The 72089-nt window shown below is 43.5% G+C and overlaps 1 protein-coding gene, 1 long non-coding RNA gene and 2 pseudogenes across 2 annotated transcripts in view; all 4 read right to left on the bottom strand.

The window, feature by feature from the left end:
- The window catches only part of LOC136511512 (probable receptor-like protein kinase At1g11050), a 2222-nt gene extending 1091 nt beyond the window's left edge, over nt 1-1131 (bottom strand). The window contains exon 1 of the mRNA XM_066505562.1: nt 1-1131. This exon is cut by the window's left edge and continues 1091 nt beyond it. Coding sequence (XP_066361659.1) covers nt 1-1010 — 1010 coding nt within the window. The 5' untranslated portion in view covers nt 1011-1131.
- A 20160-nt stretch (nt 1132-21291) lies between these two features.
- On the bottom strand, nt 21292-22602 carry LOC136510896 (protein ALP1-like; annotated as a pseudogene).
- A 4571-nt stretch (nt 22603-27173) lies between these two features.
- LOC136514364 (uncharacterized) lies at nt 27174-34317 on the bottom strand. Its single transcript, XR_010773627.1, has 5 exons — nt 34259-34317; nt 29721-29900; nt 29498-29602; nt 29279-29386; nt 27174-27390 (listed from the first exon to the last, which is right to left on the bottom strand). It is a non-coding gene; the product is annotated as an uncharacterized lncRNA (long non-coding RNA).
- On the bottom strand, nt 30103-32485 carry LOC136513516 (hydroxymethylglutaryl-CoA synthase-like; annotated as a pseudogene).
- Nucleotides 34318-72089: the final 37772 nt, after the last annotated feature.

The following is a 72089-nucleotide window of genomic DNA, read 5'->3' on the forward strand; positions in this document are numbered from 1 at the left end:
CCGTCCGCGAGCACGCCGCGGTACACGGCCCCGAACCCGCCGCGGCCGACGAGATTGCGCTCGGCGAAGCCACCCGTGGCCTTGGCGAGCTCGGCTATGTCGAAGAGGATCGACCCTGTGTTGGGCCGCGGGTGCGACCGCCGCTCTCCGGACCCCTCCTCGCAGATCTTGTGGCTCTTCTTCTTGCTATTGGCATGCGTTCGCTTCCTCCTCCAAAGAAAGAAGCCGAAGAGCGATGCGAGGAGCACGAATGCGATTGGGATGGTGGCGGCGTAGACGGCCACGTTGCTAGACTTTGACGGCGCGGGGGGAGGGGACGAGAGGCCAAGGCCAAGAGCGCAGGCGGCGGTGGGTGGGTAGGTGGGGCCGGCGGAGTTCGAGATGCCAGCGGCGTAGAGGACGGAGAGGTAGAAGCAGGAGCCCGACTTGCTATCGTTGGCCGCGGCGGTGGTGAGATGCGCGGTGGCGGCGACGCCGGTGCTGTAACAGAGCGCGCAGGTCGCCGGCGAGGAGAGGTCGGGGCCGCAGGAGGAGTTGAGGGCCTGTACGGAGTCGTTCCCGACGGCGGCCGCGAACTCCGTCGCGGTGGAGACGCCGGCGCAGTAGGACGGGGTGATGGCGAACTGGCTCGGGTCCGGGAAGCATTCCGGCACCAGGGAGGAACCCGAGAGGCCCGCCGGCGCGGCGGAGATGAGGTCCGTGAAGCTCTCGATGCAGGCCGCGGAGGACGCCGCGGACGGGAGGCGGAAGTTGCCCGTGACGCGGAGGCGCTCGGCGAGGCCGATGCCGAACAGGGAGAGCAGCGTCTGGCAGCAGGCGGTCACGTTGGGCGCGGCCCCCGCGCACGGCGTAGGGTCCCATGGGAACGTCCGCACGTAGCCCAGGTCGAGCGGGCACGAATCCGTCGTCGCGTTCCCGCCGCCGTCCGCCGCCGCACCCGCCGGCGACCGGACCAGCAAGACGACGACGACGAAGAGCGGAAAAGGCCTGAGCATCGTCGGCGTCGGCATTACCGGGAGCGCTTGGTGCGCGGCCCGGCGGCTAGTGGAGGAGGTCTGCTTGACGTCGTGGCGGAGAGTGAGACAAGGAGTGGTTAAAATGGGGGCGGCCAAGCTATCGCGTGCACGAGTTATCTATCCGTGCTAAAAACATTTGCGCGCGGTTTTTTGTGCGGTTCGTGAGTATGACGGGTGGGGTCGGGTTGGTGGTTCGTGTGCGTTGGATTGAAGGCGACGTGGTTGGGGGAGGCGTCAAGCCGGCTCGCCGGAAGGTCGAAGGAAATGAGTGGCGGAGCAGGTGGTTAACCACTTGTGTGGGAGACCGGAGAGACCCCATCCGAGCTGGTGATAGTGATTCGGTTGACGTGGCGCGAAAGCGTGGCTGATGACATGAAAGGTTTATTTTGGTTGCGTTCGTTTCTGCTTAAGCGTCTGGTGTAGGCTAAAACCGGTTTGGGTGGTTTGGTTTGTATTTTGGACAACTAGTTTGGTGAGAAATGGGCTAAGAAATATAATAGTTCTGTTTAGTTCGAGTTAGCCCGTCGGCCACGGCGTTGCTGCAGAAGGAAGCCTAGATGGGTGCTAACCATCACCAATGGTGGCACGTGCGCTTACTATAGCTAAATGGCAGGCCCGCTCTGCAACGCGCCGCCGCGAAGATCTCGGCCACGTCTGCTCGCCACCGCTGCAGCTGGCCACGGCCTCCGCATACCAGTCGTCCACGACGCTGCCGTAGAAAGCAGCCTAGATGGGTGGGTGCCACTGTAAGAATCTATAAAAGCTGGAAAAAAAATAAAAGACACTGTTCCCAATTATTTCTATTGCTTTTCTTAAAATTACTATGCCTTAACTTCCCCTGTGTTCTTAGTGATTTGTATTACAAACTAATGTTACTCTTGCTATAGACACTAAGCCTTCCCATATGCAATCTGATCCATAAAGTTAAACCTGCAATCTATAATCTACCATTGCTAGCTGCTAGTTGCTTCTACTACTACTTCTGAACTGTGGAGGATGTATATTTGCTGACTGAATGCAAGTCGATTTGTTCTCTGAACCTGAATGCAAGACGACCTGTCTATGCACTTAAATGAGATGTTAACTAATGAGAACCGTAAGTCAGTACATGCCAGCCAGGGTCCCTGCTGACTGCAAAAACTCTGTATCATGGTAGATATTTCTGAACTGGCATAGAGTAGTACACATGTATGCACTAATAAGAAGGACCAAACAAGGTAAAATCCAAAATTGACTGAACCGTTCCCAAATGACAATGGTGACTGATATTGAACTGTATAGAATATAGTTGTACAGAGGGCTAATCTGAACTGTATGCAGTAGCCAATTAATGGACTCTGAACATTGATAATGGCTCTCACTATAACCACAGAATTTAACCAAAACTTATCGAACCTGTTAGGTGCTGGTCTTCAGGAGTATAAGGAAGAGCTCAACCAAGGCAAGGTGTGTATACCAGAATGCTACTAACTAACCCTAACTATATGCCATGTTATACTCTCGTCATAATTCTGCGAAAAGAATGTGGTAGTACTTAGCCTGAGGCAACCGGTTCCTGAAATCGCGATATGCGGCAAGACCGATATCAGGGTGAGATGGGCAAGCCTCACTCAAGTAGGGAACCTGGTGATGGTTTCTCAGAGATAGGGTATTACCAACTTAGGGGAAATTATGACGATTCAACATACAATTCTCTGCAGAGACTTAATTAAAAACCTAAAGTTTGACTAATACTATGCTCACATATGACTAAAACTGTGTCCGTACACCTAAAGTTTGACTAATGCTATGCTCACAACAGGTGTACGGAGCATGGACCTACACTTTCAGCATATGTTGTACACTGTTTTCTAATTGTTTACGATAGTCGGATAGGTATAAAACTAAAGTAATGGAGAAAATGATTCTAGAGTCTAGACCATGATCTCAGAAGTGGTTTAGATTGGTTCGGTGTTAAATACTATTTCGGTTTGGTTTGGATTGATTTATATGAGAATGGAATCAGGGTGGAGATAGTGTGGATTCACATGCATTAATTAAATGGTTTGGTGTGGTGTGGTGTGGTATGGATTGATTTATAGAAATGCACGAAACTGTGATGCAAACAAGAAAACTATGAATCAGGATGAAAAGTAAATAACTCAATTGCAACTAAAGTCTTTCACAATATGATAAAAGATATTTACGAGTATTATCTTTCAATGAAACATATGACTAGCACATGTAGAAGTGCGACAGGACACTTTGAACTAGGATGAAAAATGCATAGGGTAAATAAAGTGTATCGCAATGGGATAAAGGTTATAATGTATATCGACATGTTTTGGTAGGGCATGAGCAAATGAGATGTTGGACAGGTGGCTAGGGTGGGTTTTCGTTAGCAATGGATTCATTGGGTAATGGCCTGTACTCAGTGAAATTTAATGGAAACATGTTGAAGCCCTTCGCATCTTCACGAGGACTATGACAAGGTGATTCATTATCACCATATTATTTGCTCTTGCTTGTTGCAGACAGAGGATGAGATGTTGCAACAATTAAAAATATGCCGGAGGGCTCTAGGGAGCTCACATGTATTGTTTATTGTATCGATCTACTATTTTTTCATGCAAATTTACAAGCTGATGTGATTAAACATGTAATACACACTTACGAGTGGTGTAGGGGACCGTGACGTCTAAGAGGAGGGTAAATTAGGCAATTTCAAAATCTACTTTAAACTATGGTATCTTTTTCTAACCCTAGCAAAATCTATGCAATAGATAAACTATCCAAATGTACAACTACGGTTTTGCTAGTGTGTTGCTATCTCTACCGCAAAAGGAGTAATATAATCAATGTAAATGCGGAAGCTAAAGAGCATTGTAGAGATATGCAAACTCCCGTCGACGACTCCGGTATTTTTACTGAGGTATCGAGAAGCGCGCAAGCTTCCCCCTATCCTCATTGGAGCCCCTCGCAAGGAATCCCTCGCAGGGGCCAAGCTCCCAGTCGGGTAACTCCGTGGATAGCCTCGGGCCTTACCCACGCGTAAGTGGGTCTCCGACGTGCCTTCCGGTGAGCCTCTCCCGGATGCCGTCTTCACTATCAAGCTTCCAGCTGAAACGCGATTGGTGTGATCTCGCAAGATTACAAGCCCCTCCGATATACAACAATGGTGCGTGCAAGTACCGAGTGGTAAGAGGTATGCAAACCTCACTAAACACTACGCCTAAACCTAGAGCAAGCGCATAAGCGGTGGTCTAATCAACCTAAGCACTTCACAAAGCGTCTACGCTAATCACCTAATGAATCACTAAGCACTATGCAAGTAGAGATCACTAAAATGGTGCATCAACACTCTTGATATGTTTTCTCAGCTCCACACCTCTCATTTGGTCGATTGGGGGTTGTATTTATAAGCCCCACTAAGAAAGTAGTCGTTGGGGACGAAATCCCGCTTTTCTGCTACTGACCGGACGCGTCCGGTCGTCCCGACCGTTGGAGCTGCGATCAACTAATTGGACGCTGCCAGCGTCCGGTCACATGTCACCGGACGCGTCCGGTCGCAATTTCGCCGCTCTGGAACCTTTCTGTACTCGATCGGACACTGCAGTCCTACGTCCGGTCAACTTCAGTACTCAGCGTCCGGTCACTGCTACTGACGCCGCTGTTGTCGAGCCTCTTGATCGGAGCGTCCGGTCACTTTCCACCAGCATCCAGTCCAGCGTCCGGTCACTTCTGTGAGCTCGTTTCTTTGCGATCTTGCGTACGGCTTGGTTCCTATCTTCGTGCTTGGATTTTGCTTGATATCTCGGGTCTTCTCTTGTGCTCCTAGGGTCTTGCTTATGGTGTTGATCATCAGATCATCACGTCGTCTTCGTTCAAGTCACATCTTGCACCCTATTGAACTACAAAACAATCACTTACAAATCATATTAGTAATACTCTTTCGTCCAATTTGGTTGTGTTGGTCATCAAACACTAAAATATAAAGTAAACGGGCCTAGGGTCCATTTTCCTTATAAGTGGCAATATGGTTAGAGGGTAAATCAAGAAAAGTTCGTCCTAACATTTGGGCCTCATTGCACAACAGAAGTAACAAAAAAAATTGGTTTGCCAGTACGAAAAGGATGAATGAAATTTAAATGTTTCTAACCAACAAAGGAGAGATGAGAGATCTGTGAGGAGACTCAATGCATGGTGATGGTAGAGAAGAACATGTCTACAGGGGAAAAGATGTGCTAATCATATTAGTAATGCATGTTGTACTGACATATGTAATTGGGGTGTTTAAACTCACGACTTGCTTCTGTTATGATTATATAGAGATGAATCGAGATTTTTGGTGGGGAGATGAACCAAACCATAGGAAAATACATTAGATAGCATGTGAGAAAATTATGACACCTAAAGATATGAGGGGGAAGGGATTCAGAGATTTATGTATTTTTCAACTAAGCACTACTTGCAAGACAAGCTTAGAGGTTAATTCAAAATCCTAATAGCCTTCTATGCAAGACTGTGAAAAGCTTGTTATTTCAATTTTTTTTAATTTTAACACTTTTTGAAAACTAATTTTAAAGCTAACATTGTCTATTTTTTTAAAAAATAACACTTTTGGCCGCGTCTATTGCCTTGGCGCGGTCAAATGCCTGTGCCGCGCCATGCATGGTGGCGCGGCAAAGGGCTGACGTGGCGGCGACCGGAATCGCTGACCGATGATGTGGCAGGGTCTGCCGTGCCATCGACCTTGGCACAGCAGTGTCGCGCCCTGATCCATGGCGCGGTAGAGCCGAATGAAACCCCGCGGCCAGTCCCGCCTGCATGAACAACAAGCCCGCCTGGCCACCGCGCCCGCCGCCCACCAGGCGGTACCTGGACGGTTTAATCGGAATGCGTCGCGCCGATAGTGGGAGTTATTCTAAGTATTGCTTGACTTAAAATCAATAGTGGATTTGTTTCTATTTTTTGTTGAATTTTTTTCACGACCGAATAGAGAATTTGATAAGCCAATGATATTTTTTCTGTCTTTCATAATACGATTAACCACCATGTTAACTAATTGATTATGAAAAATTAGATCGAATTGAAACGAATATTTTTTAAGGGAACTTATTTATTTGGCTTTTTGGCCCCATATTGTAGGATCGGCGGTGACACGACCATAGGCCCCGGTTTCCACAACCCCTCGCGCAAGACGTCGGCCACCGGCGTCGAGATACCCCGGGACTGCCAGTTTCTGAACTAGTTGCTACTTAACAAGCTGGCACATAACATTTTCATTGGTTTGACATAAGTTCGACATAACATAACCAACTAAGCCTACAAGTTTCGGACGCCAATAATAGTTTGACCTAACAAACTAAGACCCAGAAGTGTAAGGATCCCCCGGACGCCTCTGTCTCTTTAGATTTGTTGGCAACACATTGAGAGTGTAGCCAACATCGGTGTGGTCGCGTCGCCGGTGCGTACGGCTCGTACCTTGCAAGTATATGATATGCACGATTACTTAGAATTCTTTATGATCATTAGTTTATGTAGCCTACGTATTTAAAGAAACTACCTTTGTTAGTACATGTGAGGCTCCTTTGATACCAAGCGGGGCACCACCTAGCTGAGACATGCCGATCTCGTCCTGCGGCCAATCGTCCCACTGGTCGTGCTGTCTGAGGAAGCCCTAGGGGTCGTCGTCGTCATCATCATTATCCTCGGTTGCAGGGTCCTTCCCAGCGCTATGATATGGTAGTGTACGTACCACGGAAGTGGCACCTATCACCGGCTGAGAAGAGCTGGCTGGTGTCCTCAAAAAGGCTGAAGACGTGCCACCCGACCACGCCAGGAGTGGCGGTTCCTCATAAGTAGTGTCCATGTAGCTCAGCTTCTGAGCTAGCTTCCTGCAGCTATTCTTCACCTTCTGCATAAATAGACGTTAAAGTTAGTGTATTTTCCAAACGCATATACACTAAAGAAATATTTTCGGAACGGACTAGTTTATGTTTACCTCCACAAAAGCCACGAGAACGTCTGGCCCCTGCCCTCTAGTCTCGTAAAGCCGGAACGCTGCTTCGTTGGACATCCTTGACAAATTATGTCGCCTAGGTATAGAAACGCGGTTGGACACATTTTGTACACATACTTAATACCAAAAGGATAACAAATTGTACCATTCAAGTATCTTACCACGTATCTTTGAAGCGGGGCTCTCTATAGCTGTGTGTCCTCCCTAGTGGTAATGTCGTACACATCTTCGATGACATCTTCCTCTAAGTCCTCGTCAATCGCCTCCTCAGTGTACAGGGGCTTGATATGTGTCCTCGTAGACCTGTGAAGCCACCGCAGGTACTCGTCGAAGGTGTTCTGGTCTTGTGGAGGACCCACATGGACCGGCTATCATTCCCTGGTCTCCCACAAGTGGATGTGCGCGTTGTGTGTCACGCGTCAATCCTTGGTCTTGTACCTCTTCCTATGGTCATACCTGCAACAAAACGATGTTAGTTGTACCACACACACCTCTAAATTGTAGCTTTATTATTAATCAATAATGCACCCGTGCAATCATTAGTTGGTGCAGTAAAGCAGTGGTGGACAGTCTGTCATTCTTCCAAACTGTCTGCAGACCCTAACGGGTAAGTGAATCTCAACCATGTGGAAGAAAATAAGAGGGACGTTGCAGCGATACTCCTCTGACTCATCCCTAGTGACAGGACTGAGATAGTACTAGAGCTCCGGAGCATCCCAAGGACACCAATGCACCTGAACATTTCGTAATTGAGTTAGGCTGTGATATAGTGTAGATCGAACAAGACACATGTATGATAGTAAAGAGAGTGTAACCTGGTGCTGTGTTAGGACGTCGAGACCGTCCGTGAACTCCCTATACTTGCGCCTCGTATTCCCTCTAACTAACTCTGATTTCATCCAGATAAACTGAGTTGTAGGGAGTGTATCCTGCCCGTTCCATTGCTGTATTGAACACGATAATGAATTAGCCATTAATAAACTCATCATATATAACCATATCAAAGAATATAATGAACCAAAGTACTTACCGGTAAACCAGTACTAAGGGGCCTCCCAACAGGCCATCGTTTCCCAACACCAAACCTGGAGTAGGTACGAGCAACCTCCAAGGTTCGCATACCCTGAGGTGCAACGGTAGGCAACACATAGCTGTCGATATGTCCATGCCAGAACTGCGCTGCTCTAGCTGTACGCCGCTATGTTCTCCCACGGCTGACGTAGTATGTCAAGGAAGATCCAGCTGATGGTTTTCCTGAGGCGTCTAGGAAGAGAAAAGCACCAAGAAAGTGCCAGAGCCATACTCGAGCGAACCTGTCGATCTGAGCCTCCTCAGCCTGTGGGTCCAAGTAATCAAAGCGCTCCATGATCTAGGACGACGAAGCATCGGAAGTTTTTCTGAAATTTACCAAAGAAAATGAGACCCGATGGCTACAGGAAAGCAATATAAGGGTGTGTTTGGTTAAGCTGTGGCTGTGGGAAAAAGCTGCTGTGGGCTGTGAGCTGTGGGAAAGCTGCTGTGGACTGTGAGCTGTAGAAAAGCTGAAAGCTGTTTGGTTAAACAAGTATAAAATATACCTTCTATCTTTATCTCTCTTGAAACAACTATGAAAGAGTTTTTTATTCCACCAATTTCGAAAAGCAGAAAGCCAAAAGCCAAAAGCAGGGTCAAACCAGCTTTCAAAACTGTACTACGGAAAAGCAGCTGCTTCTGAAAAAACCGCCTGAAAAAACAACCCCTTTGGTTGGGCTTTTGGCTTTTGGGGCCAAAAGCCAAAGCCAATAGCCCAACCAAACAGACCCTAAGTATTAAATAGGCTTTAATTTTTCACTTATTTTTCTTAGAAGCCTCATCGTCTGGTGGAAGAAAGCTAGTAAACTGAGCCACCAGCTCCCTCTAGTGATCGTTGTCAACTATCCCTGTCACTGGAAGTCCCCCCAACCGAAGGCCAAAAATAGCCTTCACGTCCTACATGGTCAAGGTTATCTCGCCACAAGGTAGGTGGAACATGTGGGTCTCAGGCCTCCACCTGTTATAAGAATAGAACGACTATTAGTTGTCTCAAATTTGTTACAAGAAAGTTTACGTACAAAGAATGCACTCGCACCTACCTACAGCTACAGTAAGTAGTGCTAGGTCAAGGAACAGAAGACCGTGGTTGACAACACGGACAAGCTCAAGGAAGCCGGCACGCCGTATGTACGGCGCATAACGCTCGTCCCACTGGTGCGCCCTTGTGTGCGTGCGGGGCCTCAAAGTAGGCAATGCCACCTTTGCGTCGTTGTTATTCAAGATGTGTGCTCGGTGCTGGTCGTCGTACTCCACCTCAAGAATGGGGTACAACGAGTGCTGCGTGGAAGGGGCCATCCTGTTACAAATTGATAAACTAAGCGTTAGAGTATTCAAATTAACAAAATTCAAATTAACAAAATTTAAATTAACATTATGTAGCATTGCAAAATTTGAACTACTTGTTATGCAATACGAACACAATATGAAAGCACATGTATATATTCAAAGTAACATTAACAGACATATCACACACTAGTAACATAAACAACTTCACTAGGAATATAAGCATTTGACGAAACTTCATGAAGTCATCAAAATCGACGTATCACGCACTAGTAAGTACCGACATTTGTAAACTAGTATCTATACCCAAAATCCCTAACTAAATAACGAACTATAAACTAAATAATAAATACATAATCAATCCCTAAACCCAAAATCCTAACTATACTATAACACACAACCTCAAACCTAAAAACTACCTACGTAAATCACAAACAAATTCACTAACCTAACTATCCTAAATCACTAACTATCCTAAATTTGACAAACTATCATAAATCAATAACAATCATAAAACCCTAACTATCCTAAATTACTAACTATTCTAAATCACTAATTATCCTAAATCACTAATTATCCTAAAACAATAATAATCAAAATAACATGAAATCGAGAGGACGGTACCTTAGGAGCGGGTGGCCTTGACACGCCGGCGTTCATGGTGCGGCCGGCGCGGGCGCTACGCGGCGGGAGTGGCCGGGCGCGGGCGCTGTGCGGCGGCGGGGCACGGGCGGCTGGCGGCGGGCGCTGCGCGGCGGTGGGCGGGCGGGCTCACGCGCGATATTTATTTGGCCCTACCGCGCCATGCTCCGTGGCGCGGCAGTGCCGCGCCAAGATCGGTGGCGCGGCAGAGCCCTGCCACGTCACCGGTCGTGATTCCGGTCGTCGCCACGCCAGCCCGCTGCCGCGCCACCATGCATGGCGCAGCACATGCATTTGGCCGCGCCAGGGCAATAGGCGCGGCCAAAAGTGTTAGTTTAAAAAAAACAGGCAATGTTAGATTTAAAAATAGTTTAAAAAAGTGTTAAAATTAAAAAAAAAAATCGTTATTTCCTGGCAGGGACTTCATGGAAGGATGTGGAATTTGCCTCAACCTTATAAAGAAAGAGTGAATATGCCACATTAGGAGTGGACATGGCATAAGAATATGAATTGATTACTGAATCCTGGGAATTCCAACTATGCAAGTAATGGGAAGAGGATGGGATGCAGACTGCAATGGGTGTCACTGATGTTCGAGATTGCGATGAGGCCTTAGTCAAGGCAGTGTTCCTCGCCCATGACACTAAAGATATTCTAAAAATAAAAATTCATAAAATACAATTTGAGGATGCCTTGGCATGGCATTGTGACAAGAGTGGTTTGTTCATTGTTTATAGTGCGTACTGTGTTGCATTGCAAGCGCTGTGGTCAACACATATCGTTTAAAAAAAATCCACGTGGGGATTGACAGATGAGGGCATGACCACTATGAAAAATAGGAAGCAAAGGAACTTGAAAACAGATGGAATATGTCATTTGTGTGGAGATAACCTGTGCCAAAGCAAGGGCACTCACGGAGTAGCGGAGAAAGAGTTGAGACATGGTGCTGAAACAGAAACCCCAGAAAACCTGCCTGTAATGGCTTTTGATCCTGATTGGTAATATAGATAGAGATAGTGGCAAGAGTACAACTCTTATTTTTCTTATGGAGGTCTTGAAATTGACGAAATGATGTAATCCATTGTACTGACATAGCTTCCATTGTGGGTTTGACAAGGTTTATTGTCAACTATTGGTTGTCATTGTCGAACATTAAACATGGCAGGAATGAAGATGGCAAGTGAAAAGCATGGAGTTACCGAGTGGAAACCGAATGGAAGTATATGTAGAGAAAAAATAGAATAGTTATTTTGGTCCTTCAACTACCGTTCAATGTTCAGTTTCATCCTTAAACTTTTAAAATGGTTGTTTAAGTCCTCAAATTTTATATTTAGGCTCAATTACATCCCAGAACTATCAAAGTGACTGCTTTAGTCCTTGAACTTTGTTTTTTTTTTGTTCAATTTCATCTGTGAACAATCAAAATACATTTTAATTCTCAAACATTTTTTCGGCTCAACTTCATCCCTTGTCCTACGTGAAATGTCAGGTTATCATGCCAGGTGAGCTCTGGCGCCTCCTGGGATTGAAGATGGATGGTCTCAATAGGTATTAGCGTCTCTGACGTCGTCCCTAGCCATTTATATCCCATATTTAAAACAAATATACACGTAGATTTAAATATTTGTCCTTATTAAATGTAAAAGCAATATAGTAGAATATTTATAACGGTACCAAATGTAACATTTAAAATAACATATTAGAATTATTAATGGACACTAAAGAGTTTTTTAATTGCCCACTAAAGATGTATTGATCCTAATATTATTTTCCATCTCCAATCGTGAGTGGTGATGTAGCTGGCCAGGCCTGACAGTGTGGCGTTCCTCGTAGGATAACAGATGAAGTTGAGACGAAAGGAAAAGTTTGAGGACTAAAATATATTTTGATAGTTTATGGATGAAACTGAGTCTAAAATCAAAGTTTGAGGACCGAGACAGTCACTTTCTTAGTTTTGGGATATAACCAAGCCAAAACGTAAAGTTTGAGGATTGAAACGACTATTTTAAAAGTTTAGGGATGAAACTAAGCTTCGAGCGATGGTTAAGAGACAAAAATGACTATTCGGCCTAGAAAAAATAACATAGGGAACGGGAGAATGGATTGTACCTCCTGGTGTGGGCCGATAAAAATGAATTTGATTCATCGTTCCTCGTGCAACATGGGAGAATTCTAGTGGATCCATTATTAAGAACCATTCAGGTATATTCAGCATAGAAGGTAACCAAAAGTTGTGCTAGAGTTGAAGAGGCAGAAACTGAAGAATATTTCAAAGGTATCAAACTAGTGATGGAATGGATTAAAAAAAAACCATTGCTTTGTGGAGGGTCTAAAATTTTCTATATACGGAGAAAAGGTCTAGATACTAAAGAGATAAAATATGCTATGAAGATGCATCTAGAAGTGCAGGTTGTAAAATTGTGAGAGATCGTAATAAGAGCAACTCCAGCAATATGTGGCATAACCACCCGAAATAACACGTTTACGGAGGTGCTCGTCTTCCACCAGACTCTAAGCACCCCGAAAGCAAGCTACAGCGGGCGGTATCCGTCGGGCACACCCCAAGGGAGAACCCGAAAGATCCACATTTTTCCAAGGATCCAATAATTGCACGAGTTACAATACTTGTCCATTTCATACATCAGAAGTTCTTAAAAATTAAATCATTACATTACCAAATGTCAGAGTGCGGAATAATAAACAGCGGAATTTAAAAATAAACATCTAGCGATAAGGAACGAGGATCCGTCTGAGCCCACCAGAAGAACCCTCCACATAGCCCACCAGAAGAACCCTCCACATAATGGTACTTCTCATGCATTACCTGCAACAGGGGTAACTAAACCCTGAGTATATAATGTACTTGCAAGACTTATCTGACTAGTGGGAATAATGTCCCGACTCCAAGGAATATGATAAGCTTTATGGTTTGCTGGTTTTCTTTTGGCAGCAAGCAATACTATTAGTGAGTCCTTACTTATGATATTATGAATAGCCGTATTAATTCATTATTTATCCATTCTATGTAAGCACATGTTCTATTTTCAAGCAAGAGTTGAGCAATCGGTTTCATTTCATCATCTTTCATCTTTCAGTTCTTACTACGATGCTAGGTCCAAAAACAAGCCGTACCGGATTGTCCGACGATTCGCGAATCAATGCCCCCAGCTGGTGTAGGGGAATAGAACCCCTATACCCTCATGGGTATACATGGGCCGCACCACCGGAGGTGGCCCAGTCCGCAAGATGAAGCGTGCGGAGCACGCTATATTGTAATTGTACCAAATTGGATACTTTACTTGTAACCTTGTCCCTTCGGAGTATATAAGGATGGGCAAGGGTCCCCTAGAGGACAGATCATCTAGATTATACAGATCATAACAGATCTCACCTCAATCAATATAGAATAATGAGACACAGGACGTAGGTATTACGCCAACACGACGACCGAACCTGTATAAATCTTGTGTCTTGTGCCTCTGTAACCATCTGGTTCCTGATTACACACACCGTCTACCGACAATCTACCATCATGGGCATACCCCTAGATTGACTACCGACCATATTTCGTCGACAGTGGCGCGCCAGGTAGGGAACCCCTCTAGGGGTTATCCCCTTTAGGGGTTGTGCGTGCTGATCTTCCGGTGAATCAGATGGCGATTTTCTTCATCAACATCATCCGCAGCTGCAGTCGACCACGACGACATCCTTCAACGATGCATGTCAACGTTGGCAGGACGACAACCTGCTCCGCTGGGTGCAGCTACTGAGCGACTCCAACCTCAAGATGATTAGCTTTGTGGGCTAGTTTCTCAACCTTCAGTGGCGAACCCCAAGCGCGGCACCCGAGTCTTCCGTCCGAACACAGGCAGGGTGTCGATTCCCTATCGCCGCCACACATCCGGTACGTGGCTGACCTCGCCTCTTCACGCGACAGGATCCGTTCCTAATCGGCCTTGAGGAGGAGATCAATTACGGCAAGATCAGCTGGCGTCAACTACGGCAAGGATTTGGAGCTATCCATCTCGTACGGATTTAAAAGGCACATGCAACAGCCGATCGGGGACACCTACCCAAAGCTAAGTCAATACTCTGTATTTAATTTCTAAATCTAATATACTACAACATGGCCGTATCTGGGTATCTACATTTGCGCATGATAATTTTGGCAAGAATCCAACTACGCTCATCGTCGTTCTACGTTATCATGCATTGATGGCACGCATGTGGTCGGCAAGCCTTAGCTCGTTCGTGAGAGCATCAAACTCAATGCCGAAGTGTAATTCGAACAAGCATGAGGATGACCACGCACGCTACGAAGATTTGCATGTATTCATGCATGACGGGGAGCAAAGCATACATTGCAAGCTAACGAACAGGCAATGTCGAAGGGGCACAGTGCCTCGACAACAAGTACGCAGAACGTCTACAGCTCATCTATGTCTTCAACCACATCCTGAGCAGCTCCGCCGAGCTCCGACCACAGACCACATCGACCATGTCCCAAGCGGCTCCGCCGAGCTCTGACCACCAGACCACGTTGACCATGTCCCGAGCGGCTCCAGCGAGCTCCGACCACCAGACCATGTCGACCACATCCTGAGTGGCTCTGCCGAGCTCCGACCATCTCGACCACCAGACCACATCCCGAGTGGCTCCGCCGAGCTCCGACCACCTCGACCACCAGACCACGTCGCAATGATGATTGCCACGAAGAACGGCGCTATGACAACCACGACCACCGTCACAACAGGCCAAAAAGTACGAGGATCGGACAACTTTATCGCCATTGACCATATTTCTATCCAAAGATAAGTATACTTCTAATATTTATATTTAATATAATTTTCATTACGACATTTCTCCACAACGTCCTCGTCATGATTATTCTTCAAATAACGTGTGTCCATGTATACCATCTTAAAGATAACATACAACTATACTTAATGCAATTCCTCAACTAGTCATGTTGACGCTCGATGTCTCCAGAAATGGCCCTATCTCCGGCTCCTCCCTACACATGCACGAGCGTCTGCCCTCTGCATTATGGGTGGTCGGTAGTGGCTCCTTAGCAACGCTTTGTTCTTCCTACATGTGCACGGGCTCCGCGCCCCACGTTATGGTTCACGGGCTAGCTAGGGCTGGAGACTCAGCTACATACTAACTGGTCGGGCGGTTTATATTAAGTATAAACACAAACTTCATATTAACACTGATGTTTACAAAGCACCAACTGCTTTATCACATCATGCTCATTTGCAAATGACTGCTGAGCGTCATACGCTATTTCTTCACTGTTGATTTTTCTCCTTAAAATATTATTTTGTACATCATATACTACCGTTCTATATATTTATATTATAGGAATCTCGAGCTACGCTCGGGGACTTCGCCGCTCGTCCCTCAACCTGTGATCGGGGACTGCCTCAACAACTCTCCGACCATAGCTCGAGGACTTCGCTGCTCGCCCCTCGACCTATGCTCGGGGACTGCTTCGACAACTCTCCGACCATAGCTCGGGGACTTCGCCGCTCGCCCCTCAACCTGTGCTTGGGGACTGCCTCGACAACTCTCCGACCATAGCTCTGGGACTTTATTGCTCGCCCCTCGACCTATGCTCAGGGACTGCCTCGACAACTCTCCGACCATAGCTCGGGGACTTCGCCGCTCGCCCCTCAACCTGTGCTTGGGGACTACCTCGACAACTCTCCAACCACGGCTCGTGGACTCTGCCGCTCGCCCCTCAACCTATACTCGGGGACTGCCTCGACCACTCTCCGACCACAGCTCGGGGACTTTGCGTCTCAACTACATGCGACTAGTGACTCGCATATAGTTGGGATATTCTTTCTCATTTAGACCTTGCTACAAGGCTCATACCTCGCCTTCCAACAAGCTCGGGGACTACATCGGTACGATGCACCTGTCGGTGCATCTCGTATCGCCTGTACGACGATTGGATTCTCAACTTAACTAGGAATTCTTTTTAGACCCTGGCATCACGTGCCTATGTCACCTACTACTAGGCTCGGGGACTAAGTGGGCACACTTCACCTTGCGGTGAATGTGCTCAATCTGATGGATCAAATGCCTCTGATTCTACAAGGACGACGGTGTCTCTTCTCGACTCAGAGTCAAAGTGGGCACACTTTGAGGGAAATATTTTTCAAATTTTATCTTAAGCCCCTTACATCCTTCTAGCAAGCTCAAGACGGCGCTACTCGAAGGATACAAGGTGCTCGGGGACTAGTTATAGGGGAATAGACCCCCTATACCCTCATGGGTATACATGGGCCGCACCACCGGAGGTGGCCCAGTCCGTAAGATGAAGCGTGCGGAGCACGCTATATTGTAATTGTACCAAATTGGATACTTTACTTGTAACCTTGTCCCTTCGGAGTATATAAAGAGGGGCAAGGGTCCCCTAGAGGACAGATCATCTAGATTATACAGATCATAACAGATCTCACCTCAATCAATACAGAATAATGAGACACGGGACGTAGGTATTACGCCAACACGGCGGCCGAACCTGTATAAATCTTGTATCTTATGCCTCTGTAACCATCTGGTTCCTAATTACACGCACCGTCTACCGATAATCTACCATCATGGACATACCCCTAGATGGACTGTCGACCATATTTCGTCGACAGCTGGGTACCCCACAAACACACGCCCCGCTTGTACCCCAGGCACAAGCAGGACTAACCCATCACCCTCCTGTCTTGGGTGTCCAGATCCCCGTCTAAACTTAGACTCCAAGCCCCCACTCCTGAGTCCCGGACTTAGTGTGGTGCAAGGACCTCCACCATCCCCATCTCCAATCAGTCGGTCCGAAAAGAGCCGGATCCACGACAAGAGAGCAATGAGTTTTCCCTACGCCCATACCCAAATATGTGCTCAGGATAATAGATCTATGACTTGCCTCGAGACTTATGCAACGACCGGTCCTTAATCGACACAGATAGGGAAAAAGTGTAACCGAGCTATGCCCTATTGGCCATAGGACACACCCCTTACACCCACCAATACCCAAACCATATCCCTGCTCGGTCACTATTTACCTTTCCATCATTTTATCATGAGTGGTCATAATTATCACCTATTTATGAGTAACGACAGGTTACTCACGATACCGATATCCTGAGCGTAGCAGCTACTCGACCTATACGGCTATACTATTAGGACCCATAGGTAATTATATTTATGCATGTAGTTTTCATAAAATGCATGTACTTAAATGCACATCATATATATAGATTCAGTGATCAGTAAAAATATGGGTTATGCACTGGGGCTTGCCTTGGGCAGGCGATGGGTCAGCAAAGTCAACATAAAAAAGCTCCGGGGCTTGCTCCTATACGATGATCTCCTCCTCGTACTCCTCAATCACTTCCTCGTACTCCTGTTCGTCCACGGAAACGAACTCTACCAACTCGTGATCTACATGCATGAAATAATGATGCAATACTTAGTAATACGGCAACAACAGCTCTTAAAATAAAATATATCTATCTAACTACTAAGCTAGTGCTACCGACCAAGGTACTAAGTTACCTATTGTTACCAATAACAAGTATGAAGCATGACATACATTATCGTAGCAACTACTAGTATTCTTACTCCTAATGTTGATTTACTCTATATATGATAAAACAAGGATAATAACTACTCTATTTATCAATCTACTCTAGGGCTACAAAATTTACAGCAAGTATAGAATAATCTAGTGAGCCTACTGTAAAATTTTCATAGCTATGGCTATCACCAATTTACCATAAAAATTCCTACAAATATTAATCTACATAATACTAAGCTCTCTAGTTTAGATTTATGACCCCATCACTATCACAGCTAATTGTAATCTAACTACACTAACAGATAGATGTCATTTTTGTGAACCTAACAAACTTGGCTTCACTATTTTTGGACATCTACAAGATTTACTACAATTTATCAAAGTCTAGCTAAAAATTATATTGAATAAACATTTGTAATTCACTGGAGAATTGAAAAATGAATTCATGGCACGGCCCGCGAGCGATGGCTCGGCCCACCCGGCGTCCTGCCCGCTCGCATGTGCAGCAACCGGTGCGACCCATGCAGCGGCGCGCGACGCGGCCCACAGCGAAGCCCGCTCGTGGCTGGCTCTTTTGCGAAAGAGCCCCCGTTCTATACCCTATTTGCGAAACCCACTCGAGCACTATTTCACCGAGTCACGGAGTTTGCATCTACCACTCTCCTCTTTTCCTTCTTCGCCGCGGCCATTCCCCGGGCACCTGTGCGCGCACCGACGCTGGCATCGGGGGGATACGTCGGCCACACCAGACCCTAGCAGCCTTATCTAAGGAGCCGATGCTCACCTTGACGTCAACACGAAGCGGTGGGAGGCGATACGGTGAACGGGGATGCTGTCCCGAGCTCCCTCCATGGCGGTGGACTTCTCCCTGCGAGAATTGACTAAGCTTGGCCAAACATGGGGCTACCAATCTAAGCCAAAACATCTTGCCACTACTTAACCCGATCGTTCTACAAAAATTAACGAACATGGCTTCGTCGACCCATTTTTAGACTTACGAGAATTGACTAAGCTTCAAACCATTTCGCATTGAATCCTATTTCCAAGCTACTTGATACACTAGCTAGCGAACCCATCCTCGACCACACGTATTTCATCGTCGCCCATGAAGTTCGTGCTACAAACTTTACTAACGTTCCGCATTTGTGTTCCATAGCATTTCTGTCCAATAAAAATTCATTTAGAACCCTAAATAATACAACACGACATGAAATGTAACATGTGTTTCGTGTTTCAAATGAACGTTTCAAGTTCTATATATTGCTTTACACTCTATAACTCATATATTTACACACAATTACACATAAGTATGATGCCCATGCAGTGTTTTAGCGAAAACTAAATAGTGTAACACTAAGAATGTTACACAATAGCCCCTAAAATAGGGACCCTACTTTTTATATGGGTGCTCCCCCTACTTTTGGGGGCCTTGTTTTTATACTTCTGCTCCAACAGTAGCACAAAAATTTGAGTCCCCAAATTTATTCCAACAGACACTGACAAACAGGGCCTGCTCGTCATTCTCTATGTCTTCTTCCTCCTGCTGGCAGCACCGGGCAATTCACGTCAGTGCCAGGAGGGGATCCGGCCTCCTCCCATGAGCGAGGCCGGCTCCAGCCGTTGAGGCCCCGAGTGCGCTCCGACGGGCAAGCTCCACATGGTCACGACGCCTCCACGAGCACTGTGCGAGAGCAGGGAGGCAGACGGCCGCGCGAGCAGGGAGGCAGACAACCGAGACGCACGAGCAGGGAGGCAGACAACTGTGGTGCATGAGCAGAGGAGTTCCTGGTCGCCGCATGCCGCCGCAATCACGGCTGGATGGGGCCGCCCTGCTGCTCCGCCCCCGGTCGAGTGGCTCACGGGGAGCGGCCCTGCGTTCGACCGCTCGTCCGAGCACTGCTGAGGGAAGAAGAGGAGCGCCCGCGTGGAAGAGAAAGGGGCGAGCACCAGGGAGGGGAGGTCGTGCCCATGTGCCAGCGACGGGGATGGATGACTGTGCCCACGTCGTCGGAGAAGGGCCCACGTCGGAGGAGAGGGCCCTGCGGGCGGCCGTGCTCGGGCTCATTTGCCGGAGCCAGAGGGGATGGGGGCGTGCTCGCCGAAATCAGCAGGGGATGGGGCGCGATCACCGGAATCCGAACAGGAGAGGGCACGCGCTCGTCGGAGCTGGGAGGGGAGGGGCACGGTTCCGTACAATGCGGGGAGCAAACGGCCGGATGGGGGCCGAGGGGTGAACCACCATTCTCCTCCAAGAATGGGTCTAGAGGGTGGATTTTGATGTCCACCTCAAATTGAGGGCTCTAGTAAAAATCCTGCTGCTACGTTTTTAGTCTGGGTAGCCATATTTAGCTATGAGGGTTTAAATAGAGGCCCTGCTGAAGCTGCTCTAAGGTTACTCATGAATTAGCTCAATTCGCGAGACGCTAAATGCATTGCGTTGTTTGGAGAGGCAAGTATCCTATTTGTATTAGTGAGCTCCTAGATTGTAATCCTACTATTATTTAATGAAAGCGCACTTTCTCTCAGAAAAAATAGCATGAGCAAATGAGAGGGACGTAAGGGTAAGCAAGCGAGAGGAACATAAAGATAAATTTCATAAATTTGTAAGATTTAAATTGGTGATCGGTGCGATGGGCGAGTATATAGTAATAATAGTATAGCATCCATGAAGCGCAACAAGTAGCAATTGTTTAACTACCAGAGCTACGGTGACACACAGACAGGGACAGTGAGGGGCCTTCCTATTTGTTTAAGCGCACAAATAGCATAGCGGTTGTTATACTACTATATGTGACGTGGCCAGAGCCTCCCAATTTGAACACCCTTAGAGCAAGGTCAATGTATATGGACCAACCGGTCCGTATAGATAGGTCCCACGGTAGAGGTCTATAGTTAAGTTGGAGGTCACAATGTATCTGGACCGGCTATCCATAAGGCTAGGTCCCACAGCCAGTAAAATATCCCACACCCCCAACTTCCCCCATCTGTTCGCGCGACGGAGAAGTCCGGGGCGATGCAGCTCCGTATCCCCTATCTCCACCGCCATCTTCTCCGCCACCGATCTCCTTCCTCGCACTGAATCCGACCATGGCCTTCCCCTTCCACCTCAGATCTCCAACTTCCGTGCTCAGATCAGGCGTCAACCAACTCAGATCGGGCGTTTCTTGCAGGGGCACGGACGCCCAGGGCGGCGACCTAGGGAGCCGCGTGGACGGCCGACAAGGCAACCTGGCGTCCTCGCAGGCCACCGACTGCCTGCACCCGCGCGAACGCTTGGCACGGCGACCTGGCGTGCACCGTCCGGCGGCACCCGCGTGCACACCCGGCTCGTAGATCTCGCTAGGCACTGGCCGGGACGTCGGCGCGTGCACAGACTCCCGAGCTGGGGCATGCGGACGGTAGGGGAGCAGGACTCACGGGGCATCGACCCGTTCCTCATCTCAGCAGCAGGTATAATCATTTCCTACCTCCGATCCGTGCATAGTAATAGCAGCTGCTTTAGCTTTTATATTGTTGTAAAAATGAGAGTTGGAGTTTGTAGCGTAACTAGCCTAACGAGGTTGAGTTCGTAACCTCCGATCCGTGCATAGTACTACTTCTTTTTGCAAAGTATGAATGAACAATGAAATAAAAGTACAATTGCCTTATTTTAGATACGAGTATAAATAAATTTAAGAAAACACTCGATCCTAAAATTACATGGATGAGACTCTACTCTTGGCCGGATGCATGCTGCTGTGTAATGAATTTTGCCAAATGTGCTCTATCAAATCTTCCTTGAGACGAACGTGAGTTGATCGATTGCGAATTTCATTGTCTTTGTCTAGTATATCTATGAATCCATAGATTGGTCCATGTGCAAGCCCGGTTAAATTTGGAGAAGATTGCGCTTGCTCATATGTGTTATCATCTAGTATGTCATAGATGCCTCTCTCATCCTCTATTATCATGTTGTGCAATATAACACATGCATACATAATATTGGCAAGTTCTTCCCGTTCCCAAAGTCATGCTGGGTGACGTATGATAGCCCAACGCTTTTGCAACACCCCGAAAGCTCATTCCACAGCTTTTCTTTCTCCTTCTTGATAGCTTGCAAACAATTTATGCTTAGGACTTAGTGGTCGGTTGATTGTCTTGACAAATATGACCCATTCTGGATAGATGCCGTCAGCTAGATAGTAACCCATGTTGTATTGTGACCCATTAACAGTGTACTGAACCTCAGGTGCTTTGCCTTGTAGCTATTCTGTGAATAACGGTGACTGGTCAAGCACATTAATGTCATTGTTCGAACCAGAAGCTCCAAAGAATGCATGCCAAATCCATAGGTCATAAGACGCGACAGCCTCTAGCATTATGGTAGGTACCTTATAATCACCTCGAGTGAATTGCCCTTTCCAAGCAACAGGGCAATTCTGCCACTCCCAATGCATACAATCAAGACTACCCAACATCCTAGGGAAACCACGCTGGTCTGCTACTTGCAGTAAGCGTTGGATGTCTTCACTAGTAGGTTTGCGTAGATATTGTGCACCGAATAAGCTTCTAACACCATGAACAAAATGAATCAAACACTCCATTGTTGTACTCTCGGCAACCCCAAATGTTTCATCCATAAGATCTGCTGGTGAACCATATGCCAACATTCTAATGGCAGCAGTACATTTCTGTAATGGTGATAGACCCACTTTGCTAAATGCATCTCGGCGTAGACGAAAATATGGAGACCAAACACCTAGAGCTTCAACTATGCGCATAAATAAATGCTTCCTCATGCGAAATCTTCTACGAAACTAATTATCTGTGTATAAGGGAGTATCTGAAAAATATTTACCAACTAGTCTGCTGTGATCACCTTCATGGTTTCTGTTGATGTACCTCCTTGTATAACCCCCACGTCGAATAGAGGACCTAGCTGATTCTGCTTCAATCTCCTGCTCAAGCTCAGCCTCAATCTGTGCTTCAAGCTCAGACTTAATAGAATCATCTGAGTCAGTTGACATTTTTTCTAGTGAATGAGGAAGTGGTGTCTTGTGTGAATCAGGCAGTGGTTGTGGACTGGTGTCTAGTGAACGAGGGAGTGGTGTGGTGGTCATATTTGTAGCTGTTGTCCACTTGTATGCAACAGCTATATTTTTTTGTCTTTTTCTCAACAGCCATCTGCTGCTTCTGGCATGACCTAAACAGCTATATTTTTGTTTGTCTTTTCTCAACAGCTATATTTTTGTTTGTCTTTTCTCAACAGCTATATTTTGCTTTTGTCCATACCTCAACAACCATCTGCTGGTTTCATTAATAGTGGGGTACAGCCATATTAAGCTTACAAATACACTGCCAGCACTAAGAAAAATAACAATTACACTAAATATTGGTGGTACAACCATGCTACCTAATACATAAAAACTAATTAACTTGAAAACAACAATTACACTAAATATTAGGGATACATGCATCTCTTGCTGCCTTTCTACTCCTCAGCCAAGTCTTTTGCTATCTGGTCCATTATGTTGTCTTGCCTTTTTTTCTTTTTCATTGAAGCTTGAGGTATCTATTGCCAACAGTTTTAAATATGTCTTATACTTTTTATCTCTTGCAGTTTTTGCTTTCCATTGTTGCCTCCCTTGAACATCTCATGGGCTGTTTTCAGGACCATGTCATCAGATTGCCCACTGCTGCGTGCACTCATAGCTCGAGCATAAGCCCCACTGAACTTTGTGATATCCCTCTTGACATCACCCCAATGTGTCTTCAATTGTTTGACTGACCTCTTGTGGCTATTTTTTGGCGCGTTGTCGTTGAACTCAGTAGCTACAGCTTTCCAATAGTACTCACATTTCCTGTCGATGCCGATTACGGGATTAGTGGAGTGATGTGTCCACGAATTGAAAAGCTGCTCATTTTCTTCTTCACTCCAATTGATGCGTTGACGCCTCTTTGGTTCTTCTTCTTCACTGCTATCACTTAAATCTTCAATGTTGACTGATTGCTTCTCTTGTTGTGCAGAGCATCGAGAACTAGACTCGGATCCATGGGAAGAAGTGTTGGCTGCAGCTCCACCTAAATGGCCAAATTGAAGAACTGGTGGAGGCCTATTGGCTGCAGGTGCACCCAAACTTTCATGGAGATGAAATCCTTGAAAGCTAGGTGGAGGAGCTTGTAGCCAACTCCCTTGTTGTTGAACACCTTGAAATCTGGGAGGAGAATGGCCATATGGTGGGTGGATTCCTAGAGGACCAAAAGGATTGAAGTTCTGTAGAAAATTGGATGTTTCAAAGGGAAATTGGGATTGGGGTGTAGGTGGTGAGATTTGGCCACTGCTCTCTGAGTATTGGGTTGGAGAGCCTTGATTCAGGAGGCTAGAAAAGTTTCTGGGTGAGGGTTCCATTGTTGTGTTCTAGAGTTAAAAATCTCAGGCTCAGGTGTGAAGAATGCAGCACGAAGCTTCAGTTTTGTAGGCAGAGAGGGCTTCAGCAAAGAAGGCATGTACAGGAAGGAGGAGGCCAACGCCCAACGGCTACCTTCGGAAGGCCAACGACTCTTTCTTGTTTATTGTTGTGTGTCAGATCTACAGTGTACAAACCGTTTTTATTGTCTTCTGGGCTGCCCATAGTGTTATGGGTGGCTTTTACCTATGGACTGCTTATGAACTAGTTCTACAATGTACCAGCTATCTGATAGTAAATATTTAATTTTCTATGGACTGGTTTTGTCAACATTGTGGTTGCTCTTAAGGCACCCACAATAGCGAGAGTCAGTTACTAATTCTAAGCTAACCTCTCTAATAATATTAATTTTTAGCATATAGCTCATAACATAGATAGCCTTAACATTTTCACAAGTTCTTGAAAAATGTGTGTGAATCTGGCTCTTGATTAAGAGCTAGATTTTCTGGATACCCTTATCACAGTACACAGATGATATCATATAAGCCTTTGTTTAGTTCTACCCCAACTTCTAAAAAGTTACTACAGTACCTGTCACATCGAATGCTTGCGGCCCGTGCATGGAGCATTAAATGTAGACAAAAAGAAAAACTAATTGCACAGTTTGGTGGGAAATTGCGAGACGAACGTTTTGAGCCTAATTAGTCCATATTTGAACACTATTTATCAAATAAAAACGAACGTGCTACAGTAGCCCCAAAATACAAATTTCTACGACTAAACACAGCCTAAGATTGTCTAATTTTTAGACCAGGATCGATTTGAACACCCCTCGCAAATAACGCTGGCGGTGGTGGATTGCATGAGTGCGCAGCGAGAGCGAGGGCCGAGGAGCCTTGGCCGATGGTGCTCCTGAATACGGAGTACAGCAGGACTAGACGGCGAAATAGGATAGAGGCAGACAATGGCGAAAAACAACACGTCGCATCACTGGTCCATGCGGTCGCATCTTTGACCGATCCGCACATGCGAATGGTGCGACCGGCTCGGTCTTACGGCACGCACGCACGTACGCCCTCGTTTTCAATTTCAACTGGCGTTGCGGCGGTTGCGTGGTTTATTATAAATAAATAAATGGTAGCGTCCAGAGTTCGCCGTCGCTGTCAAGGCTGACACGGGCCAGCCGGGAAAACACTGCTCATCGACGCCGATGGAGCGTGCCTTTGGAAAAGAACTTTTCAGCGGAGGTAGAGGGAAAGGAAATGGCCGCCCCCAGCATGTTGTCCTCTAGCGAACACGCAGGGCCTGGGAAGCTTCACTCATCGGCCACCGCTCTCCTTCCATAGCATGTGCATCACCAGCGAACAATATACACTAACGAATATTCCATCTTAATAACCTCATCTATTGCCAAGGTAAAAAGGTACGGACTTAAAGCTGATTCTTGATAAAGTCTAATTTTAATCAGGAGTAATCTGTGTTACCATCGTTTTTTCGAACACTAGTCACAACATTGTTGTACATGTCCTTGATGAGGGTCATGTACTTTGATAGGACTTTATGTTTGTCCAAAGACCACCACATAATATTTTTTTGGTATCTTGTCATAAGCCTTCTTTAAGTCAATGAAAACCAAGAGGAGGTCTTCTGCTCTCTAAACCGCTCCATAACCTGTCTTATTAAGAAGATTGCTTCTGTGGTTGACCTTTCGGGCATTAAACCAAATTGGTTTGTTGATATCTGCGTCGTTCCTCACAGGCGCTGCTCGATGACTCTCTCCCATAACTTTATAGTGTGGCTTATCAACTTAATTTTTCGATAATTAGTACAACTTTGGATATCTCCCTTGTTCTTGTAGATTGGTACTAATATGCTTATTCTCCACTCCTCAAGCATCTTGTTCGATCAAAAGATATTGTTGAAAATCTTAGTTAGCCATACTATAGCTATATCCCCGAGACATCTCCACACCTTGATTGGGATACCATCAGGGCCCACCGCTTTGCCCCCTCTCATCCTTTTCAAGGCTTCTCTGACCTTCGATTCTTGAATTCTCCGCACAAAACGCCTGTTAGCTTCATCAAACGAGTCGTCCAGCTGAACGGTGGTGTTCTCGTTCTCACAATTGAACAATTTATCAAAATACTCTTGCCATCTATATCTGATCTCATCCTCCTTCACCAAGAGCTGCTCTCTCTCATCCTTTATGCACTTGACTTGGTTGAAGTCCCTTGTCTTCCTATCACGAGCCCTAACCATCTTATAAATGTTCTTGTCTTCTTCCTTCGTACTCAAATGTTGGTAAAGGTCCTCATAGGCTCAACCCTTTGCCTCACTCACCGCTCGTTTTGCAGTCTTCTTTGCCACCTTGTACTTCTCTATGTTGTTTACACACCTGTCATGATACAAGCGCTTATAGTACTCCTTTTTCTTAATAGCCTTTTACACATCTTTATTCCACCATCAAGTGTCTTTCAAGTCGCATCCCCTCCCTTTGGTCACTCCAAGCACCTTTGAAGCAACCTTCCAAACACATGTTGCCATCTTCTCCCACATGCTGTTTGCATCGCCTTCATCCTTCCAAGGGCCCTCTTCAATGACCTCACTACTAATTTTTGACCCTGTTGCACCAGCAAATTTTTAATGTAATAGGGCCAAAATTAATGCGATAGCTTGGTATCGCATCAATTTCACGTTTGATGCGAGCCAATGCAATAGCCTTGTCGCATCGGTTTGCTGTGACCGATGCGAGAGTTCGCTATTGCATCGACCATCCGTTCTCTTGAATTAAAATAGAGAGATGCAAAAAGGTCATTGCATCAAATCGTTTTGATGCGAGGTCACTATTGCATCGGCCATGGATGTCTCTTGCATCAAGATAGAGAAATGCAAAAAAAATTATCGTATCAAAATCGTATAGATGTAATACATATAATAAATTTGATGCAATAAGAATTTATATTGCTTCGACATTAGGCTCGACGCAATACAACCTATTGCATCGACATTAGTTTCGGTACAATAGGGAACATATTGCATCAACATTATATTCGGTACAATACAACATATTGCATCAATATTAGGTTTATTGCAACAAAATCTATTCAGTGCCATTTTATATTGCATCCATTTTTTCTGAATAATAAACATTTGCGGACAGGAATTCACAAAACTACAAAATCCAGTGGCACAAAAGGGCAATGATATTAATAACTTTGATCATCCGCGTTCAAAAGCGTGTACAATAATGAAGTCAAAGGTCAGAACTAAGTTATTAACAATTATAAAACTAAAACTAAACAATTATACTCATGATGACTCGTAGCACATCTCAGCATAGGTTCTTTGTTACTGCAGAATTATTGACTCATTTGATCCTGCAAGTCCGAGCGCTCTAGGTGCCTCTTCCTGCTCAATGGAAACAGTCCAAATGGTATATGCATCAGTAATAAAATTTAATGGCCGAAGGGATAGCATATGCAAATGAAAAGAACACAACCTATCTAGTCTTTACCACAGATTGCTCTGAACTCTCTACATGCAAGAGAAGAAAGTAACAAGGGCTGATTATAAATGCAAACTGCTAAGTGCAACACATTTTATAGCATGCCTTTGAGTTGTCAAGATAAATGCATGGTTCATAAATTCAGACATGTGATTACATGTATAATTACAAGCACCAGTTTATCTCATTTAACCAAAGACATTAAAAAAGCAAAGAGACGCTCAGACTTTAACACGGAAACTGATCCAGGTTACACTAAATATTAAATTGTTGCAAGTATCAAACATCACCTAGTAATCTAGACACTCTAGTTTTGTTGACTTATTGCCTTGCAGCAAAGTGTGCCGGTCTAATATGCACTCTGGTCTCTGGAAGACATCCACTCATCCTCTAATAATTCACAAACAAGCCCGCTAATAAGAGATCATGTTAAACATGTGAAAATAATTATCAAGCTCACTAGACTAAAGCTAATGATTGCATGAAAAGTTGAAAGACTATTGCAAAAAAGCTAATTATTGGTGAGGTGATGTATGGGCTTGAGGAATTAATACCTATGCACTACCTGAGATTCTCCATTAATCAATTACTGTTGTTGTGATAGACGAGAAAGCAAAAACTCTGAATTGCAGCAGCTGCTGTCGATGACCAAACAGCCAGGGGAGAGAGTAGACACTTGATGCTGTTATTGCTGAAAATTTTCACTGTTGAAAATCTGAAAACAAGAGAAGAAAACTTCTAACCAAACAAAGAAAAACAATCGAGCTGGACAGCCTGCACCAAGCTACAGAAATAAACCGACAGCAGAACTGCTGCTGAAAAAGTGAACCACAGAACAAAAATAGCAGCTGCTCTTACAGAACTGAAACTCTAAAGAAATAAAGTAGTTGATTTTCTGCTGCTGCCGAGATGAAGCAATAACAGCATCAGCTGGAAAGTGAAAGTTACAGCAGCAAATCAAAATTTGATTCATTAAAAAACGGCATGCTGTCCAAGGTTTATTCTGCTGAAGCCCAACTGAATCTCTGAAAATTGATACAGTCGAGCTGCTGCTGCTTGTCAGCTGTACAGATGAATAGAATAACACAAGGTGCAGCAGCAGCTGGAAGCACACTATGGAGAAGTGTTGATATGGAGCAAGCTGATGAAGATTGAAATGAACAGAAGGACTGCAGACACCAAAATTGCCGCAAGCTCACCCAAAATTTCTTAAAGCCATATCAAATCAAGATCGCTAGAGCTGGGATTTAAACCACAGGTTCGCTGCATCATGCAAATACTATTCCAATCGAAAAACACAGAAAAAATCGAGACTTTAACTCGAGTTACTGAGAATCAAAGAACCCTAGGTGAAAGGGGAAATTTGGGATAGATGTCCCACTACCGCCTGATCCGAAAACAGTACAACATGTAAAACCAAATTACCAAATAAGAATAAAACATAACATGTTCCTAGCATTCCAAGCATTGCTATCCCAAAAGAACCCCCTGACCTATATAAATTAGCAGCAGCAGTCCTTGTGAATTTTGTATCTATTTTCCTATAGCTTTATATAAGGCCAAACAAACACATTTTAAGGAACTACACAATGTGAACTACAACATTTCTAGTCATGGCAATGCTTATTTCAGCAATCCACTAGGCATAACTCCTAATTGACTCGGCTAAATTATGAAATAGGACTCTTTGGAAGTGTAAGCAAATTAACTACAATTCTTTGATACATTGTATCACAATATTCAGAATGTAAAGGCCCAAAATAATCGATCTTATCTATACTGTACAGTTACCTCGAGCCCGCACCTTCTGCATCCGGCCACCGCCTCCAGCGCATCTGACGACCTCGTCAGCCTCCTCCTCATTCAGCTCTGGCATCGGAGCCATCAACTCCAGCGCATCTGAAAAGTGAAAATAATTGAACAAGCTCTAATTACCACTCAAGCTAGTCACATTAGAAAATTCGCAAGTGCAAGCTGGAGGCAATATAAGGGAGAAGTTAAGAATAATACCAAAACAATCTCACAACCACACACATGCCGTCGATTAATGAGAGCAAGTACCTAAACTATCCAAGTGCCACAGCTTCCACTGTCACTGCAGTCCATCGTTGTACCCTGCAAAACAGCAAGACCACCGTACGTCACCTAACTGGATTGATGCGGACAGGAAAAGATTTCAGTCTCATCGGGGAACAAAGAGGTCAGTCCAAGCACCGTGGATCTAGACACTGACCATAGGATCTAGCCAGCCACCACCGTGCTGGACGGGCCCGTCACCTTCGTCGCTTCCAGCCGCGACTTCCCTAGGGCTTCGAGCGCGACAGTCGGGAGGATGACGGGAGTTGCTCTTGGGGAGTCGCGGTACCGAGCTCGAGGAGAACTGGAGAAGGGTCGAACGCCCCAACGCATGGACCTCAACTTGCAGGTGGGCTCGTTCGCGGCCAGCCGCTAACCCGCCTCGTTTGCCGCAAAGTTTATTAGCGGGCTTACGGCTTGCCACAAAGGTACGGATCTTGCGGACAAGTGTTCCGCGGACATAACAAACTTGTATGCAAAACCCGCAAGACCCGCAAAACATACGGTACAGTATCTATGTATTATGTATCGCAGCAAGCTTACTTGGTACAAAACTGTCTATAACATGAATCTAGAGCCATCAAGCAGCACGTTTGAGATAACTTTCCATCAACAACCTACATAATATAAGTCCAGGAAATAAGCAATGGCACAGAAAATATGATAGATAGCCTGAGAAAGGAATAATGAAAAGTATCACTGTGATTTAGTGAAGTCCCTGTTAGCATGCCAAAGTAATTACAGTCATAGATATGAGAGTGGACATGGCTGAATCCTATCGGGTATTCACTTGCAAGATCTGGCTTGTAGAAATCATAAACATGGGCCATGTGGGAAGCTTTATATTTTCTTTCAAAAGATATAGGAGCATCTGGACCAATAAGCATTGCAATAGCAGCAGCACCCCCTGTAGGACGAGCAGGTCCTTCTGCATAAACCTGAAAAGAAAAATTGCATAAGGTAGTCTAGTGCTAAATGTTGCACAGAGACAGAAGGGGTAGACTTAACAATTAGGTTCCAAAACTAGGTGATTTGAGGTGACAAACCGCGCTGTCTGTGCAAACGACAAGGCCATAACGTCTATCCCATGATTTACTCTCAACCCAATTCACCGAATTTTTTACTTTTTAGTCCTTTTTTCGAAAGTTTCTCACAAATAGACTCCTGGCGGAAAGAATTCAGAAAATAGACCCTAGCTCGGCGCCACCGATGCTGGCGCCAGCGTCCCTGGCGCCGAGCCCCTGGGCTGGGGCAAACTTACATGGAAGGAAGCTCGGCGCCAGTCACTATGGCGCCGAGCTCGGCGCCGTTGACGCTGGCGCCGAGCATGCGTGCGTGAATAGCAAAGTACGACGTGCGTGATTTTACAGTAGAGGTCAGAGGGCCAGATTACGCCAGAGGGGGAGGAAGGAAATTAGAATCCGCTGGATCAGGGACATGTAGCCGGGCGGGCAGGGCCAAGCCTTGCCGTCCGTGTGCCGTCCCAGACGGGTAGGGCTGAATACCAGACCAGTCTGTCGATGGATCGATTGATGTGCGAGTAGAAGTGAAATTTTTGTATTTTGGTCATTTTTGAAAATATTTTAACCTAGCCTGTAGCGGGTGCCGGGAGACCATTCAGAGCGGTAGAGACGATGCTACCGGAGGTAGTGCATGCCCGCTGCCTAGTCTGTTGCGTCAAGCCAAGGTAATGACTCGGCGCCATAGGTCATGGCGCCGACCACTAAATTTAACCTAACACCCTAATTTTACCGTGAGATGGATATATAAAATAGCCAAAATTTTATATATCCATCTCACAGTAAAACTAGGGTGTTAACCAAAATTTTATATATCCATTTTGGCATGCTCGGCGTCAGCATCTACGGCGCCGAGCTCGGCGCCATAGTGACTAGCGCCGAGCTTTCTTCCATGTAAGTTTGCCCCAGCCCAGGGGCTCGGCGCCAGGGACGCTGGCGCCGCGCCAGCATCGGTGGCGCCGAGCTAGGGTCCATTTTCTGAATTCTTTCCGCCAGGGGTTTATTTGTGAGAAACTTTCGAAAAAAGGGCTAAAAAGTAAAAAATTCGGCCCAATTCACACAGTTCAACAGGGCAGCTGTTCCGCCATAGCATGCATTGCTCGAGTCAACTCCTTCAATGTCAGTATTACCACTTTCCTGTGTTTGTATTTCATAGCAAACATTGACAATGACAGATTATTAGGTGAAACTGAAGTGGATGTAGCTAGCAAAATGATGAATGCCACATTGCAACTTTGGGTTAGGTGGAGTGCTCCCTCTCCATTCCTTTTTTTTTGTAATTTGCAGAGTCTGTGTCTCAGGGGACAAACCTCGAAAATTTGCATCAGCCATGTTTTGATGGACTTGCTTTTGTCTATCACCGTCTCACTACCAACCTCCAAGCGTCCAATAAGCTTAGGATCATTGTTGTACTTTTGCAGCAGGGATGCAACAACTGTCAAGCTGAGAGAATTTCTCGTCATGAACATTTGCAATTCAAGTAGATCGTTACACGAAACACATTCGTCTTCACTACAATTGCTTGCTAGTTTCTACTCTTTGGTTTAGGAGGTCTAATTCCAAAGATAGAATGGAACCAACAGTTATGAACATACCTCATAGATACAACGTCTTCCACCTCGCTGCAGAACGCCATGCAATCCTGCCCAAGCCCAATTGTGTACTTCCCCTTGCTGGCACCGTCATGAGCCTCCAGCGCTTCCTGCAGTCAATCAATGACTAAATGCATCAGGTGCCTACAACCATGACGCATAAACCAACACGTTGTATCCCCTTACAACCCCACATCGAATTCAGCCCTGAACATCAGTCCTCGCCCCCATGTGTAACATGATGTAGCCTCTACATCCACATCACTAACCAAAGTCCTGCTAAACTTATGATGACAAGAACAAGATCTGGAAAAGGAACCATGCCCCCACTGCAATAATCCAGGACCAAATATTTAAGAATTCCAAAAGACAGTAACATAAATAAAGTTGAAATGTTAAACTGAAAGGAGTTCTATATCTACAAAGGCAAAAAAAAATGTCATTTTCTTCTCCAGTTCTCCCTGTCTTGCACCCCTTCTTTGCCACCCTTCTTTGCTCAACCTGACACCTCCTTTCCTCAAATATCGTCACCAAGCTGAGTATATTATGAGAGGAACTAACTCATTCGTTTTATCTGAATGACAGTATTGCAGGACTTGTTTCAGACTGGTCCGAAGTTTCACTGTATAGGAACAAAAGATGCAAATGTAGCAATAACAAACTTCATTGCTTCGTGGTTTTTAAAGAATTTTTTATTGCAGGACATCTGTTGCCATCAATCAGACTGCAGTACATGGTAATAAAGGCATGGGAAAAAAGGCAAACTATCAGTTTGATGTGAATGATAATTAGGAAGAAATTTTCTACTTTTGAAGTGACTGAAACACAGAAATTTTGAAGTCACTTGATCTTACTACAAGATAATCCTGAAGATTCATGCTCCAAGCCTCCAACTTTGGATCAATCTAATGCCATACAGTGGTAGGGGCGAAGCCTGAACGGGCAGTCAATGTTCATCGTAAACACCCACGGTTTCAGTTCAAAAAAATGTTCTTCGTAAACCCAGCAAGGCAATTCAATTGACCAAGATCAGGAGAAATGACCCCGTCCCAGCACCTCCCAACCAAACACTGGTGAAAAAACTCCCAACCAAACACTGGTGGAAAAATGATTGCCCCATTCGGGACATCCCTCAAACCAAACCAATGCATTTAACCCTCCCCACGAGATGAGATATCGAAATCTCAGTCCGTGAGGCTGACTGCTTATCACATTATTACACAATTTATGCACCAACCAGTCAAAACATGGAATGGAAATATGGTCAAGAAGAGATTATGCTTGCTACAACTATTACGCCAACAATACAAACTTCAATCAGGAAATAGATCTGCTCTGCAGTTTGGCCCTGTCTCGTTCTCCCAAGTCTCATACCTGAAATCAACACTCCGAGAGAGGATGACAGCTAAATAATTCCCACCAAAGCCCCAACTATTTAAGTCAATATATTAGTTCATTTCGATGCACCCAGCACCGGGAAGCTGAACAAAAACACGACACAGACAAACAACACCACCACCCACAAGACAGGGAGGCACCCCGCTGCCCAGAACCAAGCCCCGGCAGCTCCAGCACACCCAAGCACCCATCCGCCGCGCGGCACCACCCTAGCACGTACGGTACGGGATCTCTCCGCAACCCCCCAACCCCAGACGACCCAGATCCGGGACTTACTGGAGCGTGGGGACGATGCCGGAGGGGTGCTTGGACAGATCCACCGGCTGGCTGCCCTCGAGCCCCGGCTCCGCCATCCGAACCACGCACGCAACCTCGTCGGCTCCGCGCCGTGAATCCGGGCCAAATCCGGGCATGAGAGCAGAGGAGGGTGATGCTCGACGCTACCGTACCGTGACGGCGTGATAGTGGTAGGGTTCAGGACGAGCCGGAAGGGAGAGCAGAGGAGGGTGTTGCGGGTCCTGCGGGTTGTCGCGAGCTTTGTCTCTTGTCCAACGGCCTTGGCGGGTTCAAACACGTTGGGCCACCAAAAATTTATAGCTGGGTCACTGCAACGACCAAGGGAAACTTTGTGGGGCGAATGTGTGGGTCTCGTTAAGAGCCCACCCCACCTGCAACGTGACATGGACCTTAGGCGTGATGGTGGTGGGAGGAGACAGGAAAAGTCGATGTTGGGGTTGGGGCGGCGGACGGCGGAGGGAGAGCGATTATCTAGGGTTGAGGAGTGCGGGGCAGTTTTTTTTTGAGAGGGCAGGCTAACCGCGCGGGGCGTGGGCACTTTCGGGCTCCAGGAGAGCGCGGGGACTTCAAAACTTTTTTTAGACCTAGCGGGAGTAGCCGCTCGAAATTTGCTATATAGACAGCTAATTTCTCATGACGCTAATTTAAATTTCTCTCTAAATTTCTAAAACTGAATTTTTTATTTTCTTTAAAAACAAAATGTGTCATACATTTGTAATTGGAAAGTCATTTAACCACAAATTGATAACACCGTCACTGGTACAGAAAGAATTTGTAGCAACATTTTCTTTTTTTTAGCCCTACGAATAGGCACTGAATTGTAAAAATTAAGTATTAAAATATGATATTTTCAAACTACCTTAGATCGAAAAAGTGATCGAAATAAAAGTTGTAGATCTCGAAAAAGTTATATAACTTTGTTGTCTACAACTTTTTCATTTGAAATCATTTACTGCTTTCAAAATATTGTTTGAAATTTAGTTTTTCAATTATTGAAGAACTCTGATTTCTCTTTTTAATCTCAGGCTAAAACTTATAACTAGTCTTTCTCCCTCACACTAACTTCAAATTTGATGATTTTTTTGCTAAAATTTTCTAAAATTCTGCTCTATCAATTTATTGTGTTCTTACGGACTATTATTTGAGCCATCTTTTCATGTGACTTTGTTTTATCAATTTAAAATTTGAATTTCAAAAGTGGCAACTCAAAACAATATTTTGAAGCAGTAAATGATTTTAGCTGAAAAACCCATGAACATAAAAGTTGTAGAACTGATCAAGATCTACAACTTTTAATTTGGTCATTTCTTCATTCGACAAAGTGATAGTAACATTGTTCACAAAATTACATACCTCAATAGTACCACTTTGTCGGATGAATAAATGACCAAAATAAAAGTTATAGATCTTGATGAGTTCTACAACTTTTATGTTGTTGACTTTTTCAATTGAAATTATTTACTCTTTCAAAATGTTGTTTGAAGTTCATATTTTTTGAAATTTAAATTTTAAAGTCATAAAATAATGTCACATGAAAAGATGACCAAAATAAAAGTTGTAGATCTCGAAAAGTTATAGAAGTTTGTAGTTGACAACTTATTCATTTGAGATCATCATGTAAAAAACTACAGTTTGAATTTTTCAAATTTGAAATTTGGATTTTTTAAACGAACCTCGGATGGAGAAGCAACCAAAATGAAAGTTGTAGATCTCAAAAGGTTATAAAAGTTTGTAGTTGACAACTTTGTCAAGGAAAACTACAGTTTGAATTTTTCAAATTTAAAATTTGATTTTTTTTTCAAATGACCTCGGATGGAGAAACAACCAAAATAAAAGTTGTACAACTTAAAAAGTTATACAACTTTGTTGTTTACAACTTTTTTGATTTAAAATCATCTTGTCAAGGAAAACTACATTTGAATTTCTCAAATTTAAAATTCAAATTTGAAAACGACCTCGGATGTAGAAAACTACCAAAATAAAAGTTGTAGATATCGAAAAGTTATATAACTTTGTAGTTGGTAACTTTTTAAATTTGAATTCGTTTAGAGCCTCAAATGATCAATTTAAATTCGGTTTAGGATAATATGTGGAGAACGAAAATCTATTATAGACACAAGTTAGTGTGAGGTGCAGTGGTATATGAGGGTATGTGCGAGGGGATGTCATGGGTTCAAATCCCACTGGTCGCGAAGCGTGTGATTTTTTTTGTGCGAAAAATATCGCGACTTGCGCAATTAATTTTTTTTGTTATTTTTTGGCCCGATTTCGTAATTTCTGGAAAATAGATTTGTAGGGATAGGCTAGATATAGAGCCACCCCTACAAGTTGGATTTGTTGCAACGCTGTGGTAGGGTGGACCGGCAAAACCACTCCTACAAAAAGTTACAAGTGACCTCTACAAATCGTGCGTGTAGTAATGTGTGTGGCCTTTCATAGCACTGTGTGATCTGAATTTATAAAAATAAACTAAAAACCACCGCTTACCTTGATATCTAAAAGTAGCAAACAAACCCCATCGTTACAGTATTTTTCTTAGAGAGGGAAAATAAAGGTCCTAACTAATAATAGTGAATTTGTTAGATCAACTAATTTTGGAGTCTTTTAGCGTTGCTCTTATATATCACTTGGGTTATAGGAGCTCTATTTGAGTCCTGAACATATACATCGGGTCTCTATGACTCACTTGATGGTCTTTCCAAAACATATGTTGATTATCCTCTCACTTCCTACATAGCAAGATTCAAGGAGCTAATCGTTTACTTTATCCTTTTCTATGTGGATATAGCCTTAGTTAGATATTATTACATTTATTCTATGTTAATTCAACAAATAAATGCAATAATAACTAAAGTTGGTTAGATAATTCTGTAAACCGGTACAAAAGATCCATAAGTATTCCATAAAAATTCAGGCAATTTCAATTAAGTGGGACTATATATCTTTCACAAATAGAAAATATCTCTTACTTAATCACATAACTATGTGTGAGATGTATCCATTTGTGAACAGTATGCGGTACCATTTTGTTAAAAACATTTGCAATTTTAATGTAGTGATTATATACCAAAATCAAATTGTCATGCAAGTTCGTAGATTCTCCTAACCAAGTTTAGATACTATTACATTTATTTAAATTTTAATATATGAGAACTTTGGACATAATTTTAGGGTTACAAATAAATTGAAATGAAAAAATTATCAACTACAAAGTTTAGACCAGGTAATATCTATAACTTTGTTTTAAGTCATTTCGTGATGCTGGCCTCGGCCTTGCCGCCGCCGCCAGCCTCCGTATCAGGGCTTTCCATGCCTGTCGTGGTGTGGATCTCGGTGGGCTGCTTCGTTGGGTTCCTTTTTAGGACTCAGGAGCAAGAAGAAAGGCCAAAGTCATACGTACTATTTATTACTTGATTTTTTTTCCTGATCACCATTTTTGTTGCTCGAGATTTCTGCCCTTGTTTCCAATTAGCGACAGAGCAAAAAAAACACTAGTAGGCAAGGTACCCAGGGAAATGAATTGCCATTAAAATCCCCTAGGGCTTTTCTTCCCTGGATCATGCTCCCTTTCCTTCCAAAGTGGCCCTTAGAGTTCAAACTCCTGGGCCGCGCCCTTCTTGCATTTTTATTATTCTTGTCACGTTTCTAGTTGGTAGAATATATTATTTTTAATATTCTCGTCTCAATTTTATCATTAACGCTTCATAGGTGGAGTGGTCAGATTGCTAGCCTACCACCCTTCTTGTCCCAGGTTCGATTCTTGCTTAATGCCTTTTTTATTTATTTAATTAATACATTTTGCTGGCTCTGCAACATTGCCAATTTAGCACACTGGGCTGCGCAGAACATTGCCGACCTATCCCATTGGGCCGAGCAGGTGCTGATGGAAACAAAAGTGCTAAGGCATATTTCCTTGGATAGCCGAATAATTTGCATTAAAGTGCATCAACGTGCACTATCTCAGTTGGCAAGGCCCTTTTCCTATGTGAGCTTGGTCATAAGTTCGATCCTATTGCTTTCACTTATTTTTGGATATTTTCAGCATTTTCTGCATGGGCCTCCAGTGGGTGGGTAAACTTATCGTTTCCGATCCTATTAAATTTGGTTTTTGCAAAGAAAATATTTGTCAAGATAAAAATAATAACTTTTGAATTTCTTCAATGGTGAGAATGAGAACACCATTCAGCTGACGACTCGTTTGATGACACTAATAGGCGTTATGTGCAGAGGATTCAAGAATCGGAGGTCAAAAAAGCCTTGTAAAGGAATGAGAGAGGGTAAAGCGATGGACCCTGATGGTATCCCAATCAAGGTGTGGAGATGTCTCGAGATATAGCTATAGTATTACTAACCAAGATGTTCAATAATATCTTTCGATCGAATAAGATGCCTGAAGAGTGGAGAAGAAGCATATTAGTACCAATCTACAAAAACAAGGGAAGATATCCAAAGTTGTACTAATTACCGGGAAATTAAGTTGATGAGCCACACTATGAAGTTATGGGAGAGAGTCATTGAGCAATGTCTGCGAGGAACGACGTAGATATCAACAAATCAATTTGGTTTCATGCCTGGAAGATCAACCACAGAAGCAATCTTCTTAATAAGACATGTTATGGAGCGGTTTAGAGAGCAGAAAAAGGACCTCTACTTGGTTTTTCATTGACTTAGAGAAGGGTTATGATAAGATACCAAAAATGTTATATGGTGGTCTTTGGACAAACATAAAGTTCCATCTAAGTACATGACCCTCATCAAGGATATGTACAACAATGTTGTGACTAGTGTTCGAACAAACGATGGTAACATAGATTACTTCTCGATTAAAATTGAACTTCATCGAGGGTCAGCCTTAAGCCCATATCTCTTTGCCTGGTAATGGATGAGGTTACCAGGAACATACAAGGGGATATCCTTTAGTGTATGTTGTTCATTGATGATGTAGTGTTATTGGACGAAAGCCAGGCGGGAGCAAATAAGAAACTAGAGTTATGGCGGCAGACCCTTGAGTTTAAAGGTTTTAGATTGAGCAGAACTAAAACTGAATACATGAGATACGACTTTGGCGGAGATGCACAGGAGGAGGGAGATGTGAGTTTGGAAGGTCAAGTAGTGTCTAAGAAGGATACCTTTTGATATCTAGGATCGATGCTACAGAGGGATGGAGATATTGATGCGGACGTTAGCCATAGAATCAAAGTAGGGTGGATCAAGTGGCGACAAGCTTCTAACATTCTCTGTGATAAAAGGGTACCACAAAAGCTAAAAGACAAGTTTTATAGAACGACGATTAGACCGACTATAATGCATGGAGCAGAATGTTGGCCTACAAAGATTCGACATGTTCAACAACTGAGTGTTGCAGAAATACGTATATTGCGATGGATTTGTGGTTACACAAGAATGGACCGAGTTCAGAACGATGATATACGTGATCGCCTAGGGGTAACATCAATTGAAGAAAAGCTTATCCAACATCGGTTGAGGTGGTTTGGCCATGTCCAAAGAAGACCTCCGGAGGCACCAGTGCATTGTGGAGTCGGTAAGGTCAATATGACGGACGAGAGGGGGGTGAATAGTCCTTAAAATTAATCGCGTAGACTAATCAAAATAAGTGCGGAATTAAAACTATCGGTCTAGCCAAGACTACACCCCTCTATCTATGTTCTCTAGCACCTTCCAAAGATACTAATCAAGCAACAAAGGTGCTGGGCTAGCTAGAGCTCACCTAACCAATTCTAGGAGCAAGGTCACACAAACCTATGCCACTAGTACTTCAAGCAATGAGGGAGCTCCTACACATGCTATTAAGTAAAAGAACAAAGCCAACTAAGCTCACTAGCAATGTTCAATAACAAGGCAACCAATGCCACATTAGAGAGCGCAATTACTTAGCTACACAAACTAAGCAATGTGACTAACAAGGTCACACAAACCAAATTAGCCACGTAAGGGAGCTACTTCTATGCTACACAAGCAAGAAGGTAACTAGTGAGCTACACAAGCTAACTAATTATAAGAGCAACTACACAAGCATAATGTATGCAAAAGTAATTATAAGCTTGTGTAACGAGGATACAAACCAATGGGAAGAACAAGGTTGACATGGTGATTTTTTCTCCCGAGGTTCACGTGTTTGCCAACACGCTAGTCCCCGTTGTGTCGATCGCTCACTTGGTAGTTCAGGCGGCTAATTGGCATCACCCGCCAAGCCCGCACGTCGGGCACCACAAGAACCTACCCTGAAAGTGAGGGTAGCTCAATGGCATGCTCAACTAGAGTTGCTTTTCGTGGCTCCTGCAGGGCGAGCACAATGCCCCTCACAAAGCTCTTCTCTAGAGCACCGCACAAGCTTCTTGTGGGCTTCAACGGAGACCACCACCAAGCCATCTAGGAGGTGGCAACCTCCAAGAGTAACAAGCACCACCAACTTGCAACTCGATCACCTAGTGCCACTTGATGCAACCTCATGATGCAATCGCACTAGAATTGCTCACTCACATAATCGGATGATCACTATCAAGCATATGTGAGATGGAGGGCTCCCAAGCACTCTCAAGCATGGACACAAAGTCCCCCGAGGTGCTCCACACCAGCCATGGCCGATGCCACCTTCTATTTATAGCCCCATGTGCTAAACTAGCCATTACTCCTTTACTGGGCAAAACTAGGGACTGACCGGATGCTCCGGTCGTATTGACCGGACGTAGGACTCCTAGCGTCCGGTCACCCGATACCTACCACGTGTCACCGACTTCAAACACTGTTCATCATATTTCAATAGTCATCTATTGACCGGACACAGCGCATAAACTGACCGGACGCTCAGCCTCCAGCGTCCGGTCATTTCTAGTAAGGTTCCAGAAATGAATTTCTTCGACCGGACGCGTCCGATCATGCTTGATCAGGACTCCTGCCAGCAGTTCGGTCTCATAGTGACTTTCTTCTGCGCTGCCCGACAATAGGACTGGACGCTGGACCTCAGCGTCTGGTCAGTCCAAGACCCAGCGTCCAGTCGATAACCGACGCTGGCGTCTACGCTGCCACACTTGATCGGAGCACCGGTCCCTCTGAGACCAACGTCCGGTCACTCAGTGACAAGCAAGACAAACTTTTTTCACCTCTAACTTCTTCACCCTTTGCAAATGTGCCAACACCACCATGTGTATGTGTGTTAGCATTTTCATAATCATTTTCCAAAGGATTAGCCACTCAACTTGCCACGCCACTTAAACCTAGCAACGATGCAAAGTTAGATCACTCGAGTGGCACTTAGATGACTGATATGCAAATAAGTTTGCCCCTCTTGATAGTACGGCCATCTATCCTAAACCCGGTCATAAACTTCTCTACACACCTATGACCGGTGAAATGAAATGCCCTAGGTTATACCTTTGCCTTGCGCATTCCATTCCATCTCCTCTAATGTCGATGCAACACATGCACCAACATGATCAACAATGATATGATCCACTTCATATCATCACGTGATCATATTGGTTCATCGATCTTGACTTCACTTGCTTTTCACTATTGCCTTCGTCCATCGGCGCCAAGTCTTGCTCAAGCTTCACCGCCACGCGGTCCATCGCTCCAAAGCCTCTGACTTGCCCTTCACGCTTGCAACCGGTCCATCAAGCCAAGTCTTGTCTTGATCTTTTCCACCTTGATCACATGACTCAATGTCATGTCTCATGTGTAATGAGCTCCTTCATCGTCACATGTGTGAGCTTTGCAACATCTCCAAGCCATTTTCACATTCATGGCATATGTTGCTCACACATATGTACCTGTGGACTAATCATCTGTGTATCTCATATAAACACAATTAGTCCACCTAGGTTGTCAATCAATTACTAAAACCACACAAGGACCTTTCAATCTCCTCCTTTTTGGTAATTGATGACAACTCTACGAAGATATGAAAATTAAGCTCTTTTGGATTCATGTTGCTTGCCCAAGCAATTTTACCATGTGTAAATGATTTTGGACAAGTACCACAAACCCGAGATGATAGTATTAGCTCCCCCTACATATATGCTAGAGTGTTTGATTTGAAGCTCGCACATATTCATAGATTAAAATTGTGGGAGAGTAATTACTACTAAATGATGCTAAGGTGTATAGAATAAACCTTTGAAGCGTGGACCAATCGGAGTTGTACCTTTAAGTTCATCCTTAGCACCATGGTTAGCTAGATATCACTTGGAAATAAAAGCACTAGATACCTCATGAGATCAACATTAAAAGCAAGGTACTAGCATTACTTGGAAAACATACCAAGTGTCTAGCTATCATCCTATGCATGCTAATTATTAAAACATCATTCAAGTTCTACAACCAGCATACACCACACAAGCATGCGTATTGAATTTGAAAGCTTATGCAATGAAAGCAAGCATATGAATATGCACATATCAAATGCAATTAATCAAAGTTCATGAGCTTGCTCCCCCTACTTATGTGCTTCTCTTGTCCAAGAATTTTGATCCATCTCTTTTCTTCAATGTTGCTCCTTCTTTGTCCATGTCCATGTCCAACCACTACTTCTTTGAGCTTTTATATCTTATCTCTCCCCCTTGTACAATCTCAATCTCAAAGCTTTCATATCTTTGTACAATCTCTCCCCCTTTGTCATCAATTTCCATAAAAGGTGAGCTTCTCATTGATGCAAAGGTATACGTTTAGGGTAGATGGTTGAGGCTTGAATCTTGCATTTTTTATGGACATCACTTGATTGTTGGCATAACACCACTTGTAGATACCACTTGTAACTTGTACCACTTGTATCTTATGTAGGGCTTCTTGGAATACCACACATAAGATTTTTTGATCTTGAGATCAATTTGTGGGACACCTCCCCCTATGTGATAGCATGGGTCATCCATTTGATACACTTGAGCTCTTGTAGGTGAAGGATGCATTCTTCATTTGATGATCACTTAAAGTTGAGGATCACTTATGGAACCATCGTCTTGCATGATTGATACCATGTGTAGATATGATATCACTTGAAAGAATCTTCTAGTATGGAACCACTTGTTGAATTTATCAATAAAAACCATTTCTTGAACATTTGCTATCTTCATGAGTACCACTTATAGGATATCACTTGTGAGTTGATCTAGACATCATTTATAGATTCTTGATGAAATACTTGAGTCTAGATACCACTTGAAAACAAACTAAATTAGATATCCATTTGCATTGTTGTCTTGTGCTTGTACTCTTATCACTATCATGAGCTTCTATGGTTGACTTGAACTAAATTGATTTGCCTAAGCTTTCAAGTCCGGTTTGAACCAATGACAAGTTTATTCACACCTCTTACAAGGGTTATCTTACCAATGTTGTACTTGTCACTTATTAGCAATCCAAATTAGATCAAGTACTTGGGTTTACTTAGCTTATGAACAAATTCATATACTAACCACTAGATCAATTAATCATTCAAGCAATAGTGGTAGGCTATGAAATTAAATATTTCATTTGTTATGCATGATCTTATGAAGCATGTACTATATGCACTAACCGCATACTAGTAAGGGATGAAATGATCATGCACATTACAATGATACCTTTGCTATGTTGGAGTAGAGGATAGTCACATAGATTCCAATTCATAACTCCAATAGCAATATAAAGTCCAATTATAAGCTTGGTGAAGACCAATATATACCATTTTGAATTCTATTCTTCACCCATATGAAATGAATACCACTTATGATCAAGTGCACTTTCTTGTTGTGGTTGGCTTGCTTTATCTTTTGATCTTTGTTTGCATGAGAGCATCAATTTGAGAATACCACTTGAAATATCATGACTAGCTCTCTTTTGGGTGTTGCTTGCTTTTCTTGATCAATCCTTTTGATTGCTTCAACTAAGCATCTCAAATGTCTCTCAGATCACCACTTTCATGTTATCCTTCCAAGTACCACACTTGGTTCACCTACACATAGGTGGCAAGCCCCTACACTAGGGAGAAGTGACCTCTCTCCAAGAATCATTCTTGACACTCACTTGAAATAACTTCATTGATTGATCCATGTGATGGACTTAACTTGATGAGTAAACTTGATTCCTTCTTTAAGTCCTTTTCTTTTTTACCAAATGATCTCCAATCATCACTTGAACTTAAACTTCATCTTCAACTCAAGTTTGATCTTGATCTTCATCTTGAGTACCAAAAGTGTGTAAAGTGTACTCCACAATCAAATGGCCTTATACTCTTTTCTTATCATGCTTCTATATCATCTCAAAACCAAACTTAGGTGCCTCAATTACTTATAAACATGTTTCCAACTTGAGGACCTTCCAATCAAAGTGACTCTAGATCAGTCCAACATTTGTCACTTTTCTGACAGATTTTGTACCCTTCAAAGGAATAAGCATATTTCCCAAAGTACAAAAATCCAAATACCACTACATTTGGTGGAGGTGTGCATTACTAAGTTATCTAGTAGCTGTAAAAATTTGAGATTCATTTGACTTCTAGATTGCTACCACATTTCAATTCTTCCACCACTGCTATATGCTGAAAACTGCTGCACTATAGCTGACAAGATCCACTCCAAAATTGAAGCATTTCTTATCCAATTCTCATGAAAATTTTACAGCATCTTATACCATAAGTCTAGAGCATGTACACCAATTTTTATGCTAATCCAATAAGTTTTGATCACTCAAACATGGCTAAGATCACAGCTAGCTCAAATTTTCAATATAGGACAGATTTCAATCACTTGAGCTATACTTCATCAAATATGAATCAAACTTGAAACTAACTTGTTTGAATACCTCCATAAGACATATATCCATTCAAACCACTTACTAAAAGTCATCTCATGAATTTATCCAACACAAATCAATTCAACCTTGATTACTAATCAATTATCCATTCAATCAACTTATAGCAAGCAACTTTGCATATTTGTCCCTTTCAATCAACTCATATGCACCCAAATGAAATGATCAACAAGAGATATACCTTGGTTGGCTCATGATCATCCAACTACCAAGCTTCAACTCAATTATTTGCAAGTCATCAAATATATCCAATGAATCACCAACAACTTGAATTATAGCACTTGTATGTTGATAGCACTTAGACTTCACTCAATTTTCACTTGGCATTGGGTTTGGATGTGCACTAGGCTTCATATCTTGACTCAACATATGATGATAAATATGAAATCAATTGAATTAAGTCTCCAATGCCTGATGGTACCTATAATCAATCATCCACTTTTTAATGGTACCCAAACAAGTTTGGGTCCTCTCAAGTTAGGAGCAGCATACTTAGGCATAGCTTTAGTATGAATAGCAGGATGTTTTACAATAGCAACCATAGAGGTACCATTATCATCCTTCCTAAGCATAGAATCATCATCAATTGAAATAGGCTTAGAAGTTTTACCTAGGGAACATGAATGTGCCATGTGTCCTCTTTCCTGGCATGAGTAGCACTTTCTCTTTGATTGAGCCTTCTCTTCCTTGCTCATATGGTGCTTCTCATTGCCTTGTCCTCTCATGGATTGCTTGAGCCTTCTTCTCAAGCATGGTAGGACACTTAGAGGCAAAGTGTCCCAGTACTTCTACACTTGAAGCACTTGATGTGAGCATAATCTTTCTTCTTATCTTCATTCTTGCTCATCATCTTGGCATCTTGAGTTTTCATTGGATGCCTTGCCTTTCCACCCCTTCTTGTTTTCTTCTTCTTTATCATCAAATCATCACCATCTTTATGGTTGATCTTGATTTGCTCTTGGGGTGTCTTCTCTTGCTCAACTTGTGGCTTTGGTTGAGGCTCTTCTAGTTGCTTCACCAATTGCTTGGTTGGGCACATTGAGGTAAGGTGACCCCAAGTGCAGCACTTGAAGCACTTCACATGCTTGAGCCCCTCTTCTTATTTTATCTTCTTGATCTTCTCAATGTTAGGGCAACCATTTGCAAGGTGTCCCGCTTCATGACACCGGTAGCACATGGTATGAGAGAGCTTTCTTTGTTGTATCTTCTTCATCTTTCTTTCTCTCTTTATTTCACCCTTTGTCATCTTCTTTTTAAAGCCAAGGCCACACTTGTCACCATAGTCTCTTTGAGTCTTCAACATGTGCTCAAAGGTGACTTTTGAGTTGTAACACCTCTCTAGCTTGTTGCTCAATTTCTTCACTTCATTTTTTAGCTCATTGTTCTCCTTCAAAAGGTTAGTCTCACAAGACATAAAAGTAGAACAAGCATCTATTTGTGAAGAACATAGGTATTTCTAATAAATCATCACAAGAGGTGGATACATGCTTCTTGCCTACATCACAAGGGTTAGCAACAATATGTGATTGATCAATTGACCCATGTGATGAGCTCTCACTAGTTTTAGTTTTTCCATTAGAAATCTCCATAGTGAGAAAAGCATGGTATTGTACCAAGTTATCATGAGCAACACTAAGTTCCTCATGAGTCAATTTTAGCTCCTCATGTGAAGGTTTGAAAGCATTAAATAATTTCTTATGTTCTTTACAAGAGTTCTTTAGAAATGAGTTTTTGTTTTCCAATTTCAATGTTTTAGCTTTCTCATTTTCCAAAGACATGGTCATGCTAGCAAGTCTACTAACAAGCTCACCATATGAATCAACATGATCAACCACATTATCATTTGATACCTTGGTGTCGCCTTGTGACATGAGACAATGTGGTGTAGTTGGAGAGCTTGTAGTAGCATCATCATCATGGCTTGAGCATGAACCAACATCACCATCAAGTGTGCATGGGGTAGCATCATCATTTGCAACACTTGTGGCATCATCATCAACCTTGTCAAGTGAACTAGTAGTGAATCGATCATCATCATCATCACTTGACCATGAGGTGGAGCAATCTTTCACAATCACCAAATTGTGATCATGCTCGACACACTCATGCGCCTCCTTCTTGGGCTCTTCCTTCTTGAACTTGCCATCATCCCATGTGGAGAAATCACTGAAGGTGCGCTTGATGGACTCCCATATCTCACGAGCGGTTCCCGTGTAGTTTACTAGTTTCATCAAATCAAAACTCAATGCATCCATTAGAAAACAATAAGCATGTGCATCAAGTTTATAAAGAACTCTTTGAGCTTTGGTGAGATTTCTATGGTCCAAGACTTGAGTGAGACCACTTGTGACAATCCACCAAAACTTAGGTCCCTTTGCATGAAAATGATCAAGCGTGTGATTTTCCAAAGTGCAAAGTTTGTGCCATAAAAAATGTGTCTCACAAACATCTAGCCCACTAGACGCCATCCTCTTGGGTCGATGAAGACCACAAATGAGATACCTAGCTCTGATACCACTTGTAAGGTCGAGATGGCTGGACTAGAGGGGGTGAATAGTCCTTAAAATTAATCGCGTAGGCTAATCGAAATAAGTGTGGAATTAAAACTATCGGTCTAGCCAAGACTACACCCCTCTATCTATGTTCTCTAGCACCTTCCAAAGATACTAATCAAGCAACAAAGGTGCCGGGCTAGCTAGAGCTCACCTAATCAATTCTAGGAGCAAGGTCACACAAACCTATGCCACTAGTACTTCAAGCAATAAGGGAGCTCCTACACATGCTAGTAAGTAAAAGAACAAAGCCAACTAAGCTCACTAGCAATGCTCAATAACAAGGCAACCAATGCCAAATTAGAGAGCGCAATTACTTAGCTACACAAACTAAGCAATGTGACTAACAAGGTCACACAAACCAAATTAGTCATGCAAGGGAGCTACTTCTATGCTACACAAGCAAGAAGGTAACTAGTGAGCTACACAAGCTAACTAAGTTATAAGAGCAACTACACAAGCATAATATATCCAAAAGTAATTACAAGCTTGTGTAACGAGGATGCAAATCAACGGGAAGAACAAGGTTGACACGGTGATTTTTTCTCCCGAGGTTCACTGTATTTGCCAACACGCTAGTCCCCGTTGTGTCGACCGCTCACTTGGTAGTTTTGCGTCTAATTGGCATCACCTGCTAAGCCCGCGTGTAGAGCACCACAAGAACCTACCCCAAAAGTGAGGGTAGCTCAATGACATGCTCAACTAGAGTTGCTCTTCATGGGGCCAGCACAATGCCCCTCACAATGCTCTTCTCCGGAGCACCGCTCAAGCTTCTTATGGGCTTCAACAGAGACCACCACCAAGCCATCTAGGAGGTGGCAACCACCAAGAGTATGGCTATCTATCCTAAAACCAGTCATAAACTTCTCTACACACCTATGACCGGTGAAATGAAATGCCCTTGGTTATACCTTTGCCTTGCGCATTCCATTCCATCTCCTCCAATGTCGATGCAACACATGCACCAACACGATCAACAATGATATGATCCACTTCATATCATTACATGATCATATTGGTTCATTGATCTTGCTTCACTTGCTTATCACCATTGCCTTCATCCATCGGTGCCAAGTCTTGCTCAAGCTTCACCGCCACACGGTCCATCGCTCCAAAGCTTTCGACTTGCCCTTCACACTTGCAACCAATCCATCAAGCCAAGTCTTGTCTTGATCTTCTCCACCTTGATCACATGACCCAATGTCATGTCTCATGTGCAATGAGCTCCTTCATCATCACATGTGTAACACCCCAGGTGTTTGGCTTCCACATTTGCACTTGCATTTTATGAACATGAGCATCATTCATTCATTCATAAGCTCATATCACATGAAACATGGCTTCAAAACATTGCAACATGTTGCATATTTCATGTGTGTTGTTTCTTTTATGAAATAATTAGTGTGCAACACTTAAGTGCAACATATGCAACTCACTTTAGTGAAGCAAAGCTAGATAATACCATGCAACAAGATCATGAAACATGTGAAACAGGACTATGAAACAGATGTAACATTTCATGTGTTTTTCATTGTTTCAGTGCATATAATGCTTGATTCTTGTGTGACCAAGGTGTGGTGTGGCTAATAATTCTCTTCAACAACTTAGTGACACCTAGAATGTCATTTGGAACATGGATCATATTGATCATATTGCCTAAATAGGATTTCAAAAAGTGGTTTGACTTCTTTTGAACCCTAAACCCTTTTTGTTTGACTGTTTAAAAAGTGTAGCTTAGGATGTTTGCATGTCTGAGCAACCTAAAGCAAAGTTGTAGAAAATTTTATAAGGAACAAACTTTGTTTAGAAGCCAAGTCACGAAAATGTGCACAACATGCTCAAAAATGGCCCACAAGTTAGAATTGAAAGCTGATTCAAAACTTGAAAATATTTCTAAGTGTTAGTTGCAGTTTCAGTTTTATGAACTCGACTTTGGCTTGATATAACTTGTGATCCGTCATGAATTAGCTGATGATGTCTAAAACATTGTTGTAGCCCTATTATAGCTCTACAACTTTCATGTACATTGCTTCCACTAATCCTTCACGGTTTAGGAAATGTGTAGCGTTGAAAAGTGCCTGTCAGTCGGTTTATTGATCACTGAATCGGAGTTTCAGGCGAGCTACAGTATTGACCATTTTTAGAAAACGACCGACGAGTGGTGCCACCCATCGTCGGTTGTCTGACCGCGCTGCCACACGCCGTGGACGTCCTGGCATGGCCGCCCACGACATGAACCCTCCCGCGCACCTGCCCGACCAGTTCACCAGGCCATTTTTCATTTTCTTCGCCTCCACCACGCGTAGCGACAGAGCTCAGCCGCTCTGCCATTGCCGACCAAGCCTCGCCGCCGCCTAGCTTGCTCGCCGTCACAAAAATGCAAACTACATCTTCACCACAGCTCCACCGTGTTCTCCTCTACCTCCTCCACCTCTTAGCTAAGCCGATTGAGCTTTGGTAAGGGCGCATTAACCATTCCGGCCACCGCTGCCATGAGCATGTCCTCGTCGGAGTTGAGGCCGCCGTGGTCGGGGTAGCTAGGAACCTTCCCGTCCTCTTCTCTTTGCTTGGGTAGCATCGTAGTGACCCCTTGAAGCTCGTACCGAGCTCGGTTGAGGCAGCCATGGCTCGCCGTCGCTGGCACCTCACGCCAGAGCTTTGCCATGCTGCCATCACCGGCGATGAGCCACCTCCGCTAGGTCTTAGGTCTTACTAGTAGCACTAATTGGTTCCCCTCCTCACGTAGAGCACGTAGGTGGCCTTAGTGTCACCGGAGTCCTCACCATCGGCGAGCTAGACCACCGCCACGCCATCAAACGTCGCCTCCCCTGTTTCGTTGTCGCTGACCAGTGGATCCGGCTGACAGGTAGGTCCCACGCGTTAGTGACTGTTTGATTCAAAAGCTAGCTCATTTATGTAGATTTTGAGGCTATTTTGTGAATTTTGTAACTCCAAATGGTGTGATTCAAATTTTGGTAGGCTCAAAGTGAAGTCTAGTATTTAATAAAAATATGACATGAGCACATGATGTAGAAATTTTGGAAGAATTAAATAGGAACTTGAAATGTGTTTTTGAATGCATGCAAACTTGTTTAAATCATATCTTGAGTTTGTGTGATCCAAAACTTATGAAATTTTGTGGGTAAGCTAGTCTTGCTTAGTAGAAGCTCTGGTTAAAATTTGAGAGTCATTGCATGTATGGTTTTTGAGTTATAGATTTTCCTTTTATCATTGATTAATACTTGTGTGAATTTTTGTAAATTATCTAGGAATCCTATGACCATAAAACTTTGTGGGTAGTATCCTAGTATCTTAAGGATGCTAGGAAAAATATAAAATCTAGTTGCTTGACACTTTTCACTAAGGTTTCCTAATTATGCCATTTTAAGCCATTATGCCTTATCATTTTTGTGTAGGCTGTTATACTTACTCAAATTGTGTGAAATTTTTATGGTAGTCTACTTAGAGGATGTAGTATGTACTGTAATTTTTGTAGATTTAATGGTGTAGTTTGCATATATGTTTACCATTTCCTCTAATTAATTAAATAAATTAAGAAACATTTTAAAAGAAATGTTTTGGTGATGAACACCCTACTTTATTGTGTTTTTGTGATATGTGTAATAAGTGAGTAGAGTTAGTTTTGTCCAATTATGTGTTTACATCATAAGTTAATAATTATTTGTTTCATTATGTCCCTCTAGAAAGATCTGGGGACTTTAGAAAGTTCCCCATGATATTTTGGTTTGCTGTGAATGTGATGAATACAAAAGTTGTGGATAATTATATATCTAGCTCCTGTCAAAATTTGATGGCATTTGGCCCAATAGTTTAGGAACAACAGCTGTTTAAAGTTAGGTTCCAGTTTGTCTACTTTCTGTCTTATAGGATAGAGTTCAGTTGATTAAAGAATTTGACCTGGTAAAGGTTGGAATCATGCTTAGAGGTCTGAAAATGAATTGTAGACAATTTCATAAGCTTTCGAAATTGTCTTATTGCATGTCATTTGGATTTCTAAATCTCCGGTTAGGGCCAGTTTACTATACCGCTTTATAGTCTCCATTTTACCAAAATACAAGTGCTTGAGTGTATGCTTGTTGCAATGTTCTCATTGATTGTTTAGGGGTTAGCCTAACTTGAGAATATGCTTAGGTGCAGGTGCTAGGTCATTAACTAAAGATGAGCAATTATATATTAGGTTGTATAAACTTGGTAAGTAAAGTGATTTGAATAGGGCTTAAGTTGGAATATGCTGACTACAGCGAACATGTGCATTCCCTGAGCATCCCTGACATTCGTTCATGTGCATCCATAATATTTATCTTGCACATTCATGCAACAGGTGTGTCGGAGGGAGTGACATTGCTGGAGTTCGAGGGAGCCAACTAGGAGGAGGAGCCCGAGGTACAGGAAGCCGACGAAGCAGTCGCCGCGGAGGAGTTGCCCGAGTGCCCTGACCACCAGCCTTCCTCTTTCCTGAAAGGCAAGCCCCGGAAGCATATTAAGCCTCCCATGTTTTTACAAATACATTGAGTATCTTTTATTCGTTGATGATGCATTAAGTATAGGAATTGGTTGGAACCAATTGCTGCATTATATATCCCTCCTTGTCTAGATATCGCACTGGAATCCTATTTAAGTTCAGGAACGGGTTAAATGCTTAGCCATGCTTCGTGCGGTAGAAGTCAGGTGATTTCCTGTCACCTATGAGCTTTAGGATGAGATGGATCACGGTTGGCTATATTTGCTATTGTGGAAAAGAACCATGTTAATAATAAATTAAGACTAGGCAGAGTCTTGTGTAGGTTTGGACATAGTGACTCTGTTTGAGTCATTTAAGGACCGATACGCTGTACGTCCTTATGTCATGTTGAACGTAGCCGAATACTTAGATGGCCGGATAAGTCGTTCCAGACCAGTGAAGCCTAGTAGCTCGGTTTCAGGCCGGGACGCGAGCAGGGTCCACAATCTGGATGGAAGTAAGGATGTGCAGGGAAACCATTGGCGTAAGCCCAAGGGTGGGTTAAGTCACCAAGCACTCATGGTAGAGTGGTTCTCTGATTTTACGACACTGTTTGGAGTCATGACTTCTGAATTGTACCAAAGGTGACTCATTTGCGACCCTGACGGGGGAAGCAAGGGTTTGTGTTTAGGAATACCCCTCTAGCTAGATAGGAATCGATTCGAATCGCTGTCTCTACCGGATAGTGAGAACTTGACTGAGCAGCGGCAACGTAGATTCAATTAATTTAATGATATGGTTAAATGGATGATGATGATAAGGTTGCCACAATGTATACCTGATATGGTTATTAATGTTTGCACCCTAATAAAATGATTGCTTAGTACAGGTGCTAATATAGATGACTAGGTTAATGGCTAAAAGTCACTGCTAGTCTAGGTTAAGAGTTGATCTTATTACTTATGCTTTTCCGCAAAAAGAAAGTGTCAGCCAGATCCACTAAATTAAGCTATGCATAATCCTTGGTGTTATTTGTTTTGGTTTTCGAATGGGTAAGTCTAGCTGAGTACATTCTTGTACTCAGGGTTTATTTCCTCTTGTTGTAGATGACCTTCTATATTAGGGATTCTGTAAGTATTGTCTCCACCTGACTGGGTGATGAAGACTAGATCATGGGCATGATCTCTATTTCTCTTATCTGAATGCTTTTGCGGGATTGTGATCAGTGAACTAGTATTTGTATTTGAACTCGGGTGTGTAAGTCAAACTATTTGCTTCCGCATGTTTTACAAGACTTGTTTTGTAATAACAATGACTCTGTGATGATGTAATCTATTTGCGAACGTCTATGAAATGTTTAACGTACGATATGTTATGTTGAATTACTGTGATCTTGGTTGTATGCAAGTTGGTTTGAAATCCTTCGAGATTTCAGTTGACTACCGGGTTTACATGGGCTCAAGTTCGAGAATTTGATCGTTTCGGTGATTGTTTTTGTACTTGTGCTCTTATAAATTGGTCGGTTCTATGATAGCTGGTATCAGAGCTAGATTCAACATTAAACATGTCTTACGGCTATTTAAAATAAAAGTTTTTATTGTGAAAATGGTTTTCCAACTTATAGTTATATATAAGTGTTCAAAAATAAAAAAAATTTATGGTGTACTGGTGATCACATCCCTTGTAGCCCACTTAAGGACTTCTAGGTGGCTTATGTATAATTACTAACTTGGGGGAAATTGATTGTTTCTATTTCGTCATCCATGCGGCGTGATATTGCATGGGTGCCCTTTATTTGAATGGTAATGTATGGATCAATTACCTCTACGCCAAGGTAAGCGTGAGTTGCGAGAGCATGACCATCCAACCGTCGGTCTAGGGGAGAGCTAGTTGTGGTTACTGGAGTATTTACATGTTGTATACATGTAAATATGAAGGTACTTAATTGTGGGTACATTTGTTGGGTAGTTTGGATACCGAAGTATATATATCTGGGGATGTATATATGGAGAGTATCTTAGTTACTACTTGCGTAATTAGCATTATATCTTGTTGGGTTGGGCTGCAATGAAGTTTTCTGTAGGTACGCTAACAACGCACTGTGTAGATTGACTAGTTACCGCTAATTGAGAGAACTTATGTATGCCACTATATATTCCGCTAAAGCTTAAATTTTCTTAGGTTTGTGAGGACGTACGGAATGAGCATGCATCATATTCACTCATGTCATTTATATTGCATTATTCCCTCCCTTATAATTGCTTATCCCAAGTATTAAGTGCAAACTCTCAGCAAAATAATCCTCTCACGTGAATTGCATCCCTTTTTGATACAGATGGCCGCGCCCGTGTTTCCTACTGGTAGCAGCACCTTTTTGGACTAATTTGGTACTCCCACTTTGCTCTGGAGGGTGCTCAGTTCAGTTGGGTACCCAGAGGCACCCAGCTACATGTGGAGGCAGGTGGTACCATTGGGAGATATACCATGGTATGTCGTGACCTTTATCGTGCCGCAAAACGCCACAAGACCATTGTGGCATGGGTGGAGCATTGAGACTGATGGATGAAGCCCATGGGAAGCCGCTCAGGTTGCTGCCCTTGATGTGCTGATGGATATAGCACAGAGCTTCAGGGATGAGTTAGTGGGTGGACCTGCTTCATCCATTCCCCGAGTGTCTCCTACTGAGGCTGAGTGGACTTAGGACGTTGGCCAAGCCTTGGTTCGAGGCCATGGCGAATGTGTGCAGAGCGACAATGCTGGTATGAGTGCTATGATGGCAGTCTGGAAGCTTTGTTGAGTTAGGCAAAACACCCTTTCTAGTGCGCTAGATGAAGCTAGCAAGGCAATGGCAGCCTAGCACAAGTTCTGGTTGCGTGCCCGCAAGTATCACCATAGGGTGGATGCATGTGGAAGTGCTCAGCAAGAAGTTGAGGAGATTCATGGTATTGCAAATTACCGCCTACAACAGTGGGGTCAAACCGCACGTGAGAGAGATGAGCTTCATAACCAGCTGATGAACCTCACTATTGAGAGAGATGAGGCTACACAAGAGTTGGATCGTGTGACCCGTCACAGAGATGCAACTTTAGAGTTAGCAGAAGAAAGATGTCGGGGTTGGATGTTGGCTAACCACAACGCCTTTCAGAGGAAGCAAGCACTACAAGAATAGCTTGAAGAGCTTCAGGTTGAGCACCATCAACTGCACAACCGTCTATTTCCTATTCCTCACCCCATATCAAGGTATCCAAATGTGGGTGGTCCTCAAGTGATTGAGGCCGATGACGAAGAAGAGGACGTGCAGATTGATGACAATGTAGCTGAGCCTACAGATGAAGAAGAGGAAGACCCCGAAGAAGTCCAAGGTGTCTCCGATGTGGACAGCGATCACTTCAATGAGTAGTTCGTTAGCAAGTCTCACTAGTTTAAGCTTTTGCAGTCATTGATGTAATGGACTTAAGTACGATGACTGATGTTGGATGTACCTTTTTAATTCAAACTTAGCATGTAATGTACTTTAATTCGCTCCCTTCGGGACGCGTATCATAATGGTTAAGTTTAAAACTTGTCATGATTGGAATGCACTACGTATGGCGCTAGTAATCCCATTGATGATGTGGTGATTGGAGAATGAATTATTGCCTCTGTTTATTGTATGAAGTTTTCATTCTCGTTAGTAAATTTAGTTTGGCACAATTACGTTGTTCCTCTCCAATGTGCTAACATTATCAATAATTACTGGTTGCGCATTGTTGCAGATGCCTCGTACTCATTCCACCGGTGCAGGTGATGATGATGATCTTCCACCGCCACCACCACCCACACCCACAGAATTGATGGCAATTCTTGCGGAAGGACAGCACACTATGGCTGAGGCTCTCCGTACAATTGCGAATCATGATGGCCATGGTCCACGCCAAGGACCGAAACCAAATCAATACAGTGACTTCAAGGATTTCCTTGACACGAAACCCCCGATCTTCAAGGAGGTTGAGGAGCCCCTACAAGCTGATGAGTGGTTGAATACTCTCGAGCAGAAGTTCCGTCTGCTCCGCTTGACTAAGGTGCTGAAGACTGAGTACACATCTCACCAACTGCATGGGCTAGCTAGCATTTGGTGGAGTCATCATCGATCCACTATGCCCGCTAATGCCCAAATCACTTGGGATCAGTTCAAGTCTGCTTTTAGGGGAAATTATATTCCTCCTGGTCTTATGGCGATCAAACATACAGAGTTCATGAAGCTGACCCAGGGGAACAAGAGCTTGAATGAATACCTGCAGGCTTTCAATAACCTTGCAAGGTATGCTACCGAGTTTGTGGACACCGATGCCAAAAAGATTGCTAGTTTCAAGCGGGGACTTAGCCCCAAATTGATGAAGACCATGGAAAATTGCAAGTGTGCTCTTTTTAATGAATTTGTGAGTGATGCCTTATCGCAAGAGAACAACAATGCTGTGTATGCTGCTTCAAAAAGTCATAAGCGGGCCTATGAGGCAGGTGCCTCATAATCCAAGGCTCTAGTCGCATAGAGGGCTCCATTCCGTCCTCCAGCGTCAGCCGCTAAGTTCTGCCCACCGCTGAAGAAGAATCCCACCAAGACTGGGTTTCACAAGGCATTTATAGTTGCTCTTCCCAAGGGCACTACCAGTCAAGATAGTTCCAATGTGCCACCAAGCAACATGTCGTGCTGGAATTGCAACAAGCTAGGCCACTAGTCGAGGAAGTGTCCTTACCCTAAGAAGAACAACTACCAAGGTGGCCATCAGGGATAGGTGAACCACACTAATATTACTGAGATTCCTTCAGGAGAGTGTAGTGACTGCTAGGTAAGTTTCTGATTGATCAACACCCATAGTTGTACTATTTGATTAGGTGCTTTGCATTCCTTTATTAGTCCAGCATTTGCATCCAAGTTTATGTAGAAAACATATACTATTGAGGGTGAGGGTTATTGTATTAGGGCTGCCAGTGGTATTATCCCAACCAAGCTGGTAGTTGGGGACGTACAATTTGAGATAGAGGGGCGAAGTTATCAGGTTGATCTAGGTAGTTTTACTGAGGCTAGGTATCGATGTGATATTAGGAATGAATTGGATGAGCCGTCATGTAGTGCTTATTGATACATCGACTAGGGTAGTCATGCTCAGAGATCCTAGTAATCAGGAGGGTTTTCTAGTATAGTTACCCTGAGACATCAATCTTTCTTGCACGACCAATGCAGTGCAAGCAAAGTCTCTAGGCAGATATCCCTGTCGTGTGTGACTTTCTGGATGTTTTCCCGATGATTTGCCTGGATTGCCCCCAGGATTGAGAAGTGGAGTTCAAGATAGAGTTGCTTCCTTATACAGCGCCCATCTCTAGAAGGCCATATAGGATGCCTCCCAATGAACTAGAAGAACTTAAGACCCAGTTGAATGAACTTCTAAAGAAAGGCCTTATCCGACCTAGTTCATCTCCGTGGGGGTGCCCAGCTATCTTTGTGAAGAAGAATGATCAATCCCTATGCATGTGTGTAGATTATAGACCCTTGAATACAGTTATAATCAAGAATAAGTACCCTCTGCCATGCATAGATATCTTATTTGATCAGTTGTCTAAAGAAAAAGTCTTTTCCAAGATTGATTTGAGATCTGGGTATCATCAAATCAAAATTAGGCCTAAGGATGTCCCAAAAACTGCATTCTCTACAAGATATGGTCTGTATGAGTATCTTATTATGTCTTTTGGATTGACCAATGCCCCCACACATTTTATGTATCTGATGAATTCGGTGTTTATGCCCGAGTTGGACAAGTTTGTGGTGGTATTTATAGATGATATCTTGGTCTATTCTGAGAACGAAGAAGATCATGTTGAACATTTGCGAGTGGTTCTCACTAGATTGCGAGAACACCAACTTTACATAAAATTCAGCAAATGTGAATTCTGGCTTCGTGAGGTACCTTTTCTTAGACACACATTGTCCGATGGTGGAATTATGGTTGATCCCACCAAGGTGCAAGAAGTGTTGAACTAGAAGGCTCCAATCTCGGTGCACGAGGTTTGGAGTTTTCTAGGGTTGGCTGGCTGTTATCAGTCGCTTCATCCTGGATTTCTCTAAAATAGCCAAGCCTATGACTCGGTTGCTGCAAAAAGACATGAAGTTTGTCTAGACTCCTAAATGTGATGCGGCTTTCCACACCCTACGAACTCTTCTAACTTTGACTCTAGTTTTGGCACAACCAGATATCGAGAAACCTTTTGATGTGTTCTGCAATGCATCAGGTATTGGGTTAGGAGGTGTTCTTATGCAAGAGGGTAGAGTCATTGCTTATACCTCTCGCCAACTTCGGAAGCATGAAGTGAATTATCCAACGCATGACTTGGAACTCGCTGTAAGTTGTTCATGCTTTGAAGGCCTGGAGACATTATTTGCTTGGCAATGTGTGCAACATCTACACTGATCATAAAAGTCTTAAGTACATCTTCACTCAACCAGAGTTGAATATGCGTCAGAGAAGATGGCTCAAGTTGATAAAGGATTATAACCTCCAAGTGCACTATCACCCTAGCAAGGCAAATGTCGTAGTGGATGCCTTAAGCAGGAAGTCTCATTGCCACTCATTGATTGAGAGTGATGTCCATTTGTCAAAGCTCCTTCATCCTACAGTCCTTCATAACATCACTGTCGGTTGTACTCTATAGAGTCGAATTATCGAGCTACAGAAGACAGATCTAGGTGTGTTCCACATCAAGCGCAAGATGAAAGAGCAAGAAACCAAACATTTTCGAGTAGATGAGGATGGCGTGTTATGGTTCAAGGATAGGTTGGTAGTTTCGAAGGATAGAGAGCTTAGAAATCAAATCATATCCGAAGCCCATTCCTCTAAATTATCTATTCATCCTGGTAGTAGTAAAATGTATCATGATTTGAAGCCTCGCTTTTGGTGGACCAAAATGAAGAAAGAGATAGCCGCTTATGTGGCTAGGTGTGACACTTGTTGTTGAGTCAAGGCTGTGCACATGAAAGCTGGATTACTTTAGCCACTCTCTATTCTAGGTTGGAAATGGAGGAGATCAGTATGGATTTTATTGTTGGACTCCCTACTACGCAAAGGAATTTTAACTCCATTTGGGTGATTGTAGAACGACTGACCAAGTCTACACACTTCATTCCTGTCCGCATAGATTTCCATCCAATCGACTATGTGGAGTTGTACTTTAATCAAATAGTCTGACTTCATGGGATCCCTCATACTATTGTCTCGGATAGAGGACCACAGTTCACTGCTCGCTTTTAGGAGCACTACACGGGTTATTAGGAACTAAGCTAGTGAGAAGTTATGCCTATCATCCGCAAACCAATGGGCAAACTGAAACGAGTGAATCAGATCTTAGAAGATATGTTGAGAGCATGTGTCATCTCGGCTAAGGGCTCATGGGAAAAATGGTTGCCTCTAGCTGAATTCTCATATAATAATAGTTATCAAGAGAGTATCAAGATGGCGCCGTTTGAAGCTTTGTATGGCCGGAAGTGTAGGACCCCATTGAGCCTGGGTAGAAGCCAGGCGAAAGGAGATATTATGGAATTGATTTTATTCAAGAAGCTGAAGAGCAAGTCCATACTATCCAAACCCACATGGCCATAGCTCAAGCTAGGTAGAAAAGTTATGTTGATTGACATAGAAAACCTATTGAGTTCGAAGTTGGAGACTTTGTTTATCTGAAAGTCTCACCTATGAAGAGTGTCCAACGCTTTAGTGTGAAGCGAAAGCTTGCTCCGAGATATGTTGGTTCATTTGAAATCATTGGACAAAGTGGTAAGGTGGTGTACAAGATTCAATTACCTCCTGAGATGAGTGCTATCTTCAATGTCTTTCATGTATCCCAATTGAAGAAATATCTTCGTATCCCTGAAGAGAGAGTTCCATTGGGTGATATCGAGTTAAAATCTAATTTGACCTTTGAAGAAAAGCCGGTCCGAGTGATTGACACTCATGAGCGAGTGACTTAGGAGTCGGGTGGTCAAGTTTTACAAAGTCATGTGGAGTAATCAGGGTAGTGAACATGATGCAACGTGGGAAAGGGAAGATTACTTGAGGGATGGTTATAAGGAATTCTATCAACAATGGTACGCTTTTCAAATCTTGGGATGAGATTTTTATAAGGGGGGAGGGTTGTAACACCCCAGGTGTTTGGCTTCCACATTTGCACTTGCATTTCATGAACATAAGCATCATTCATTCATTCATAAGCTTATATCACATGAAACATGACTTCGAAACATTGCAACATGTTGCATATTTCATGTGTGTTGTTTCTTTTATGAAATAATTAGTGTGCAACACTTAAGTGCAACATATGCAACTCACTTTAGTGAAGCAAAGCTAGATAATACCATGCAACAAGATCATGAAACATGTGAAATAGGACTATGAAACAGATGTAACATTTCATGTGTTTTTCATTGTTTTCAGTACATATAATGCTTGATTCTTGTGTGACCAAGGTGTGGTGTGGCTAATAATTCTCTTAAACAACTTAGTGACACCTAGAATGTCATTTGGAATATTGTTCATATTGATCATGTTGCCTAAATAGGATTTCAAAAAGTGGTTTGACTTCTTTTGACCCCTAAACCCTTTTTGTTTGACTATTTAAAAAGGTGTAGCTTAGGATGTTTGCATGTCTAAGCAACCTAAAGCAAAGTTGTAGCAAATTTTATATGGAACAAACTTTGTTTAGAAGCCAAGTCACGAAAATGTGCACAACATGCTCAAAAATAGGCCCACAAGTCATAATTGAAAAGCTGATTCAAAACTTGAAAATATTTCTAAGTGTTAGTTGCAGTTTCAGTTTCATGAACTCAACTTTGGCTTGATATAACTTGTGATCCGTCGTGAATTAGCTGATGATGTCTAAAGCATTGTTGTAGCCCTATTATAGCTCTACAACTTTCATGTACATTGCTTCCACTAATTCTTCACGGTTTAGGAAATGTGTAGCGTTGAAAAGTGCCTGTCAGTCGGTTGATTGATCACTGAATCAGAGTTTCAGGCGAGCTACAGTACTGACCGTTTTCAAAAAATGACCGACGCATGGCGCCACCCGTCGCCGGCCGTTGACCATGCTGCCACGCGCCGTGGACATCCTGGCATGGCCGGCCACGACATGAACCCTCCCGCGCGCCTGCCCGACCAGTTCACCCGGCCATTTTTCATTTTCTTCGCCTCCACCGCACGTAGCCACAGAGCTCAGCCGCTCTACCATTGCCGACCAAGCCTCGCTGTCGCCTAGCTTGCTCGCCGCCACAAAAACATGAACTACATCTTCACCACAGTTCCGTCATGTTCTCCTCTACCTCCTACACCTCTTAGCTGAGCCGATTGAGCTTTGGTAAGGGTGCATTGACCATTCCCGCCACCGCCGCCATGAGCATGTCCTCGTCGGAGTTGAGGCCGCCGTGGTCAGGGTAGCTAGGAACCTTCCTGTCCTCTTCTCTTTGCTTGGGTAGCATCGTAGTGACCCCCTAAAGCTCATACCGAGCTCGGTTGAGGTAGCCATGGCGCGCCGTCGTTGGCACCTTGCGCTAGAGCTTTGCCGTGCTGCCATCACCGGCGACGAGCCACCTCCGCTAGGTCTTAGGTCTCACCGGTAGCACTAATCGATTCCCCTCCTCACGTAGAGCACGTAGGTGGCCTTGGTGTCGCTAGAGTCCTCGCCGTCGACGAGCTAGACCACCACCGTGCCATCGAACGCCGCCTCCCCTATTTCACTGTCGCTGACCAGTGGGTCCGGCTGACAGGTAGGTCCCACGCGTCAGTGACTGTTTGATTCAAAAGCTAGCTCATTTATGCAGATTTTGATGCTGTTTTGTGAATTTTGTAACTCCAAATGTGTAGATCCAAATGGTGTGATTCAAATTTTGGTAGGCTCACAGTGAAGTCTAGTATTTAAGAAAAATATGACATGAGCACATGTTGTAGAAATTTTGGATGAATTAAATAGGAACTTGAAATGTATTTTTGAATGCATGCAAACTTGTTTAAATCATATCTTGAGTTTCTGTGATCCAAAAATTATGAAATTTTGTGGGTAAGCTAGTCTTGCTTAGTAGAAGCTCTGGTTAAAATTTGAGAGTCATTGCACGTATGGTTTTTGAGTTATAGATTTTCCTTTTATCATTGATTGATACTTGTGTGAATTTTTGTAAATTATCTAGGAATCCTATGACCATGAAACTTTAGTGGGTAGTATCCTAGTACCTTAAGGATGCTAGGAAAAATATGAAATCTATTGCTTGACACTTTTCACTAAGGTTTCCTAATTATGCCATTTTAAGCCATTATGTCTTATCATTTTTGTGTAAGCTATTATACTTACTCTAAATGGTGTGAAATTTTTATGGTAGTCTACTTAGAGCATTTAAGTATCTACTGTAATTTTTGTAGATTTAATGGTGTAGTTTTCATATATGTTTACCATTTCCTCTAATTAATTAAATAAATTAAGAAATGTATTAAAAGAAATATTTTGGTGATGAACACCCTACTTTCTGGTGTTCTTGTGATATGTGTAATAAGTGAGTAGAGTTAGTTTTGTCCAATTATGTGTTTACATCATAAGTTAATAATTATTTGTTTGCATTATGTCCCTCTGGATAGATCTGGGGACTTTAGAAAGTTTCCCATGATATTTTGGTTTGCTGTGAATATGATGAATATAAAAGTTATGGATAGTTTATGTATCTAGCTCCTGTCAAAATTTGATGGCATTTGGCCCTAGTAGTTTAGGAACTACAGCTGTTTAAAGTTAGGTTCCAGTTTTGTCTACTTTCTGTCTTGTAGGACATAGTTCAGTTGATTAAAGAATTCGACCTGGTAAAGGTTGGAATCATGCTTAGAGGTCTGAAAATGAATTGTAGACAATTTCATAAGCTTTCGAAAATTGTCTTATTGCATGTCATTTGGATTTCTAAATCTCCAGTTAGGGCCAGTTTATTGTATTGCTTTATAGTCTCCATTTTACCAAAATACAGGTGCTTGAGTGTATGCTTGTTGCAATGTTCTCATTGATTGTTTAGGGGTTAGCCTAACTTGAGAATATGCTTAGGTGCAGGTGCTAGGTCATTAACTGCAGATGAGCAATTATATATTAGGTTCTATAAACTTGGTAAGTAAAGTGATTTGAATAGGGCTTAAGTTGGAATATGCAGACTACAGCGAACATGTGCATTCCCTAGGCATCCCTAACATTCGTTCATGTGCATCCATGATATTTATCTTGCACATTCATGCAATAGGTGTGCTGGAGGTAGTGATGTTGCTGGAGTTCGAGGCTAGCCAACCAGGAGGAGGAGCCCTGAGGTGCAGGAAGCCGACGAAGCAGTCGCCGCGGAGGAGTTGCCCGAGTGCCCTGACCACCAGCCTTCCTCTTTCCTGAAAGGCAAGCCTCGGAGCATATTAAGCCTCCCATGTTTTTACAAATACATTGAGTATCTTTTATTCAGTGATGATGCATTAAGTATAGGAATTGGTTGGAATCAATTGCTGCATTATATATCCCTCCTTATCTAGATATCGCACTGGAATCCTATTTAAGTTCAGGAATAGGTTAAATGCTTAGCCATGCTTAGTGCGGTAGAAGTCAGGTGATTTCCTGTCACCTACGAGCTTTAGGATGAGGTGGATCACTGTTGGCTATATTTGCTATCGTAGAAAAGAACCATGTTAATAATGAATTAAGATCGGGCGGAGTCTTGTGTAGGTTTAGACATAGTGACTCCGTCTGAGTCGTTTAAGGACCGATACGCTGTACGTCCTTATTTCATGTTGAACATAGCCTAACACTTAGCTAGCTAGATAAGTCATTCCGACCTGCAAAGCCTAGTAGCTCGGTTTAGGCCAGGGACGCAAGCAGGGGTCCGCAATCTGGATGGAAGTAAGGATGTGCAGGGAACCATTGGCGTAAGCCTAAGGGCGGGTTAAGTCACCGAGCACTCATGGTAGAGTGGTTCTCTGATTTTGCGACACTATTCGGACTCACGACTTCTGAATTGTACCAAAGGTGACTCGTTTGCGACCCTGACGGGGAAGCAGGGTTTGTGTTTAGGAATACCCCTCCAGCTGGATAGGAATCGATTCGAATCACCGTCTCTCCCAGATAGTGAGAACTTGACTGAGCAACAGCAACGTAGATTCAATTAATTTAATGATATGGTTAAATGGATGATGATGATGAGGTTGCCATAATGTATACCTGATATGGTTATTAATGTTTGCACCCTAATAAAATGATTGCTTAGTACAGGTGCTAATATAGATGATAGGTTAATGGCTAAAAGTCACTGCTAGTCCAGGTTAAGAGTTGATCTTATTACTTATGCTTTTCCGCAAAAAGAAAGTGTCAGCCAGATCCACTAAATTAAGCTATGCATAATCCTTGGTGTCATTTGTTTTGGTTTTTCGACTGGGTAATGTCTAGCTGAGTACATTCTCGTACTCAGGGTTTATTCCCTCTTGTTGTAGATGACCTTCTATATCAGGGATTCTGTAAGTATTGTCTCCACCCTGGCGGGTGATGAAGACTAGATAATGGGCATGATCTCCATTTCTCTTATCTGAATGCTTTTGCAGGATTGTGATCAGTGTAACCAGTATTTGTATTTGAACTCGGGTGTGTAAGTCAAACTATTTTCTTCCGCATGTTTTACAAGACTTGTTTTGTAATAACGATGACTCTAGTGATGATGTAATCTATTTGCGAATGTCTGTGAAATGTTGTAACGTACGATATGTTATGTTGAATTACTGTGATCTTGGTTGTATGCAAGTTGGTTTGAAATCCTTCGTGATTTCAGTTGACTACCGGATTTATATGGGCTCAAGTTCGAGAATTTGATTGTTTCGACGATTGTTTTTGTACTTGTGCTCTTATAAATTGGTTGGTTCTGTGACAACATGTGTGATCTTTGCAACATCTCTAAGCCATTTTCACCTTCATGGCATATGTTGCTCACACATATGTACCTGTAGACTTATCACCTGTGTATCTCACATAAACACAATTAGTCCATCTAGGTTGTCACTCAATTACCAAAACCACACAAGGACCTTTCAAGACCAAAATTGACATGGGGGAGGCAATAAAAAGATATTTGAAAGCTTAGGATATACCAAGAGATCTATGTTTGAATAGGAGTACTTAGAAAGTAGCTATTGATGTGCCTGAACCGTGACTTGGGGCTCTTGGTGGGTTTCAACTCTAGCCTACCCCAACTTGCTTAGGGACTAAAAGGCTATGTTGTTGTTGTTGTTGAAGTTATGATCAGCACTTGTGCCCCAACGATATGTTTTAGCATTTTGCAACACAAAACTTTCGATGCAATATTAACCATGTGTCACATCGAATCACTACAAAACTGATGCAATAGCAATCACATATTGCTAGTCAGCAAAAAAAATCACATGTTGTATTAGAGTCTAGCACTATCAATCCGATGCAATAGTACTTTTCTAATTGCACCTGTATTCTAAACCAGTGCAATACCACCTACATATTGCATCAAAAATCAATAGTAACGCAACCAAATTTGTTTGTTGCAATAATTTCTACCTATTGTATCTCTTGTACGAAATCGGTGTGATAGGTCATACCTATTGCATTGACATGAGTTACTATCGCATCCAACTCCATCTCGATGCAATAACAACCACCTATTGCATTAGATTTGCAAAATTGATGCAATAGCAGGCATCTATTGTATCAGATTTGTATTTGATGCAAGGCGAAGCGATGCGATAGAGTCAAAAATTAGTAATGCCTTTTCCTTAAAGACCTTTGATGTCTCCCCTTCTAATTTCCACCAGTTCGTTCTAGCAACCCTAGCTTATTTGTTCCCACGAGCTTGCACCAGAAAGCAGAAGTCAGCCACCACCTGCTTGTGTTGAGCGACCACACATTCTCCAGGTATCACCTTACCATCTACGTATGTTCGTTTATCCCTCCTTCTTGTAAGGACAAAGTCAATTTAACTAGAGTACTGAACCGCTACTAAAGGTCACTAAATAGGACTATCTTTTACGAAAGAAAGTGGTATCTATCATGAGATCAAAAGCTATAGCGAAGTCTAAGACTTTCTCTCCCTCCTGGTTCCTACTACCATATCTAAAACTCCTATGAACCATCTCAAAATCTGCATTTGATGTACCTACATGGCCATTAAGATCACCTCCTATAAATAGCTTCTCGCTTACTAGGGATAGCTCTAACCAAGCGATCTAAGTCTTCTCAGAAAAGCTGCTTAGCACTCTCATCATGGCCTACTTGGGGTCATACGCACTAATTACATTTAAGACCATATCACTAATGACAAGTTTAACTAAAATGATCCTATCCCCTTGCCTTCTCACCTCCACCACACCATCCTTGAGGCTCTTATCAATCAAAACTCCTACTCTATTTTTATTTAAAGTTGTCCCTGTGTACCAGAGCTTGAAGCTGGTATTGTCCACCTCCTTTGCCTTCTGCCCCTTCCATTTAGTCTCTTAGACGCATAAGATATTTACATGCCTCCTAACCTGCTGTGTCCACTAATTCTCTTAACTTACCCATAAGGGACCCTACATTCCAAGCTACCTAAACAGATCCTAGTTGGCTCAATTAGCTTTCTTACCCTTCGTACCCGCCGAGGTAGGTGTGAAGACCCTTGCTCATTTTGCACCACACCCGGGCGCTGATGTGGCACTGCCACTAAGGATGAGATGACTCGATCTTTGCTCACTTGACACCATGCCCAGATCAGCGACATGGTGCGTCATAGGGGTGATAACCTGGCCCTTACTCATTTAACACCATACCTAGGTTCCGACATGGCGCGTCGCTAAGAGGGTTACGCTCCAACGAGATTCTTTTGGGTTTCATCTCCATAAAAATGGCTAAGTTTTTACATTGGCTCGCTGTGCCTAACACAACTCTCCTCCTTTACCAGGGCTTGGGACCTGCTGTGCTGAGACACTAAAGGCGCCCCACCATAGGCAGAGTTATCCTCAAACAATATATGTTTTCTTTATTTTCCATTACTTCATCTCTCTGGCTATGAGGTGTGCTACGTGTGCTATGCAGAAAGCTTGGTGCCAAGGATGAGGAGAGGCACTGCTAGATATGGACTTCCTATAGCTTGTGGATGCTGCTCAAGGCTGACCACTGCCGGCGATGGCCTCGAGCGCCTACCTTACAGGAGCAAGTGTAGGAGCGATTCCCAGTGGAGCATTGATAGCAAGCATAGGAGAAAGCTAGCTTGATGGCCGATGGGCATACAGAGTTGGCTTCACGAGCAGCTCCTTCTCCGCCTCCTCTCATCGTGTCACTGTCGAGGTCACATCGACACTGCATCATCCATTATTGTCCCCTCTCAAATTCCTCACAAATATGCTATATTAAGTAATATTCACTAGCTTTGATCCTAACATGAAGATGTGGATGCGTGTTTCATCAATGTGATTCTCTCTAGAATCCAAGAGAGAGTTGGAGGCAAGCACCCATGTGTTCTATTTGCATGCGCCCATGTTTTCTCTGTGATAAACCTTACTTTTGATTTTGTGAAACCAGAATTGCATACTACCTTGTTGTTTTCTGAGCCCAGAATAACATACTTTGCCCTAGAATTGCATACTATCTTGTTGTTTTCTAAACCCAGAATAACATACTTTGCCTATCAGGTTCCTTGCTGAAAGACAGTTTTAGATCGTGTTGAGCTAATAATTGAAATATTCAAAGAAACTTGATTGGTCTCTATATAGACTCACGCAAGGCAAGATGGTCCCGTACAGACAAGGGCGCGGCAATGCCATGCATAATTCTGAAACGAGCTTTCCCTTTCCTTGATTGTTTAGACGCACATGTACCCATGAATCTTCTATGTTATGATAATGTAATAAAACTTCACATTGTTGTACTGAAGATTGAAGTTATTATACAATTATTACTGCACTAAGAATTGCAGCAGCTAGAAGAGTATTGGTTCAAGAAACAGCAGCAAAATGGATGAATCATGAATGCAGATTTCAAGGCCTCGAGTTTCCTTCTATCCCCATGTTGACACGATGACTATCCTCTGGCCCCATTCGTGTGCCCTTAAACCCGGCTTGATCCGCTTCTTTTTTCATTCGGAACAGTGTTTTCCTCTCACAAATTCTTCTAAATTCAACTAGATTCCTTCAGAATTCCTCCAAGCGAATGGGGCCGTAACATTTGTAGACCCTAGGCTGGTCCTCCATAGAGAGCGTGGCTTTCAAGTCTCTAGATACGATTCCTGCACCAAAAGCGGGCTAACGGATCGGACCACGTCACCCGTTAGACCTTAAACCGTTGGATCTGGCCAAGACAGGAGAGAACATTCGATCGTGGATTGGGCGGGTCCCCGTTCGTCAGTGCCCAGTAACAATCCTATCGCATCCTCTCGCTTTGTCTTGAATTCTCGATTTGGCCTCGCCCACCTCTCCTGCATTCACGCCACCGCCGCCACTCCCTTCCGTGCACACCGGTCCGTCATGCTCCGCTCATGGATCGGCCCCATCCTCCACTCTCCTCTACTTGTTGTGCCACAACCTGGCCAGCAAGACGCGACCACCACTGTGAACTACAAAGCGCGGGTGTCGCCCACCGGCGAGGCAGTGCACTGAGCCGCAAACGTAGCTCCCGACAAGGCGGGCGTGGCCCACCGACGAGGTGGTGCCGATGGATTATACGGCTAGAATTGCTGCTGCTCTGCCTCCTGTCGCCTCTACATCTCCAACCATGGGTCACCCCAATTGAGTGTTCATCGTATTGCCGCACATGTCATAGCGCTCGTAGCTGCATTCGTGGGGTTGGGTTGGGCATAGCCCTACCGTGCTACCACACATCTTGCAGGTAATGTCTTTAGACTCTGATGATGGACACTCGTCGCTCTCTACTCATCTTGGCATCTTGCCTTGCACGCATTGTGACAGACTAACAAGTTTGCTTCTTTCTTTTAGTTTCCAGCAAGTGCGCCCTTACACAGATTTTGAACGGTTAAATCTATGCCATTTGCAAATCAAATTATTCTTCTCAAGGTACATCATGGCTTGCCTAATTGTTTCGCAGAGTTCTAATTGATGCCTTGGTTCTTTATTTGACCCTAACCATGTTTGCAGATTTAAGGTCAGCTTCTCACCTTGAGTCGATAGTAAGCACTCACAAGAGCCTCAGCCCTAGAGTTAGCACCATGGTCGAATATCTAGATCCTCATGTTCACATTCCTGGTACTTACCTCCATTCTTACAGAATTTGGACTTCTAGCATTGTTAATAACTAATGGCCTGTTAGAATAAGTGTCGATTGTGGCAAGATTCTCTTTGTTGAGTTACAAAGATGGAATCTCATGGAACATCATGACCAGGAAACAGAAGTGGGGTTAAGAAATCTAACGAGATGTAATCTTACATTATGAGTCACAATCTCTTGACAGTCCTCGAGATTAGGATTGTGACAGCAATGACCTTGAACGAAAACTGGTGAAATTCTATTATATCTTAACAACCTCCTTTTTCTTTTCTTTTTTGAGAAGTTATTTAGAAACATACTTTTTGTAGACCCACTCTTAAATGTGTATTGTTCTGTCAGATAATAAGCACACAACCTCTTCAAATGACATTGAAAAGAGAGCCAAATGTAATGGATGACCATAACTGAGAATTGAAGAGGCAAACGATCAAATGATCAGTCTCAAAGTAAGAGTCATTTCATGTCTGCACTCCTTTATGAATATTTTGAAATGCAAGATGCTAATTTGATCTTGAACACAAATACAGAATAAACAACCATGGGTCCATGGTCAGCACCTGAAAATGTGAATTTTGTCATCCTTTCCAAGTCACTGAGATTGGTCTTGCACAACTTTAATGTATACTTGAAGAATCTAATCCAAACTATAACTTACAGTGTACTGGCTCTTTGTCACATTATCTGAATGAGGAGCCGGTAGAAGCTGACCAAGCATGGAAATCAAATGTTCAGTATGTCCACAAAAAATGCATCGAACAGTATGTTCCTGTTAAGTGTCATGATATTTCTGAACGAACATATACTTTCTATTTTCATAGCTGTATTTTTGTTATACCTGATTGTGCCTTCTGATGGCACATTTTCTCCTAATTCCCTAGACCATCTTTCGATACATAGCTCTGTATTTTACCTTTTGACTGAAATCTTTTATTATCTGTCTTTATGATAAATCACATGACCGATTCATTTCTTCTCTTCCTTCCACAAGCTCGTTTAGATCAATATTTATATAAGGATATTACATTTTGACCATTTTGACATATACACACATATACGTCAGGTGAGTCATCCTGCTTTATACTTCTAGCCATTGCATTTTGACATTATATACACGTCAGGTGAGTCTTGTCATATACTTCTAGCCACTAATCTTTCACTCTCAATTGTTATTGTGTTTATGAATTCAAATTTCGCTCTCAGCTTTTAAGGGATTAACTCCGAGGAGGGTGTGGTGGGTGCAGCAAAGCCGCACCGGTGTTTTAAAGAAAGGAATTGTTTCCAAATGTTCAATTGAGGCAATTCTTTCTATGGTTAACTATTGTACAAGAGATAGCTGAATGGGAGAGAATTTGAAATGAAGATGCGCTGTAAATTTTCTAAAACAATGGCTCAAGGGGAGAAAATTCCCATGTTCCACAAACAAGTTTTATTTTTATCTTCCACTGTTTCTTTAGGTTATTTGTGTGCACATAAGAGCTTTTGCACCCCTCAGGATTTTAGACACGGAACATAAAACTTAGGACGTTGTACTTCTACCAACATCATCTGTCTATTCTTACATGCCAGTTTGTATACCCATTTATTATATGGTCAATGACATCCAAATCGGGTCATGGGATACAAAAGGTGACCTTTTACGCCCCATGTCATCACTGGCCATGGTGCGACAACGCCGCGCCCTGCTTTCTAGTGTGGACGACGTGGTTGGCCTTTGGGCTCTGGCTGTGGTTATGGGCTGGTTAGCGAATCAGCCGCGGTTGGGCTGAACCGCTGAAGGGTGAAGCCCCAAATCTTTGACAGACCAACTCCACAGTATCGAGCTGGACCACTATAAATGCTGCAAATGCATAACAGTGGAGACGAGGCTCGTCAGAATCCAGACACCCAAGACTCCACTCAAAGCATCTCATTCCCCTGCTACAGTTGAGACAGGCGACTTCGAGGCGATTCTCGCTCCCACCACCGGATTCACTGGCTCTCCTCACCGCCGGTGGCCTTTGTGGCATCGGTGTGCCTAGAGAGTCGGGGATCCGGTGGGTGGTGTCTGGTGTACATATTTCCTCCTATTAGAGTACTTCTAGCTAGGTTAGGGTTAGGGTTCTTCGCTTCGACGTTGGTGACGCGAAGGCGAGCTTATCCCGGTGGCCTAGGGTTCAGGCGACCGGTTCTTTTGTTCCTCCAGAGCATCTCTAGCGACCACGGAAGTGGCGCCGTGTCTTGTGGGGATGGAGCTGTGAGGTATGTTTCCTCCTACCTTGAGAAATCGGGTTTGGGTCTCCCTTTTGGTGTCGTTTCGTCGTTGGTTGCTTGGAGGTCGCCAACACGTCTTGAGGCACCGGATCTCCTTTCTCTCGGCGACAGATTGCTCGGGCGTTCAACGATTCAAGTGTGCATCGGCTTCTTCGGTGTGCCGACTGATGTAGCGTTTAAAGTGTATGTCGCTTCTTCGGAAGTTCCTTCGTCGAGCTGGGAATCGACTTCAAGTTGCAGCTTTGGCACTCCTCTCTTCGTGAGACGGCGCGTCGAACGGTGACTCCGGTGGCCGGCGTTGAAGATGACTGGGAAGGTCTTACAAGGAATTGGATGTAATTTTTCTTTTATCAGGGGTGTCTTTGTAAGAAATGCATGTAAACTTTTATATCATTAAATCTAATGCCACCCGGTTTTTTTTTAAAAAAGAGACCGACCCACTGTCCCCCCCCCCCCCCCCACCCCCCCCCCCCCCCCCCCCCCCCCCCCAAAAAAAAAAAAAAAAGGAGACCGACCCACTAGGCTGTGTGACTGTGTCAGCTCTCAAAAGCAGTTCCACACACTCTCTCTCTCTTCGATTTAAAAAGGGTGTCCAAATCAGCCATGGGCTAGGCCTTCCTAAAACTTGACTGGCCGCGAGCAAGTCCGGTACATGCCGACGCAACACATACATGATACATACATACAGTACTTCAGTCCGGCGACGAAGCTCACGGGAGACAAATGATCAAAAAAAGAGGTGAAGATGAAAGCTTGGAGATCATCATCGTATCCACGACCACGAGTACAGCGACATGCACGAACACGAGCGGTCAGCCCTGGTCGGCCCCCGGGTTTCATTTCACCTCCCGCTCCCGGCCTCGC

Source organism: Miscanthus floridulus, chromosome 16, assembly GCF_019320115.1.
Source record: "Miscanthus floridulus cultivar M001 chromosome 16, ASM1932011v1, whole genome shotgun sequence".
Classification (NCBI taxonomy): domain Eukaryota; kingdom Viridiplantae; phylum Streptophyta; class Magnoliopsida; order Poales; family Poaceae; genus Miscanthus; species Miscanthus floridulus.